At 41.5% G+C, this 58,289-nt stretch overlaps 1 protein-coding gene across 2 annotated transcripts; it reads right to left on the minus strand.

The window, feature by feature from the left end:
• Positions 1–9,498: 9,498 nt before the first annotated feature.
• LOC104995963 (protein DDI1 homolog 2) lies at positions 9,499–52,825 on the minus strand. Of its 2 annotated transcripts, XM_010850043.1 has the most exons (10): positions 52,522–52,825; positions 44,160–44,289; positions 41,297–41,533; positions 39,409–39,535; positions 35,681–35,808; positions 32,321–32,449; positions 24,673–24,776; positions 22,200–22,389; positions 19,981–20,043; positions 17,459–17,544 (listed from the first exon to the last, which is right to left on the minus strand). In XM_010850043.1, exons 1-9 carry the CDS (start codon positions 52,657–52,659, stop codon positions 20,027–20,029), a joined length of 1,200 nt encoding a protein of 399 aa, XP_010848345.1. In that variant the 5' UTR covers positions 52,660–52,825; the 3' UTR covers positions 17,459–17,544; positions 19,981–20,026. The 2 variants fall into 2 exon arrangements, with proteins under 2 accessions (XP_010848344.1, XP_010848345.1); XM_010850042.1 differs by lacking the exon at positions 19,981–20,043 and having other exon boundaries at positions 9,499–17,544.
• Positions 52,826–58,289: the final 5,464 nt, after the last annotated feature.

The following is a 58,289-nucleotide window of genomic DNA, read 5'->3' on the forward strand; positions in this document are numbered from 1 at the left end:
GGCCGACGGTCGGGCTGGGACGCCGGCGCCGCGTCGCGCCGGGGAAACCGGGGACTGGGAGACCCCCTTGGCCTCCAGGCCCAGGCGCCCCGGCCCCTCCTCAGAGACCCTGGAGGCCCTTCCCGCCCGGGGGAGGACCCTCCGGTCGGACCCCCGGGACCTGGAGACCCCTCCCCCGCCCGCCAGAGGCCACCGGTAGCCTCCCCTTCCTTAGCCCCAGTTGAGTTGAGTTCAGTTCAGTCGCTCAGTCGTGTCCGACTCTTTGCGACCCCATGAATCGCAGCACGCCAGGCCTCCCTGTCCATCACAAACTCCCGGAGTTCACCCAAACTCATGTCCATCGAGTCGGTGATGCCATCCAGCCATCTCATCCTCTGTCGTCCCCTTCTCCTCCTGCCCCCAATCCCTCCCAGCATCAGAGGCTTTTCCAATGAGTCAGCTCTTCGCGTGAGGTGGCCAAAGCATTGGAGTTTCAGCTTTAGCATCATTCCTTCCAAAGAACACCCAGGACTGATCTCCTTCAGAATGGACTGGTTGGATCTCCTTGCAGTCCAAGGGACTCTCAAGAGTCTTCTCCAACACCACAGTGCAAAAGCATCAATTCTTCAGCGCTCAGTTTTCTTCACATTCCAACTCTCACATCCATACATGACCACTGGAAAAACCATAGCCTCGACTAGATGGACCTTTGTTGGCAAAGTAATGTCTCTGCTTTTGAATATGCTATCTAGGTTGGTCATAACTTTCCTTCCAAGGAGTAAGTGTCTTTTAATTTCATGGCTGCAATCACCATCTGCAGTGATTTTGGAGGCCCCAAAAATAAAGTCTGACACTGTTTCCACTGTTTCCCCATCTATTTCCCATGAAGTGATGGGACCAGATGCCATGATCTTAGTTTTCTTTTCTTTTTTTTCCTTAGTTTTCTGAATGTTGAGCTTTAAGCCAACTTTTTCACTCTCCTCTTTCACTTTCATCAAGAGGCTCTTTAGTTCCTCTTCACTTTCTGCCATAAGGGTGGTGTCATCTGCATATCTGAGGTTATTGATATTTCTCCCGGCCATCTTGATTCTAGCTTGTGCTTCTTCCAGCCCAGCGTTTCTCATGATGTACTCTGCATATACGTTAAATAAGCAGGGTGACAATATACAGCCTTGACGTACTCCTTTTCCTATTTGGAACCAGTCTGTTGTTCCATGTCCAGTTCTAACTATTTCTTCCTGATTTGCATACAGGTTTCTCAAGAGGTAGGTCAGGTGGTCTGGTATTCCCATCTCTTTCAGAATTTTCCACAGTTGATTGTGATCCACACAGTCGAGACCCCTCAAAGCTCAGACCCCGGCTCTCAGCCCAGAAACCCAGGCCCCTTGGCTTTGGGCAGCATGGAGACCCCCTCCCAGACCTGCCCATAGACCCCTGCCAACTGGCCCTCACCAGCCCAGGGTTCCCCACCCTCACAGCCCAGTCTCCAACTTTTAGGCCACTCCGGGTCCTTGGTGCTGCTCCCCACCCCCAAAACACTCTCTCCTTTCAACTTCATCTTCAGTCCCGAAGCCCTTGCCTGTTCTCACCCTTATCCCACTTCTTCAGCTGGTCCACATGTCCTGAGGACCTAACAGCCTCAGCCCCGAAGCCCACCATAACGATTCCCCTTCTCCCCACACACCCGCCTCTCCAAATTCATATTTTGAAGCAAGCCACTTACACTTTAGAGTTCTCAGAGCCCTACCTGGCTCACTCATTCATTTGGTCCGCAAGTAAGTATATTCCTGATACATTCATTAGTTCCTTTCTATTCTTTTTTTTTTGGTCAATATATATTCATTGTATTTTTTTTCACTTTTTATAAGTTGAGAAATATGTCATATATTAGTTTCAGGTATATGATGTGATTTGATGTAAGTATATATTGTAAGATGATTGGCACCCTTTTTACTCTCAAGATACCCCAATTCTCAGCTACAGGTGTCTGATTTTCACTCTTCTCTCCTCAGGCTGCCCCTCCCTCAGCCTCTCAGTCACTCCAACACTGATTAGAAACACTGACTGTACAGCCTATCCTAGCTGGACCCCGCCTAATACACATAAAAATGATACCTCTCCATCCCTCCGTTTCCCAGGAGAGACCCAAGATCGTAATAGTTATTTTTTTTGGTTTTTATGAGACTGGATAAGGGGGTAAAAAGTATGTGCCAAGGAAAAGGAGGGAGAAACAGATTGCTGTGTTTTATTACCACCGCAGGATCAGGATCAAGGACAAGAGTTCTTAATACCACCAATGATGATGATGAAAAGTGATGAGTACTGACCGTGTGCCATGAGCTGAGCTAAGTGCTTTCCATACATTTGTCTCACAAATCCTTGAATAACATTTCTGGTACAGGTGAAGAAATTGAGGGACAAGGGTAATTTGCCTAAAATCATAAAGCAAATGGTGGAGCCCAGAAACCATTTGTACCCTTTTCTGAGCCAAAGATCTCTTTATATTTCTTCCAGTAGTCATGTATGGATGTGAGAGTTGGACCATAAAGAAGGCTGAGCACTGAAGAATTGATGATTTCGAACTGTGGTGCTGGAGAAGACTCTTGAGAGTCCCTTGGACAGCAAGGAGATGAAGTCAGTCAATCCTAAAGGAAATCAACCCTGAATATTCATTGGAAGGATCGATGCTGAAGCTCCAGTTCTTTGGCCACCTGATAAGAAGAGCTGACTCATTGGAAAAGACTCTGATGCTAGGAAAGATTGAGGGCAGGAGGAGAAGAGGGCGACAGAGGATGCGATAGATAGTATCACCAACTCAATGCACATGTGTTTGAGCAAGCTTTGGGAAATAGTGAAGAACAGGAAAGCCTGGCATGCTTCAGTCCATGGGCTTGCAGAGTCAGACACAACTGAGCAACTGAACAACAATTCTAGGAGGTAATCCTACAGGGACTTGGTCTAACTCTTTAGAGAAAGAAGCAAAATCCCTAAACCCAGGGTATTTTCTGAGTTCAGGAAAATAGGAGATAACAGCCTCTGTAGAGCATAGAAGAGGGCAGAATGACAGGTGGGGATTGAGGCTGCAGTCACTGGACAGGTGAAGAAAAACCTGGAGGCAGAGGAAGCATTACTTTGAATTTGGAATGAAAGAACTTGGTGTCCAGAGGTGTTTGCGGCAAGTAGGAGGAAAGCTGGCTCGGATGACCTGTTGGTCTAGTAGCTTTGCTGGACTGCCTTCCCACTCCACCCGGACTGGGTGCCTACAGGCCCCAACTTGTCTGATGCAACTCCAGCTTCTGAGAATCTATTCAGCCCACAGCAAGGAATGAGCTAGCTTTGAGATTCCTCCCTCCTTTTAATAATAACAAGCCACCATCCAGGCAGCATCTTCTTCTGGGTGCCACCTTCCTATGAAGTTTACTCATGGCTTGGGCACATGACAGCTTCAAAAGGTGTTATTATCACTTGTTATTAAAAGGCCTGATGAAGGCGGTGGCATTTCTGGCTTGTTTCTATCTTCATGCATTGAGGAATGGTCAGATTCAATTTTTGACAACATTCAGGAGGAACTTACAGCCTTACTACCTAGCAAATTCCTTAGGCTTGTATAGGTATGTGAATGGATGGGAGAAGTGAGGTAGATTTTAGCCTCTTAAGACTTCTTGCAGGAAAAGGGAGGGGGTCCAGTGTGTGTGTGTCCACATGCAGATAATTGGCCTAGGCCCAGGTGGCTCAGTGGTGAAGAATCCGCCTGCCAAAGCAGGAGATGCAGGTTCGTCCCTGGGTCGGGAAGATCCCCTGAAGGAGAAAATGGCATCCCATTCCCCTGGAGGAGGGCATGGCAACCCACCCCAGTATTTTTGCCTGGAGAATGCTATGGACAGAGGAGCCTGGTGGGCTACAGTCCATAGAGTTGCAGAGTTGGAAGTGACTGAAGCGATTTAGCATGCACCAGTATTCTTGCTGGGAAAATCCCACAGACAGAGGAACCTGGTGGTTTACGGTCCATGGGGTGGCAAAGAGTTGGACACAACTGAGCAGGCATGCTTGCACCAGAGCTCAAATATGGAATCCATTTTTGCCTGTGAAAAGACAGAGAACAAAGAGAGGGTGCCTGTCCATCCTCTTATTGGGAGTCATTCAAGTTCAAAACTGAAACTTATTCATTTATTACACAAGACTTTACTGATCATGTGGAAAGGGCACGAGACTCTGAGGCATCCAGAGTCAAAAGCCTCAACTGAGTCACTCTAGGGCCCTGGGAAAATCTTAGTTTCCAAACCAGTGACACAGGAAAAATGATCTTTTCTTTTTTAAAATAATATTGTCTGCACCTAAATATACTGCCGAACACTGTCGGATGAGGAAGAAGTTGGGAAGGCAGGCAAGATCATAGAAGTACCACAGACCTGGACTGCCAGGGCTCCTCTGCTCTTCTTTCCAGGTGTGCACTGCCTGAGAGAGGGAACAGAAAAAAATTCCAGCAACTATAGCCTTAAAAGACAATTGGACAAGACTGTTAAAAAAAAAAGTGGAAGATGGTTTAAGGGACCAATTCCTCCCTTCCCCCCAACTCAAGGCAAATATATTTATATTCCTAGAGGAGGGGGTAAATATTTCCTTGGCCATTAGGCTTGTGAAGTTGCTCTCTGTCTAAGAAGGGAACAGAAGGGACTAATTGTAAAAAACAGCGATGGTCCAGGTTCCCATACCTTAACTCTGGTACCTGCACGTGCAGACAATCTGCAACTCTAGGACTGGGTAAGCTAACATAAGGCAACTTTAAATCTAGGGGGCGTTATTTTAAAATGTTGAACACCTGGGAAGTCCCTGGTGGTCCAGTGGTTAGGACTTGGCACTTTCACTACCGTGGATCCAGGTTCAATCCCTGGGGCAGGGAATTAACGTTGTTCGAGCTGAAAAAAAAAGTTAAACTTTCTGTCCCTTCCTCCTTATTGTCCCACCAGCAAGATGGGTTGGTGAAAACTGAGATGTCATTCAACCTCCCTGCTTCAGAGCCTCCAACAGCTTCTCATCAGAGCATTTGGAATAACATCCATTCTCTTCTCAGGCCTCCAAAGCCAGAGCTGATCTGATTCAGCCTGTCTCTGACTCATCTCCAATCTGTCCGCTGGTGTGTGCCTGCCCCCGCCAACCTTCTGCTTCTTACACAAGCTTGTGTGTTCACATCTCAGGGCCTTTGCTGGGAAAGCTCTTCCCCAGTGTGGCAGAGGCCTTGGGCTGTTCATCCAGAACTGCTTGCTCCACAGTGACAGCACTGTAGCCAGGCAGTGCTGGTGTATTGCCCAGCCTTCCTTACGGAAGGCATGACAATATTATCAAGTTCTCTCCCAGGGCATGTGAACAGAAATAAAGTGATCCACTTCCTCCTCCGTGTTCTTCTTCCACCAAGTAGGATGAAGCCAAGGGGATGTCAGACTTATGAGAGAAGAGCCTTGCTCCCTGAGCACTGCCTGGATGAGATCTATCAACCAGGAACACCTGTTTGGACTAGATAGCACAGGCAAGATTAAAACTTGGTTTGTAATAAATTACTAGAATTTCTGGCCTCTTTGTTCCCTCAGCCTAGCCTGATGCAATACACCCAAGATTCTCACCTTGGGGACTTCTCTGGTGGTTCAGTGCTTAGGATTCCATGATCCCAGTACAGGGACTGGGTTTGACCCCTGGTCGGGGAACTAGACCCCATAAGATGCAGCTGAGACCTGGTGCAGCCAAATAAATATTTTAAAAGCCTCACAGGGCAGGAGCCTCCTTGTCAGCCAGGTCTCAGTTTAAATGTTAGCTTCTCAGAAGACTTTTCTCTCTGATGGCTTTATTCCACATGAAGTAGCCTCTAGTCCCTTATAGCATGCCAACCTCCCAAATTTTCATTTTAGGATGTATTATTACCTGTGTTTTTTTTGTCCGTGATCAGGCTTCAAAGACTCTGTTAGAACATAAGCTCCGCAGAATGTGCACTTTTGCTCAGTTCATGCAATGCTGTGTTCACAGCGCCGACTCAGTGTCTGGCACATGACATTCAGTGTTTATTGACTTAGTATCTTCTGATTAAATTTTAATTCAATAGGGATGCAGAAAATGTTTCAGCTGACCATAGAAGTAAAAGCACATAAAGAGAACTTGCACCAAATAAAAGGCTGCTTCTCTTTACATGTGATTTGGGCCTTTTCTATTCTAGGAAGATAATGGATGAGGAATTATGGCCCAAGTCGGTACAACCATTATGGAGAGGTGCTGTTTGCCACAGTCCCAAATTAGTCTTAGACGTGGGTGTCATAAAAATACTACCTCACAGGGAAGCCTGCAAACTTACTAACCTCATAATGTCATCTTTCCTTCTTTTTTTGGCCACACTGGGAGGCTTGTGGGATCTTAGTTGCCCAATGAGGGACTGAACCTGGGCCCATGGCAGTGAAAATGCTCTTAACCACTGCCAGGGAATCTGTCACCCATCTTAATCCACATTAAACTCAAGGTCTTCCAGGTGGTGCTAGTGGCAAAGAACCTGCCTGCCAAAGCAGGAGATGTAAGAGATGAGGGTTCGATCCCTGGGTTGGGAAGATCCCCTGGAGAAGGGAATGACAACCCAGTCCAGCAATCTTGCCTGGAGAATCCCATGGACAGAGGAGCCTGGCAGGCTAGTCTACAGGGTCGCAAAGAGTCAGACATGACTGAAGTGACTTAGCACACACAAACCCAAGGTCAACAGTCACCCCAGGCTAGAACCCCTAAACCTGCACACTAACTTCCATGACCTGGCTGGGTTTCAGGTCATTTTTGTCACTCCACTCATGGGCCTTTGAGTCAGCCTAATGGTATTCACGGATTTATTACTTCAACACATATCTGAGGGCCTGCTATGCATAAGGCAAAGTTCTAGGCATTGGGAGATGTAGTGAAAAGGAGACAAACCCGTATTCTCATGAAGCTTACATTTTAATGGGGAAGAGATAAGAGATACAAAAGCAAAATGAAGAATATACTAGGATGTGTCGGTGTTGAGAAAAATGAAGGAAAGTGACAAAGATAAATTAGCTAAAGAAGGCCTTACTGAGGTGGCATTTGAGTAAACCTAAAGGGAGTGAGAGAAAAAGCCATGGAGGTGTTCAGGGAAAGGACATTCCAGATCAAGGAAAAGTCAGAGGCACATAGGGACCTTGGACGCATTCTAAGGACTTAGGCTTTTACCCTGAGATTAGGGCCCACTGAGGGTTTAAGGAAAGGTATGAACTAACAGAATCATGCTGGCTGTTGTGCTAAGAACATTTTGTAGACAAGGGTAGAGGCAGGGAGACTTACTGCAGTAACTGAGGTGAGAGGCGATGATGATGCCGCCTTGACCACGGTTAGAGAACTGATCAGATTTCAATTATACATATAATATGTATTTGGCTGCACCGGGTTTTAGTTGCATGTGGGATCTAGTTCCTTGACCAGGGGTTGAACCCAGGCCTGCTGCATTGGGAGTACGGTGTTTTAGCCATTGGATCACCAGGAAGCCTTCAACTATATTTTGAAATGGAGCCAATAGGATCCAGGATGGGTTGAATGTAGGTTGTGAAAGAACGGAGTCTAGATCTGAGAGAACACCTGGAAGGATGAAGCTGCCACTGACTTCTCAAGGGAATCCTGAGAGGAGCAGGTTGGGGTGGGTGGTGGAATATTTCTGGTTCGGGGAATTTCTATTTCAGATACCTGAAGTTGAACAGGGAAAATGTTTGTTTTTAGTAACTTTCTAGGAGGAACCAAGCCACTCTAGCTCTTTTTAGACAAAACTCACAAATAAGGACTGGTAAAGCTATGGTCTTCCAGTAGTCTTGTATGGATGTGAGAGTTGGACTATAAAGAAAGCTAACACTGAAGAATTGATGCTTTTGACCTGTGGTGTTGGAGAAGACTCTTGAGAGTCCCTTGGACTGCAAGCAGATCCAACCAGTTAATCCTAAAGGAAATCAGTCCTGAATATTCATTGGAAGGACTGATGCTGAAGCTGAAACTCCAATCCTTTGGCCACCTGATGCGAAGAACTGACTCACTGGAAAAGACGCTGATGCTGGGAAAGACTGAAGGCGGGAGAAGGGGACGACACAGGCTGAGGTGGTTGGATGGCATCACTGACTCAATGGACGTGAGTTTGAATAAGCTCCAGTTGGTGATGGACAGCATGCCAGGTGTGCAGCAGACCAGGTGTGCAGGTCGCAAGGAGTCAGACACGACTACGCAACTGAACTGATAGTCTGTTAATCCTATTAGAACACTAATAGTTTTGAACAGGGAAGCATTATCTGCTGACAATTTAGCCCTTTAAGATGGAAGTATGTTCTGCTTAATCTGCATTTTGAAATTTAGAACTATGTTCTTGAACTTTTCCCCCCATTCCTCTGTATTTCTATTTTTAAATGTATATCCTTTTTCTATTTTCTTCCTGCAAGCTGTAGATTCCTGCCGTAAATCCAATTCATTTCCGTGATGCTTGTAAATCTCCCCCCACCTTAAAATATAGATGCAGTAAATTTCCCTTTCTCTGTACCAAAGATCTAGAATTCTTTCCACCAATAACTAATGTTTCACAATTTCCTCCACTCGTATCAAGTACTAGAAACCTCATTTCAAATGAACTGATTATCAAAACATTGAGATCTGAACAATGGAAAAATAATTAGTACTTCTCACCTCCGACTAGAGGTAGCTTTGGCTCTCAGCATTCTGATAGTCAAGGAAAGATAACAGAACAAGGCGGGTTGTGTCTAGACTACTCCCTGTGTATATCAGCTGATCCATGTACATTGGCTACTGCTTAGTCATTCAGTCATGTCAAACTCTTTGTGACCCTTTGGACTGTAGCCCACTGGGCTCCTCTGTCCACGGGATTTTCCGGGCAAGAATACTGGAGCGGGCTGCCATTTCCTCCTCCAGAGGATCTTCCTGACCCAGGGATTGACCCAAGTCTCCTATGTCATCCCACATCTTTACCCGCTGAGCCATCAGGGAAGCCTACGTACACTGGAAATCCTCAGTGAGGGTCCCACAGCACACACTCATGCAAAAAGCGGTAACTCCACATTAGTTAACACCCAAGGGTGTTTCTAACTTACTCATGAACCCCTATAACAACCCCAATAGTCCCCATTTTATAGATGAGGAAACTAAGGCACAGAAAGGTTAGGGAAGTTACCTAGTCACACAGCTAGTAAGTGGCAAAGTTAGAATTCACACCTGAGCATCCTAGCTCTAGAGACTAGTCTGAGCCACAAAACCCTGTCACCAATGTTGTCTCTATTGCTGTGCATCACTGCTGGAGCAGTCACCATTTCACATCAGCAGATGGCCATCCACCTGCAGTATTTATCTGGAAGTGGCCCACTTCTGGTGTTTAGGATCATGGCCACAAGTCACAGTGCCTAGGCATAAATTACTTAAATGGCTGGGAGACAGAGACAAGGACAAAAGTAACCAACCGTATCAATTTAAAAGAAAACTGATCAAACAAAAGAGTCTTACGATAAAAACTTTATTGTCTTAAATATCAAATGTTTTACACATCACTTTTTCTTCAGAAAGTTCCTAATAAAAAAAGAAAAATAAAAGTGTTTTGATTACTTAGGGCTGACTTACATTTCAGTATGTGACAACAACTCAAACCCAAATGCATCTGGCTCACTCAGTGGCAGACAGGTCCTGTGTCCAGCCCCTAAGCCAATGGCACAATGCAACCAACTGTGGGATTCCTGAGTTTGGTTCCCTTAAATTCTCAGAGCTTTCCCAACTCTCAAAACCAAAGCCTTATGGGAGTGAAAGAGCTATTGGCAAGCCTATTTTGCCAATCAGCCTAGTTCTTGTAAGATGCAGTAGTCTCAAAGCTTAAAGAAAAATCAGGAAAGCAATAAAAGAACAATTCCAAGAACAAATAAGAGGGGAAAAAGGGGTTTCTACTTGCTAAAATTTGCTAAATATGGCTACAAAACTGGTAAACAAACTTTGAGTGCAAAGGCCATTAGCCCAACTTAACATGGAAATGAAATTTTGAATATAAATGAGCATTCAACGTTCATTGTAGGTGCACAGTTTAAAAAAAAGCAAACTATGCTGAATTGATCTGAATATATAGGAAACTAGAGAGGTCTACCTTCCTTTAAGCCAATGATGCATCCTTCAAGGCTGAATGTGAAACAAACTCCTGGTAAACAAAATAATTTGTTATGTATCCTACCAGGAAAAAAATCTACCAGCACACCTCTTTCCCAAGTTAGCTAATGAAGACCTCTTTATGGTATATATGAAGAGAAATATAATTCTGTAAAAATTACTCTAATTTCATATTCCACATCCCCACCCCAAGTGTCCTTATTTTAGGGAAATTTCCCATCTTCCACACCCTTGCATTAACTTTCTCTGTAGATTTCATTCCGTAAGACTGTGCTCTAAAACTGCTATACCCGCTCATTTTAGTCCCCAGAAGGTCTAGATTACCAGTATGTAGCTGACAAACCTGCGAGGGTATTCTAATTGTAAGCTTCAGAAGTCACTGTAGTTAAGGTTCAGAAATTCTACCTGTATCCTCAGGATTACCACATATATGGTGATAGGCTCAAGAATGTCCTTTTGATGGAGTTGTCCTGCAGAAGAGGTTTGGCAGAGGCCTGAATTTTCTTGTAAATAAATTCTGCCCCTCATCTAGTCCCAGAACCATTGCTTGCTACATTCTCTGCTGTAGAGTTCTATTTTCACATTTTGCACTCAACTGCTTTAAAACAGCAAATCTTCCAGAATTCTCTGCTAAGTCTTGTTGGCCCAGATGGTTAGTATTTCGGAGCAGCTGGCTCAAAGACGGCAGGAAGGATGCCATAGCAGTCTATACTTCCACCCTGCATGGAAGGAGGTCGTGATGGAAGGAAAAGTTGACTGTCACTGGTACTCGTTAGGTCATCTTCCATTTACTTGCACTTTTATCCTGCCTGTTCCCCCTCCACCAACAGTGTAAACTGAACTGTCCTTAATCTCTTCAAGTATTTCTACCAAATGTTAGGACATTTTTTGTTGGTTTCTCCAATCTCATTTTTTCAAAAACATTTTTAAGAGCAGTTCTAGGTTCTCAGATTCTAATTCCATTTTGAGCCTGCTTTTCCGTTTTCTCTGAATTTGAACCCAATCATCCTAGTACGACTTTTAAAATAAATGATGCTAATAGGCAAAAATAGATCTTGCACTTGAAGCTAAGATTTATTTCATGTCTCTTGACGAGACTGATAGCTTTACAGGGCAGTTCCGTTTGTTTCAGTACTGCTGTTATCCTCAATGCTCACCAGTCACTTAATGTTTCATGAGTGAATAACAAATTCTTATTCAAAGATTCAAACTGCAGTCTGAGAGAGTTTAACAGTTCATTGTTCAAATAGATTTTCTTAAACTTCTGCTTTCACTACTGTAATACTGATAGCACAACAAAGAACATAATAAACACATAGAAACCATTTTTGCTTTTTGTATGCCTGATGCAAAAAAGCCATGTCACAATACTTCTATGGAAATCTAATCCTTCTGGGGAAATCAAATGATTTGGTGCAGGATAACTCAATCAACAATAAAGGTGAGCCCTTAGGACACTCCATACATGCCTATCTCCAGGAGGGCCATTTTCAGACATTCTCCACCCTTCCCCACCCCAATGATACTTCGACTTTTAGCACCGACTCGAACTTGATGCCTCTGCTATTTGGAGAAACTAAGGCACAAGAGAAAATCAAGCACATCAAAGGTTCCTCCCTTAAGTTCTATGATTTATATGATTAACTCCCAAGTAACATCCATCGAGGGAACACTACTGGGGAACCTGAGCCATGATTTGACATTTCTGGTTCTCAAGGACATGCTTTTAGTTTACCTTGTTGTAAATCGGCATGTTTAAATCTTTCAGAAAGAAAGCAGCTATTTTAATTTATGGATCTCCTAATGTGAAAGGTAACCTTAATTTTCTCAGAAGGGGAACTCTTTGAGAACTGTGTTTCTAGTTCAGCCACAGACTACACTAAGTCACCAAATTCAAAGGAGAAATTTGCCTTTTTGGTATTTGTGCTAAAGGGTGCATAATCTAGTTAGCTTCTCTTATGATATGCTACCAGTGATAACAAGTTGGAAACATGTAGCAGTTCAAGTGCCCTGCTTATGCTCTGCAGGTGACAGACCGAAAGGAAAAGGAAATCAGAATGTACTGCCACTCTTCTGGCCAGTGACTTACAAGGCTGTTTTTTATAAACATGGTGGGATCAAAGTCTTCGCCATAACCGAAGACTGTTATCTGAAGATTAACAAACGTTTGCTTTTTAATCTATGCAAAATTAACTGCAGGATATCTATCACACATGTATATATACACGAGTTAATGGTTATAAACCAACCCAAAGTTTTATGGCTTTTGCTAGAGATAGAAAAGCTGTGCTAAGGGGAAAACAGGCAGATTCCACCTCAACTGGTTATCATAAAATCGGTAACACAAAGTCTCATATATCTTTTCATATAACTCTCTTACTGGAGAAACCCTTTGGGAAAAAATACATGGTGTGTGTCTCCCTTCAGTATGCATTGAGACAAGGAGCTCTGGAAAGTTTTGTAGGCTGCAAGGCAGAACAGTTTCCTCACACATTTACCATCTATCTAGTTCCCTTTGCTAAGCAACTGATAATCTTTATGATAATGGATAAAGCCCAAACGGTGGGATGAAGGCTTAGATGAAGGATTAGACCATGTCTGGATGCCTAAAGAGGTACAAGTGGAAATAATTCTTACCAGTGACAATGGCAAAATCTAGAGCCTATAGCTGTCTGGTTACCAAACACATTCTTACACACAGGAACCAACTTGGAAGGAAATCTTCTCCTCTCTTTGGTGAATAAATAGACACCACTCTTGGAGGTAAGCACTGTTCACAAGGCTGTCCATTACTGATTATGACAAAAGAGCTATCCAACAAAGCAGCCCATACTGGTAACGGCTGGCCTCACCAGTTCTGCTGGCAATCAGGAGTTCACAATGATTTTATCTTATTCTTGGAGAAGTTAATCTCTCATTTCTGCACTTTGCATAAAAATCGACAATGAAGGTTCACTAATGCCATGTTCCTTAATTCCTTGTGTTTTAGAATTGCTAAATTTAAAAATGATTCAAAATTCTGACAATGTCAACAATTTTTACTTTCACACAAACAATGGACAGAAGATTTTAAAAAAATCAAAAGCAACTATAAGTTGAAAAATAAATGATGAAGAAGGACAGGGATATTTGGCAAATGGGTTAAGCTCATCCAAAGTATTCCTAATAAGAATACGTGTACAACTATAGGCCTACCTATTGAATTTTCTCCTAGAAATAAATATACACATACATACAATAAAAGCTATTGTAATGAAACCTTTTCTGGATTGATATTCTATAGCCCACCTGGGATTGACCCCCAAATCTCCACACAGTGAAAATTCAGTGGTTATGTCTCTGAGCATTGTTCAGAGGAACTGCTTGTACAGAAAACTAAGAGGCCATTCTTTATAAAGAAGGCCTTTTGGAGGAGTCTATTGTCATCAATAAGTCCTCCCACCCTACACTCACCCCACTTTGTAACCCTAAAGATTGATAAGCTCAGAATAAATTCCCAGTCATTACCATAAAGCAAATCAGGGGCCCATTGCATGGCTACTAAATTTTGTTTCAATCATAGCACCACTACTTAATTGCAGTCACAGCTCTAAGAGCCGGTTGACAGAAATCCTATTAGCAGGTTCCTAGTGCATCTTATATCTTTGGCGTAGGGCAGGCAAAAGGGTCTACAGCACAGGATTGTCTAAAAGAACACTTTAAAGACAATCTGGCTAACTTGTCTAGAGCGCCACCCTGAACACAGTAAGCAACAGCTCTTTCTGTCAACCATTTCCGAACTTCAGAGAATCACGAGGAATCTATGGGACTTTCCATCGTATCACTCACAGCTCCTAATACACATACATACATCACAGCAGAAAGAAAGAAGATGGAATAGGGTAGAAGAAGAGCAATGTCTAAGTGCCCCCAAATTAAGATTTAAAAAACTCCTGAGATATGAGCCTCCATTTTGATTGTGCTCAATGACGTAAATTTTGACGGAAAGAATAACTCTCAAAGAGAGTAAGACTTTAGACAAAAATCACTTAACATTAAAAGTTCACAAATCACCCTTCTGAAGCTTCTGTTTCAGACACATTGCAAATCATCACCTGGAATCAGGAATTATCATTCTCAAAATTCTCTTCAATAAAACCAGGACTCCATATTCCTGCTAGGTATATAAGAGTTTATCTTTCAGGAAAAAAAAAAATCTAAAATCTACCCAGTAGAATTATTGCACAGTGGGGCCCACAGGACAATGATTTCCAAGGGCTAGTCCTCATATTAAAAAAGGCCACAATAAATACATCTATATACTATGCCCCACTCTATCTTGACATGGTAAACACAAATATGACAAATCTTGCTTTAAAAAAGAAACTCCTGAGGAAAGAAAGGGATGGAAAACTCTACCAAGGCCACTTGAGTCAGAAACTCCAATTATTATTTCCACTGCCATGAAAGACACTCACCAAATAGACAGACCATTCCAAGCACCAAGATGAACCAGTGACAAGGTTATTACACTTGAATATTTCACTCAGAACACAGCTCAAACTGAGCTTTAGAAGAACTTGCTAGAAGATGAGTTTGGAAAGGAAATAAACTGCTGGCAACCAACCCATCAGCTGAACATAAGTTCACCATAAGTCATTAAGGGTTGAGATGTGATCAGTGAGATGCTACCAAACCCAATCACTAGTAAATTCCAGTGTTTAGAGCATTATTTCACTCACAACAGTTGTTGAAACATTATCAACATTGGCAAATGCAATTACAGTTTTTCCTTTCTTTTTTTAATCTGGGTAGCACCATGTTACACTCTGATGTTAATTCCCTCACAAAATCCCACCCAAGATATCTGGCAATCCATGCAGTAGCCTGTGATGTACGAAGCAGCCCAAGTTTTAAGCCCTCCCAACTCATCGCATTAAAATGTCAAATCCTAACCACACCAATGGAAACATGCTACTCCAGGAAATATTCTTCAACTATTCTTCAATTTCCTGTTACAACCGATGAATCATAATGCATTCCAAACATGAAACCATGTGATCAAGTTTATAAACCAAAATATGAGTCAATAAGCCATACCTTGCCTACAGCACAGACACAGCCACATCATGCTTTCAGCTGCATGGGTGGTGGGATTTTCTCATGGCTTCTGCTTTTTAAAGCACTCACTCTCATTCTAAAAGGGTATGCTATACACAAAACCATCAATTTTATTCCAGAATACATCATCTTAATGATAATAAAAAGCTTCTGTGTGCACATACTGCCAATACATTTAAAAAGGCCCAAATTTTAACAAATAGGATAGACAAATTCATCAGACAAGAGATCATAAATTACTTTGGCCGAAAAAAAATCTTAAAAAAAAAAAAAAAAAAAAAATCTGGCTCAACATTCTGCTTGCAGGGTTCTACATATACTGTATATGTGGTGAGTGTGTGTATGTGTGTGTGTAGATATACAGCTTTTTTTTTAAAGGGAGTAGAGTATGGTCTAGCCCACTTTTCCATGGTTACGTAGGAACTACAATGTTCTTTGCTAGCAAGACAAGAAGTGCAAGGTCTGCATTTCCACCAACTCGATGCAAAGCCCCAAGAGCTTCCTGCAAAGTAAAGCCGGCACGGAGAATCCGGTCAATGTCTGCAGCAGGAAAAATTAATGGTGCAAGAAAGGAGGGACTTGGTGATGGATGGCTGGTAGATGGTTCAAGTCCTAGAAGTGGCCCTGCAGCTTCAGGACAGACATGTTCCCTGACCTCAGGCCTGTCTGTCACTGGATTCTGTGTGCCCTGACCCAAATCTTTAACCAGGATGCAAGCGGGTGATGAGGACTCAGTTTGCTCAGAAGTCTGATTGAGTGTATCCTCCTCATCTGCTAACAGTCTGGGTGAAATCTCTACACCTAAGGTGCAATGTAGTTGATTAGACGCTTCTGCTGAGGCTACAGTAACAGAGCTACTCTTGTTTACTGACTCCTTGGACTTGGGGACACCTTCCTTATCAGTTAACAGGCCATCACCTGGACCCCTCAAGTTAACAGTTTCTCCATCTTCCACTCCAGTGTCAGCTGAAGTGTCTGTTAATTCTTCTGTCTTCACTGCTATAGATATGGCCTGATGAAAGGAGACCTGTGAACACTGTTCACTCTGAGTTGCTGTAAGATGCTCATTTTGGGTCCATCTTTCAGAAAGGTCCTTAATACCTGTTTGGCCCTCAACTACTGTCTCTGATTGACAGATACCTTCTTCAGATGTGTTTTCTGAAGCTGGTTTACTACTAATGACCAGAAGTTCATGAAGTTCCTTCAAGGCTGCCGTTAAGGATGAGCAAGATTCCTCTGATGACTCTACAGAGGGCTGACAACTGCCACAGAGACTTATTAAAGAGGAAGGGTGATCCCCACATTCTTTACTCGTTTCAGACATTTCAACATTACTTTCTAGAAGCTGTAAATCCTGAGTAGAAATGGAATTACTCGAAATTTCAGAGGAAGGGTTACATTTTGATGTTTCTATTTCCATCAAGGGATTATCTAAGATGAGATCAGATGCACCACTGTTCTTGACATTGGTATTCTGACCTCCTGAATTCGGCACAGCAACTAGGGACTGTTCGACAATATCTACTTCCATAAGTGTTTCTGAATTTGAGCAGCCAAGGCATCCTGAAGGTAGAATATCTTTCCCTGTACCCGGAAGGTCCACGTTCTGCTGCAGCCTGTCTCCTTTCATTGCAGCTTCCAAACCAGCACTGCTTTGTTGCCTTTCTCCAAGAAGTTCAAGGTCCCCTGTGTGACAAGGATGGTCTTGGTCATGTGAAGCACTCTGTTGTATAACCTCATGCTCATTCCTTGGTTCTTCATGCTGCTGAAGGCCACTCACCTGACTTGGGTCCTGATACTCTGGGTGCCAAACCTTCTCCCCCGTAAGCCTCTGCGGTTCTTGCATCCCAGTAGTTGTGACAGATAAACTAGCTTCCTGTCTTGTGTGGAGATGAGATTTGAGGCCCTGGGTGCTTCTTTCAGCAGATTTCTCTACATGATCTGCAACAATGGCTTCTTCGAGTGAATTCTGCAAAGGCATAGCTGGACTCTGGTTTGCTGGAGCACTGTCTGCTGAAGGAGCACAATCAGAAAGATCCTGTGGAGGAAGATGTTCTTTCTGCTCAGAGGTTATCTGGAGTTCAGCTGAAGCCTTCAAAGCCTTCACAGCTTTAGGTTCAATGCTGTCTGGGTCACTGGGCTGGATAGGGCTGACTGAAGCAGAGACAGAGTGAGCAAGACTTGGAGGATTACCAATCTCAGGACTCAGTCCTGGAGGATGGGCTTGATGGTTAAATCCATCTGAAGTTGGTAATGATGACATTCCCAGTGAGGTAGTTTCTTTACCGCTTTTCTCTACAGAGAACGACAGTGAAAGGAAAAAAGGTTAATCAGCAGGTTACAAAGGCCACTAAATTATCAGAAAATATAAATTTAAACAAGATAAAACCAGGTCCTTAAACTTGGATCTGTCTTATATTCAGACTTTATACATGAACCATTCTCATTGTGGCAAACAACATCATAGCATCAGAATAAGAGGTAAGCATGTTCTTGATAAACTGTGTGTACTGGAATTCAGTAATTTTTATTTAGGTACCACAGAATGGCTGAGTTAGTCCTTAAGACTGAAGGACATTTATGTATCTTTACTCTCAGTGGGTTTAGAACTCCGAAATACTTTCTCCAAGTGTGTTCTCTCTACCACTTGCCCTAAACCACCTGGAAGCTTGTTAAGCATGCAGACTGTAGGACACTATCCTGAGGAATAAACCCAGGAGTCTCTTTATTCCGTAAGTTACACAGGTGATTCTTAAAAGCACAATATAATCTTGAGGATTTCGGTACTAGGAAGATTCTCCTGCCAATTCACTTCAGTGTGTCAAATGTGAACCCTGAGAAGTCTAAAGCTAGGTATATCTGGGATTTATGTCTGAGAAATAACAATGTGATACTACTCAGGGACATCCAGAAGACAGAGAAGCAAACATTCTATTTCTATCCGAACATTTCAAAAACTGTGTGAGTTTGACTCAGAACAAAAATAAAGCTAAAGATCAAACAGACTAAATCTCAATTATTATCTTACCAAACAACGCAACTTTAAAAAGGAATATCAGTTTACTTTATTGTATTAACACAGTATAAGAACATTCATAAGAACATTTCCTACTTTAAGGGCAGGGAAATGGGAGGGGAGGAGGGCAGTGGAGGGATATAGTTCATAAATTTTCCAATAGGCAATAACAATTTAGATTCACTGCAACTTACTGACCATTCATAAAAGATGGAAGGTTAATTACCACACCTCTAAACAAACATCATGATATCATTAAACATCAGTTCCAACTCTCGTTCTGCTACTAATCCATCCAACTAAAAATTGACCTCCATGCAATTATACAATCTTTAATTAAAAGTCAAAGGCTGGTAACAAAAATGACATCACAATACAAATTGTTAGGACAGGTGCGACTCAAATGCTTCATGTTAACTGTGCCTTAGAAATCATGAAGCAATGCAGTTATGATTCAAGTGGCTCTAAATCGTTCTAGTCCAACCTAGGTTAACAACATGAAAAGATAAAATACTCTGTGAGGAAGTTACTGACTCCTTGTGAAACAATCTTTCTTATAGTTTAGGGATAAACAGAAGAAGAGCATATATCTCAGTGCAAACTATATTCATTAGTGTCTGGAAACACTGTAAATAATTTTATTTATCGATCTGCACAGCTGACACTGAAAGAGGTTCAATTTTCAGTTAATGAGAACAGAAAGATGCACTGTAGTGAAATGTCCATGTTAGCAGTGGAGAGGTGGGCAAAGATAATGGCCTTTGGCAATGGTATGTCAGTTATAATAACTGGGTGAGCCAAAGGTGAACCAACCTCAATGAATTCCGTACTCACTATGAAGGCAGCGTATAGTCCTCCTGTAGCTGAGATGGTAAGTTTCATTGGCCTAAGTTCTAAATGTAGGGGAGGACAAGGTCAGTACTACAGGATAGCAGAAGAGGATGAGGACAATGGACATTAATAATAATGCCTGTTTTAACCCATCCTTATGAGGAAAATGAAAGAAAGAAGCAATTAAATGCTATGTATCTAATTACAACCAGCCTGCAAACCCCTATAAATTCCTAGGTTTGACAGTCTAAAAAAGACTGCCTTTCTTGTTTTAATAAATCAGTCAGTATACTCAGGCTGACATTTATTATATTTATGCTACAGGGAAATGGAAGCAGAGTGCCTCCTGTGGAAAAACCGTCAGGCTAGGGAGAGAAGGAAAAGTCAAGTTTCTTGTTAGAAAAGCAAACTTTAGTCCTGTCTGTGTTACTGACTCTGTGACCCTGGCCAAGTCACCTGGTCTAAGTTTCCATTTCTTCTTCAACAGGATTAAAACTGCTGCCCCTGTATAATGCTGGGACTTGTGTGTAGTAATGTGAAAACTACACTTCCAGTTTTTCAAAAGAAAGGGGCTTATGAAATTCCTAACAACGTGGTTATCTTCAACAACAAAGTGCTATGATGCTGATATTCACAATGGTCATCTGTTTTCACTGGGATAACTGATAAAATTTTAAATGGTAAATTGTGCTTAGATACGTATGTATGCCAACATACAAATATATATATATATATATACACGCACACACAGGCTAGTTGTAACCAGATTAAACAAGGTGAACTGGTGAATGACAGAAGCTACATTTTAGATCTGCTGCGGATACAAAGACTTTCAGACCATAGACGATGACTGGGTGGAGGCTTAACGTGGTGTCTATAAATACCTGGTCTGGGGCCCACTCCAGCTGCAGCACACACACACTACATGCATCATGGCTTCTGACGCTCTGTTTGAATTAGGAAACAGACAAGCAAACTTGGGTTAACAATGCAAACCACACAGCATGCAGGGTTACAGTTTCCATTCCTCTGCCATCTTTAAGATCAGGAACTGCAGACGCAAGGTGGGGGAATGTTCTTGTAGCTTGAACCACAAAAAGATTTGCTAGTTGCTCTAATTCTCTCACCATACATAAAGCAATATGTCAACGTCAACAGATTTTCAACAGAACTTGGGAAGAAATTAATTTTCCACACCTACACAGAGAATTCATGGGCAAACGCGTGAAAGAGATGAAAAAAATAGATCCATAGATGGAATTACATGATATGGAAATCTTACGGAGTAAAAGTGAGTGAACACATTTGACAGTAACTTTCAACATTTCTTTCTCAGTTGAGATTTATTTTTAGAAGAAAAATAATCCAAACCTGATTACCTATCCTGGCTTAACTTCTTTATTTTTTCGAATACTCTGAATTAATATTTTTAAATTATGTTTTAATCAATAGAAAAGATAAAGATATTCTGTATAGAGTATCCACACCAAAGAGACAGTTTTTAGGGAAAAATATATTTATCTACTATATTCACACTTAGGTGATTCTGATTAATAGTAGGATGCTGATGTTCTAAACAAATACAATATGATATTGAAGAATTATCTCACTATTTAAACATTACAAAAATTAGCACAAGCTATATCCTGTCAGTAACAAAAGGTCATCACAGGGGAAGACAGCCATTTCCTTTTAATCTTTTAAAACGTATACGCACTTCACAATGGCTGAAAACATCTGTGGCTTCTATTTTAATCTCCTAAACTTTTTATTAAAAGAAAATAATTACTCAAAGAGGGTAACGGTTATATTAAAGTTAGGGCTGCTCAGTCACAGACACAATGTTATCCTCCAAAGTAAATGGGCCTGAGGTTAGTGGGTTATAAGGCACTAAGCTACTGTCAGCAGGTGTTTCTCAAATGAAAGCACCAAAACTGTGGGGGGAAAGAATAGAGGTTTCACAAAATGATATACACGCTCATTTTATTAATAAATAGCATTATAACTAAGATGACAAGTTACAACACCTTCTATGTAAGTATGTCAAACCCATTCAAGCTTGCCTTGTAGGTAAGGTTAAAACTATTATCTGTCAGATTGTTCAAAATTCTCCCCTTCATACAAAATACTGAATCACCACCCAAGTTGTATTTTATATGTAAACTGAGTCAAAAGGTGGTGGTGGAGTAGATTCTGAACAAAGCCAGCTTGGAAACTCCATCTGCAACTCACACTTACTCTAAAGAGTCTCAACGTTGACATCACTGAACGTTCTCCAGTGACATGTACTGGCAAAATCTGGCTGCTTTTTGTTAAAACTCTTATCTTTTTTTTTTTGGTCTTTAGGAGAAAGCTATTCCCTTAACTTACAGTGCTAATATATTTTACTGTATCAGCAAATCCCATGTGTGATGTTAGTCACTAATGAATAATTACAGCTCAAGACATTAAAATAACTCAAACTTCTCTTTAGCTTCTAGAAAATATATCCCAGAGTCACTGATATGTAACAGACGGGAAAAAAACTTATCCACAGACATGAGATTTCAACATAACTGCATCCCTCCACTTTTAGCCCAGAAAACTTGGCTTGTTCTTTAAAGAAGCTACAACTGAGACTCAGGTGGCGGAGGAGGAAAACAGGTGGAAGCACTTTCAGTAGATATTAAAGTTGGGGCTGCTCAGTCACAGACACAATGTCATCCTCCAATATAAATGGGCCTAAGAAATGAAAAAGAAAATTTCCAGGAAATGTTCACTCAAAAGGAAATGTCTGCTTACTATTATAATTTTCTTCAGGGGAAAAAAAAAAAAAGACAAGAAAGATTCTTTATGAGTCCCACCAAAATGTGCAAAGGCAAAGAACTCCCCAGTGTATCCTGCACACACCAATGGACAGCTGCTTCTGGAGCTACTGAAACACAGAAGCTTCTCTATCTTGTATGTGGAGATGTGAGGAGGCGGTAAGAAGACAAGAACACACCCACAACAGGACGAAGAGATGGATTATGAATTGGTCCTCATTCCCCTTTGAAGCCCGAACTTCACTGGCTTACCCACCAATAACTAGAGTATTACTCGCAAGCTCAGCCATTCCAAATACCTGCATCCTCTACAGATTTTTGAAGGGCTTCTGCCAGTTCTTGGTCTGCAATCTCCTCTGGCCGTACTTCATCTCGCCCGGCCCCATATGCCAACCGGGCACATTCTGGTAACTCCCCCTCGGGAAGGAAGGTGGTCTTCGAGCCTGTGGTGCCGATCACGAGTACATTCTTCTTGAGGTCAATGGAACACTTAGAAAGAAGAAACCAAAGACAGATGATAGCAGAAAAAAACATGACACAGGAAAATTATGACCCTGAGCTTCATAACTCCATTTATAAAGAACAACATTGACAGAGATGACTCAAAACAAAATCGATTTTACCTAAATTTAATCTACTTGACACTGTTAATTTAGAATTTTTAAAAATACTTAAATTGTATAGCAGAATAATCTCTATGAGATATACTTTACACTTATTTGTCAAATACAGAAATGATTCACATCTGAATTTAAATGTAACACCTGTTCACTGCAAAAAATTTGGAAAACTAACGGGCATAATCCGCAGCCACACCTTTTAGAAACATATAAGTGACTTTTTAAAAAATATATACAACTATATAAATGGTATGTCTCACTTTTATAGTTGCACATTTTTGCTTAAGTGTAAAAAGTACAGCTTATATTTAAAGTCTATACCAATGGTCTCAAAAGTCATACATGGACAAGGCAAGCACTATAAAAAAATATTCTGAGTTTCTGCTAGCCTCCTTTTCAGTATATTTTTACGATTACTTAATATAGGACAATTACACACATATGTTAAAGCTGGAGACTGCTAGTCTATACCATGACTTAAAAATAGGGGAAGTTAAAAAAAATTAATAATAAAATAAAAATAAAGAAAAAAGGAAAGATTAGCAATGTTAATAAATTAGATTTAATTGGATTGTATTTATATTCACTCATTCCTTCAACTTAAAATTCTGTACCTTGATTAGAGTATTGATTCAATATATTTTAGTGGGAATTTAATATTAAACATTTAGAAAAGAAAATTAGTGTGCTGCTTTAGCAGCACATATGCTAAAACTGGAATGATACAGAGAAAATGAGCATTGCCTGAGCAAGGATAACATGCAAATTTGTGAAGCAATCCGTATTTTTATATTACTCAGCCATAAAAAAGAATGAAACAATGCCATTTGCAGCAACATGGATGGACCTAGGAACCATCATACTGAGTGAAGTAAATCAGACAGAGATAAATATATGATATTCTGTATACGTGGAATCTAAAAATATGGTACAAATGAATCTATTTATAAAATAGAAACTTAGTCACAGATATAGAAAACAAACTTATGGTTACCAAGGAAGAGGGGGAGGGACAAATTGGGAGACTGGAATTGACATATACACAGTACAATATATACAACAGATAACTAATAAGAACCTACTGTACAGCACAGGAAACTATAGTCAATACTCTGTATTAACCTATATAGGAACCTATATAATAACCTATATAAAAAAATGGATATATATATATAACTGACTCACTTTGCTGTATAGCAGAAACTAACAAAACAATGTAAATCAACTATACTGCAATAAAACAATTTAAAAAAATATTAGTGACATAAAAATATTGACAAGATATGAAACCTTATGTGAATTTTTATTGTCCAAGAGCACATTAATTCCTTCTTCAATGAGTTTATTTCAACACATTATTAGGCTTCAGAGTAGAAATATAAAAACCACTGCAAATGAACACATTTATAAATTATTCTTCCTGTACTAAACAAACATTTCCATTTCCAACATCTTATGTAACCTTTTCCCTTAATCTCGATACTCTTCTTCCCAAGTACTATTTGATCAACTACTAAGGATTTACTAAACTTATACTCGCAGTAAAATCATCACTGTGTATTATGTACATAGCCCTACAAATCCATCAAAAAATTATTTGAGTTCTACTCAGAAGCTTTTTCCCTTTTCATACTGTTCATGGGGTTCTTGTGGCAAGAAACTTGTGGTGGTTTGCCATTTCCTCCTCCGGTGATGCTGGGGAAGATTGAAGGCAAAAGGAGAAACGGGTGACTGAGGATGAGATGATTAGATAGCATTACTGACTCAACGGACATGAATTTGAGCAACCTCTGCGAGTAGTGGAGGACAGAGGAGCCTGGAGTGTTGAGTCCATGTGGTCGCAAAGAGCTGGACATGACTTAGCAACTTTGAACAACCCAGAAACTAAAAATTACACAAGAGAACCAAACTGTCCACTATAGTCTCAAAACGGATGGCAGGATTCAATAGATTCAGAAAGATTTCACAAAAAGATTCTATTTCTACTGATACATAATTTCAAACTGTGTATGACAATATCATCAATTAAGGACCTTTCCAGGTTTGAAGTCATGCTTCTTAGTTTTTCAGTATACACAACCAAGGGAATGTGCAGTAATAATGACGTACGTCACAAAAAGCCAATGTGAAAAGAAAATGAAACTCTAATTACCTGATGCCGTTTCAGCATATCCAGTCCCAGAAGCATGTCCATGGGCTGTTCCTCAAGTATAGAGAAGGAACATGCCAGGAAATCACCTTCAATTTGAACCTGAGCTAAAGCACATGAAGACAGGAAGAGGTTATCATTTTTTCAAGGGAAAGTTTAGAAATGTATCTATCATTCTGTGCAGTCAGTCAAAGCCAAGCCAAAGCATTCAAACAAGTGAGTAAAGTATGAAAATTCAGTAAGACAAATAATCCAGTTAAAAACCAATGACAGCATCAGCTCATAAAATGGACTGGGTAGAAATAATACTCACAAGACCTGGCTTGATATGTGATACCTTTAGGATACATGCTCACCTGGTGAGGAAAGCTGGCATTAAGAATTTGAAAAAAGATGGATAAAGAAGATGTAGTACATATATAAAATGGAATATTACTCAGTCATTAAAAAGAATGAAATAATGCCACTTGCAGCAACATGGATGGACCTAGAGAGTCTACTGAGTGAAGTCAGACAGAGAAGCAGAAACACTGTATGACATTTCTTACATGTGGAATCGAAAAAGAAATGATACAAACTTACAGACAGAAAGGGACTCACAGACTTAGAAAACAAACTCATGGATGCCAGAAAGGATAGTTAGGGAGTTTGGGAAGGTCATGTACACACTGCTATATTCAAAATGGATAACCAACAAGGACTTACTGTACAGCACATGGAACTCCACTCAAATGTTATGTGCCAACCTGGATGGGAGGCGGGTTTCGGGGAGAGTGGATACATGTATATGTATGGCTAAGTTTCTTCATTGTTCATCTGAAACTACCACAACATTGTTAACTGGCTATCAGTTCAGTTCAGTCGCTCAATAGTGTCTGACAATGCAACCCCATGAATCGCAGCACGCCATGCCTCCCTGTCTATCACCAACTCCCGGAGTTCACCCAAACTCATGTCCATCGAGTCGGTGATGCCATCCAGCCATCTATCCTCTGTCAGCCCCTTCTCCTCCTGCCCCCAATCCCTCTTAGCATCAGGGTCTTTTCAAATGAGTCAACTCTCAACTCTTCGCATGAGGTGGCCAAAGTATTGGCGTTTCAGCCTCAGCATCAGTCCTTCCAATGAACACCCAGGACTGGTCTCCTTTAGGATGGACTGGATGGATCTCCTTGCAGTCCAAGGGACTTGCAAGAGTCTTCTTCAACACCACAGTTCAAAAGCATCAATTCTTCGGCACTCAGCTTTCTTCACAGTCCAATTCTCGCATCCATACATGACCACTGGAAAAACCATAGCCTTGACTAGACGGACCTTTGTTGCCAAAGTAATGTCTCTGCTTTTCAATATGCTATCTAGGTTGGTCATAACTTTCCTTCCAAGGAGTAGCGTCTTCTAATTTCATGGCTGCAATCACCATCTGCAGAGATTTTGGAGCCCCCAAAAATAAAGTCTGACACTGTTTCCCCATCTCTTTCCCATCAAGTGATGGGACCAGATGCCATGATCTTCATTTTCTGAATGTTGAGCTTTAAGCCAACTTTTTCACTCTCCACTTTCACTTTCATCAAGAGGCTTTTTAGTTCCTCTTCACTTTCTGCCATAAGGGTGGTGTCATCTGCATATCTGAGGTTATTGATATTTCTCCCAGCAATCTTGATTCCAGCTTGTGTTTCTTCCAGCCCAGTGTTTCTCATGATGTACTCTGCATATAATTTAAATAAGCAGGGTGACAATATACGGCCTTGACGTAGTCCTTTTCCTATCTGGAACCAGTCTGTTGTTCCATGTCCAATTCTAACTGGCTATACCTCAAAACAAAATAAGAAGTTTAAAGTTAGAAAAAAAAATTTTTTTAAAGAAAAAAAGAGCTGTAACTACTGAAGCCTGCGTGCCTTGAGCCTGTGCTCCACAATAAGAGAAACCACTGCCATGAGAAGCCTGTGCATTACAACTAGGGTAGCCCCAACTCACTGCAGCTAGAGAAAGTCTGCAAACAGCAACGAAGACCTAGAGCAGCCATAAATCAATCAATAACTCTAAAAAGAAAAAAGATCAAGACAAATTCCTCCAATTTTACTACTGCTTGTTATAATCAAGTTTCTTTGCTTGAAGTCTCCTGCATTGCCTCCCTTCCTGAATTACTCCTCATATTTTATATATAGGATCTTTTAAGAAAATTACTTTGCTATTAACTATATCTTGGGAAACCCAAGTGGCTCAGTAGTAAAGAATCACCCTGTCAATGCAAGAGATGTGGGTTCCATCCCTGGGTGGGGAAGATCCCCTGGAGGAGGAAATGGCAACCCCCACCCCACTCCAGTACTCTTGCCTGGAAAATCCCATGGATGGAGGAGCCTGGTAGGCTGCAGTCCATGGGGTCACTAAGAGTCGGACACGACTGAGCGACTTCACTTTCACTTTCCAGTATTCTTGCCTAGAAAATTCCATAGACAGAAGAGCCTGAAGGGATACAGTTCAGGAAGTCACAGAGAGTTGAACACAACTGAGTAACTAAGATATGTGTACACATTTAAGATATGTGTACATATATCTTATGAACAGAAAAGTATGTGAGATACATACATATATAGTATGAAGCATAATAAAACAAATACCCATGCATCTATTTCCCAGGCTGAGAAACAGAAAACTAAGAAGTTCACAGCTTATTCTTTTCCTCCTCCAACCCTTCCACCTATCCTGGTTTTTATGCTAAACATTCCCTGCCTTTTTTTTAAATAGTTCTTACTATTTTGTATGATGCCTAAGCAACATTTTGGTTAGTTTTGTGGTTTTAAACTATGACTTGCTTCTTCTCAAAAGATATTTTGAGATATTTTATTCCTGTGGATGCATGTGACTATATTTCTTTCACTTACCCCACCTCAAAGAGTAAGTAAGAGTAAGCACGAGTAAGCACTGTAATGTCTAAAAGACACCACCACTGATTTATCCATTTTGGTGCTATGAACTTCCAGGCTGCTTCCAGTTTCTCCTGCTATAAGCAATGCTAACATCAGTATTCTTGCGCTTGTCTCCTGGCATGCCATGAGCGTCTCAATGGTATACTCTAAAAACATACAGGGTTTTAGGGGATATATTAGGTTCAGCTCTACTTGATACTGAATTATTTTACAAAATGTTTCCAGTGGTTTTGGAAAGGTGCCACTGTTCCACCTTCTCCCAACACTCAATATTATTTGATCTAAAATATGGCAAGTAATTCTCTATTTCCCTGATTAATGAGATAAAGCAATTTTTACACACTAACCATTTGAGTTTCCTCTTGAAGTGCTTATTCAATGTTTCTGTAATTTTTTATATACCACTCTGAGTTGGAGGATATATAAACACACAGAATATGCATAATTCTAAGTATGAATCTTTTATTAGTTATGTATGTTACTAAGTTCTTTCCTAGTTTATTTGTTCATTTTCTTTGTTTGATGAAAAGTTCTTAATCTTAATTGGCTATATTTATCAAATAACTTCCTTATCTTTTAAAGAAACCCTTCCCTACATAAAACATTCACCTATATTTTCCTCTAAAAGCTTCAATGTAAAATAAATAAATAAATTAAAAAAAAATAAAAGCTTCAATGTTGCCTCACACATCCAGGTCTTTCGTCAACCTTGAGTTGACTTTTCTATGTTACGTGAGACAGGGTCCAATTGTCAACTGTCCCTTTTCCCACACAGATCCCCAATTCTCTGAGCACATTTCCCGACACCTCCCCACTGCTCCATAAGATTTCCTGTCATTTATCAAGGTTCACATAAGCATGGGTCTGTTCCTGTTCTAGTCTTTTGGTCTTGATATCTAGCTGTTTGTTCAGTCGCTCAGTCATGTCTGACTCTTTGCGACCCCATGACTGCAACATGCCAGGCTTCCCTGTCCTTCACTATCTCCCGGAGCTTACTCAAACTCACACCCATCATGTTGGTGATGCCATCCAACCATCTCATCCTCTGTCGTCCCCTTCTCCTCCTGCCTTCAATCTTTCCCAGCGTGAGTCAGCTCTTCACATCAGGTGGCCAGAGTACTGGTGCTTCAGCTTCAGCATCAGTCCTTCCAATGAATATTCAGGATTGATTTCCTGTAGGGTTGACTGGTTGGATCTCCTTACAGTCCAAGGACTCTTGAGAGTCTTCTCCAATACCACAATTCAAAAGCAACAATTCTTTATGGTCCAACTCTCACACCCATACATGACTACTGGAAAAACCATAGCTTTGACTAGATGGACCTTTGTCGGCTAAGAAATTGCTCTGCTTTTTAATATGCTGTCTAGGTTAGTCACAGTTTTTCTTCCAAGGAGCAAGAGTCTTTTAATTTCATGGCTGCAGTCACCATCTGCAGTGATTTTGGAGCCCAAAAAAATAAAGTCTGTCATTGTCTCCCCACCTATTTGCCATGAAGTGATGGGATTGGATGCCATGATCTTCATTTTTTGAATGTTGAGTTTTAAGCCAGGCTTTTCACTCTTCTCTTTCACTTTCATCAAGAGGCTCTTTAGTTCCACTTCGCTTTCTAACATTAGGGTCATGTCATTTACATATGACTAAAGTTATTGGCATTTCTCCTGGGAATCTGGATTCCAGCTTGTGCTTCATCCAGCCCAGCATTTCATATGATATACTCAACATATAAGTTAAATAATAATACCAGATATAATAATGATATCTAGCAGGAGAAGTTATTCCAGTGTATCCTGATTACTCCTGCCACAAAGGGCCTACATAAAATTTAAAATTAACGCATCAAGTCTCACACACACACACAAGAACAATTTATTGGAGTTTTGAATGTATTACAATGTTTCTGTTGACAAATGTGGGAGAAGTAGCACCTTCAACACATTGAACCTTCCTGTTCATGTTCTATCTTTCCTTTATTTAGACTTCCCTTATTGCTATAAGGTTTTCTTGACACCTATCATAGCCAAAGTTGCAAAACGGTACAAGTTCTCCAACCAAAAGGACACAAGAGACTGGTACTTATTTTGTTCCCTATTATCTTCTCACTAAAACCTTAAAACAGTAAGAATTCAGACTCTGAAGCAACTGGTTTGTGGTATTCTTCCCCAATTTCAGTCCTACTGTGTGTAACAAAGTATAGAAGGATAAGGTATTAAACTATCCTTATTCTACAGAAATCAATAATAGAAAACATGGAGACTAATAGACAAATGTATTAAAATAGGAAAAATGAAAGAGAAATATGAAAAGGAAAAAGGGTAGAAAAACTATCACTTGCAATGAAAGAAAAGTAACTTACAGTTAAAATAAAAAACCACTTGTTTATCTACAAAAACTAATAATACTTGATTGTATAAGGATATTAAGATGAATATTCAATTAGTGCTGGAGAAATCAGATTGGTAACAGTTAACAACATCAAGAGCTTTAAAAGGTATTCACCATCTTGAATTTAGTAGTTTCACTGAGGGGAAATCTTAACTAAGGGGGTGGCAGGGATCAAAACTAAACAAAAATGCATGTCCATGTTATGATGACAAAATATTCGGGGGAAAATATACTCCAAAGATTGACCACTAAACCCATACAACAGAATGCTATGCATTTATTTAAATGATGCTTATGAAATTTATACTGGCATTTGGGAAATGCTACTTTTTCTAAAAAGGAAGTATAAAATTCAACATATTACATGATCACCGTTTACAAGAAAAAGATGCCAGAAAGAGTTATGTCTGGATGCTCCTACTGAGTTTCACTTAAAAGAATTATTTTTCACTTCTTTTCACATCTATGCTTTGAAATTCTCTATAATGAGCATTTACATGGATAACGAAAAGAAATAAAACAACAAAAAAGGAACAATTCTGATTAAAGAGAAAGGACTGAACATAACTTACTTAACTCAATTTACTCGTAAAAAAAGCCACAATAAAAAGTCATTTTTTCTTTTTAAAGGCACAAATCACTTAAGCCAAACACAATGGGAGAGACAAATGAAACACAATTCTGGAACTAGAAAGAAGATTACAGTAAGAAACTAAGAAGCAACCCTTTCTAACATCACAGAACTCTCAAGAAGCTGATGAGCTGGTTGAAACAAATACCTCTGCCAACAGGGGTGGAGTGAGCCCCAAGCAGGAGCACCGGCTGCAGGTCTATGGCAGCACAGACGGACCTTGGGGCTCCCCTCCCACACTCTACTCAGCCAGGTGACTACTCACCTCCCCTCAATAGCGGACTAGAGGTTTATTTTCTTAAGAGGGTGAACCAGAGGCTCTTGTAATAGAGGTGGGCATAGAGGAAGACAGAGATACAACAAAAAGCACCAAACTGAAAACTGAGGTGGGTGGGGAGAAGGCGGGTTAAGTGGGAGCTTACTGAGACTAGCCTTTTTCTCCATCCCATTACAGATTACCCACAATCAACCAGGGCTGCCCACCCAACTAATCTTCCTAACAGCCTTCTGGTGTCTCATTCTTCAACATGAGCAGATGCCAAGGATCACCAGAGATTTAAGAAAACCATCTAACATGAAAGAAAACCATACCAAACATAAAGGTTAGAAGGCAAAGTTGAAGAAATCTTGTTTTCTTTCCCCAAACACAATGAAAGAAAATAAAACTAGAGGACAAGTCCATGATAGTAGATTATTCTACTTGAATATCAGATATCCCAGAGGGGAGGAAATCAGAACCATTTGTCCAGACTGAAAGGTTATCTAGCACAGTAGATGAAAAGAGATCTACATCCAAGTACATCATTGTGAAATTTTATTTTTTTCATTGTGAAATTTTAAAACACTGAGGTCAAAGAGAAGATCTATAAGCTTCAGAAATGGAAGAGAAATCTCACATGTAAATGATCAAGAGTTAGAATAGCAGCCAGCTTCTCCAAAGCAACACCGATAAAAATCATGAAGGAAAGTGATTTCCAACTTAGCCTGGTAGAATGTAGAGAAAGATAATGCTCTGATATTTAAGGACCCACTTTATTCCTGTGCCCTTTTTCTCAGGAAGTTATTGGAAGATGTACTTTAATAAACTGAGGTGTGCCAAAAAAAAAAAAAAAGTATGGGATCCATATTATCCAGGGTTAAGACTGAAGCAAAAGGTACCCTTCAGGACCCAGATTCCGAAACAGCAGCTATGAAACAGCCCTGAACCACCAGGCTAGGCTGAAAGAAACCTCTTCAACAGGGTGACATGTGTAAAGGAGATTTACAGACTAGTAAATGTTTAGGGATGAGTAACATAAAAAAACCAATGACACACATTCACAGGCAGGACAACTACTAATTCTGAGAAAATACACTAGACATGAAAGGAAAAACAATCTTTTTCAACTAAATGGCTTAGCTCTCAATGGTACTTACGTAGTCATGTCAGTATAGCACTGAAATCATATTATTTAGAAAAATGGAGGTAACCCCAAAAGAAATCAGCTAAAACAATGGAAAGGGATTATCTCTGAAGAGCAGGACATAAAAGAAGTACATAGGGGACTAGTGGTTTCTTTTTTGTAACCAGCTGAACTGATGTTACATGTGTAATTCCGATAACATACAGGATCTAAAATTCTAAGGATTAGGCGTGCTGGATCAGACACCCCTGTCCAAAAGGAATTTTTAAAGTCTACTACACTACAAAGACCCCCAGCACCCTTCACTCACCTAGATGTACCCTTCCAATGATCTTCTGAGTGCCCACTCCTTTGGCGATTCCTGCCCACCGACGGTCTACCAGCCTCATTATATTACACCTTTCTGCACAAGCTTGGCTCATAATAGTCATCTGGGCACCTGGAGGAGGGGGAAAACATCAGATAAGAAAGACCAAATTCTCATGTGTGGGAAGAGGGGAAAATGCAGCACTAAGAAGAGGGCAGAAAGGTCTACTCCCAGGCTTCTGTCAGTATGAAATCCTCCCTACCTAGCAGGCTTCATGCCACACTTAGCTCAACTTTCAGTTTCACACTGTCATCTGAACCATGGTGTGGAAACTTGTTGTTGAGGGAAATAGTATTGTTTAAATATAATAATTATATGACATTTTTAAACTTTAAAGATAGAAACCAAATATACTTGGAAAGGATTTCCAAAAAGTCAGACTATGTCTACAGATGGAAACACTCAAGCACTGGCTGCACTCTTGGATCAGTTTTCACTGAGTATCTCTAAACATCTTACCAAGTTATTTTTACTTCAAACTCTGAGACACTCTAATTGACCAGTTAAAAAATACATCATGTAGTCTCTCATGAACTCTCCATTCTCTGCTCCAACAATTAGACCCTCTTTCCCATGAGGAAGAGGGCATTGAGGCCTTTTCTCTTCTCTCCTGGCTATACACTCATCCACACAGCTGGAGGCTGGAGTGAGCCTAAGCAGAACACGGACACTTCTCTCATCTTTCTCTAGGGTCCTCATCTCTCCCAGAGAACCTGGTTCCGCCTCCCTGTGTGGTGGACCTGGCTTTCACAAAACCACTAGGTATAATCCTCTTTCTCCCCAAATAATTCTCTCTTTGGATTTCTCTCCTTGCCAATGGAATTCTTTTTCTTACAACCATAAAAAGGAGCCAATGTTCACTTTCAACCCCTCTTCTTACAGTCTTCTCCCCACTCTAAAACTGAGCTCCAGCCCTGTTAATAAGTTCTGGGCAATTTCTGACCTTTCTTCTTCTAACCATAGCCATCACCCTAGCTCACACTCTAGCCCTCTAGCTAGTGGACAATTTCTCTGGTTTCCAAATCACTCTGTAAGGGTATAATTTAAAGCAAGGAAATAGTTCTGATCCTGAGGGGTACAGACTACTCCAGAACTGTCAATTCTTTCAATCTTCTTAAAATACTACCTCCTTCAGATCACATATTAATCTGCTCAAAGATCAAAGATCTTTAAAACATCAGCTTTAAACCACATCACCACAGCCTTAGATCCCACCTTACCCTGGTCCAATTATATCAAGCTGCTACATATTGAATGCCTTCTTCCAAAACTCATGTTAAAACCTAATTCCCAATGTGACCATATTAGCAAGTGGGGCTTTGGGAGGTGATTAGGTCATGAGTGTGGAGTCCTCATGAATGGGATTCAGTGCCTTTATAAAGGAGCCCCCAGAGAGCTCCCTCATCCCCTTCCACCATGTGAGGACACAGGGAGAAGATGGTCATCTATGAACTAGGAATCAGGCACGGTATCTGCCAGCCAAACCTCTCAGCCTCCAGAAATGAGATATAAAACAGTGTTGTTTACAAGCCACCCTGTCTACAGTATCCGTTACAGCAGCCTGGACAGATTCGGACACCAGCCTTACAGCCTGACTCCTAAACCTTCCACACTACCAGGAGGAATGTCTCCTCTGCCTCTTACTCACTCTGACCCTCCTGTGCAGTTCCCTCTCCTTTCCTTTCACTTCCTCTGAATTCCACTGATGCTTTAAGGCCCAGCTCAAGACCCACCTGCCCAGCTGACTGTCCTGTCCCAGTGATCTCTCCTCTCACTCAGTTCCAACACTTTCTGTTCATATTGTGTGAAGTCACTCAGTCATGTCCGACTCTTTGTGACCCCACGGACTGTAGCCTACCAGGCTCCTCAGTCCGTGGAATTTTCTGTTCATATTACTCAAGATAACTTACACTTTATGGGCACTTAAAAGTTCTTTGGCATTCGAGGAATGTTAGCATCAAGAAGGTCCAGAAATCATGAAGAAAAAGGAATTTTAGGAAGGCAATTCTTTTTTTTCCCTCCTTCCTCACTCCACAAAAGCTAGTTACTGATGTAAAATCTGCAAACTCAAAATGACAAGGGTCCCTTTCACCGCTCTCCTGCCTTTTCTCAAGGCTCAGCAAAGTCCCGATCCTCTCTCTACCCATGGAAACAGCTCAGTTCAAAGGGTCTCTCTTTGGAGGAGCAACACCTGAGCACCTCAGTCAGAGTGTGAATGTGGTCTTTATGCTCATTCAAGATGCATTCAATTTTTGCACAGTGGTTAAGAGTTCTGGCTTCAGGTAGATCTGGGGCTTTACCCAAAGCCTATTACTCATGAACCATGTACACCTGAAGACTGGCTTCACCTGTCTTTGTCTACAAGTTTCCTTATCTATAAAACAGGGGTAACAGAACACAGTTCATAGGCGTAATGAGGATTAAACACAATGGAAGATGATATACGTTAAGCACCCAGCATGGTGCATGGCACATCGTAGGGGCTCAATAAATGCCAAGTGTTATCTCAGGGCCCCTTAGTAATTTGTCTCTCACTTATAGGAGCCCTATGAAACTCCAGTCTTACCCCCAAGCACTCAGCACTTCATAAACATTTTAAAAACTGAATAATCAGCAGATTCAAAGGTATGCATCTGAAGCCTAGCACATGTTCAGATATTTTGTGGATGAACAAGTGGAGGAAAACCTACTTGAGCAGGGTTTTTACTATGCTAAGAACATAGCCTATCTCTCAGAATGATGGCAGAAGACCACGTGACACACACACGGTGCTGCTCCACCGTGCGGTCTGACTGAAAAGCAATGAGTTGTTACTGAGAGAAAAGGTGCCACTTAGTTCAGGCAGTACCTGAATCCTCAAGTGGGGAACTCTTTGCTCCTGACCTGGCTATTAAGATCTTTAAGGGAAAGAGCCATGCCCCATACACCCTTACATTCCTCACAGCTCACAGTAAAGTGCTGGCACACAGACTAAGCCCAAATATCTGTGTGACCTCTACATACCTCCTTATAGTTCCTTATTTTAAACCCAGTTACTCCCCAGATTTTTACAGAGGCATCCTACAAATTAGGATGCCAAGTACGGGAAGGTAGGAAGATAAAGAAGACACTGAAAAATACAAAACTGGTTAAGAAATAATTAAAGAGAAACCTACTACAAAGGAAAAATTGGCAAGTGAAACAAAAACCCTTGGGCTTGTTAGTTAGGTATCCAAAGGAATACAGACACCAGTCTCCCCTTCTCCCTGTGTTTAGTCAGAATGCTGGATATAGAGACAAAGAAACAAAAGACAGAGACGGCACCTGAGTCAACAAAGGCTTTCACAGGATGTCCATTCACTTTGCAGTTAATATAAAGCATCACTACTTGGCCAAAACTTTCTGGAGCCTCTTCCATGGCTATTGTCATGTTTTCCTCAATGTTCTGTTGCCTGTAACAAACCAAAACCAGGTATACTAATCGCATTGTTTCCATGAAGACAAATCTGTTTCAAAGTCACAGTATTAAAAACATTTGTACATATCATATGCTCCAACTATAGAGGCTGAGTCACAGAAATGACAATTGGTGCTTTACCCTGAAATATGTGATCTAGTAGGAGGAAGTGAGATACATCATTGGCAGAAAATCTAAAGGCATACAAATTACCTTCAGGTAAAAACAATTTTGTTCCCTTTACAAGTTTCAGAAACAGGAAAATAAACTGGTAAGCAAGGGTCACAACCTGCTTCATCCTGTAGGTTAGAATTTTACCAATGTTCCAATTTAAACTGAGGGTTTACTGGGTATCTGGGTACGTTTCCTACATCCACTGCATTAAAAATAGTTCACAAATATAATATACAGGTTTTTCAACTGCTTGAATCACATCTGCTGCTTAATTTCCAAGTCTGGGTTTCTAATCTGTGAAATGAGGACAATGCTTCCTACTGCAGGACTGCTGAGAGCTATAAAGCACCTAGCATACAAGGCTAAGGGCAGACGCTCAGAAATATCTACCTACTTGGGTACCTGTTAGAAAACTATACACACCTGTACAAATCGTATTTCACCTAGTCCATCAAAACATTTCTTCAAAAATGGAATGCATTCTAACAGGAGAAAAGCACGTAAGAAGGAGTTCCAGCTTACTCAACATCTAAGGTCTTCATTCCCAGCTCTTTTTTTTAAGTTTTTTGATGTGGATCATTTTTAAAGTTTTTTGTATTGAATTTGCTACAACACTGTCTCTGTTTTATGTTTCATTTTTTTGACCCCAAGGCATGTGGGATCTTAGCTTCCTAATCAGGGACTGAACCTGCACCCCCTGCACGGGAAGGTGAAGTCTTAACCACTGGACCACCAGGAAGTCCCCAGCCTACTGTCTCTGTGGGATGTGGGAACACAATCACACTATTTATTTACATACTGTCCTATTATACACAGCTCCTTTCATACTGCACTGGCAGAACTGCGTGCTCCTGACACAGACTGCATGGGCTGCAAAACCTAAAATACTTACTATCTGGCTCCTCATGGAAAAAGTCTGCTGACCTCTATTCTTGACTGTGCTTCCCAGGGGGCTCAGTGGTAAAGAAAACACCAGCCAATGCATGAGCCACCGAAGACAAGAGTTCGATCCTTGGGTTGGGAATATTCCCCAGAGGAGGAAATAGCAACTCACTCCAGTATTTTTGCCTGGGAAATGCCATGGACAGAGGAGCTTAGCCGGCTATAGTCCGTGTGGTCACACGAGTCAGACTCGACTAAGTGACTGAGCATGCGTGAACATTCTAGACTGCAGTGCTTGTCCCTTTTGAAATAATACTCTAGCTTACTTGCATTGACGGTTTTACCAGACAGTCTGTAATAACATATTAAACTTCTCAGAAAGTCAAAGTAAACTTGTTTAGTCAGGCAAATAGGAAAGCTACTATATACCTCAATGGACATGTACCCTGTGTGACCACGGGTGTAGCACAGCAAATTAAACTGCCATAGGCATTTTAATACAGTTACATAGCTTTTCTCCTAGGTCACATAACTAAATTTATTATCTTATTAATACATATATGTGAAATTCAGAAAAATGGTACAGATGAACCTATTTGCAGGGCAAGTATAAAGACACAGATGTAGAGAATGAACATGTGGACACAGCAGGGGAAGGGGAGGGTGGGAGGACCTGGGACATTGGGATTGACATCTGTGTACTGCCATGTGTAAAACATACAGCTAGTGGGAACCTGCTGGAAACCTGCTGTATAGTGCAGGGAGCTCAGCTCAGTGCTCTGTGGTGACCTAGAGGGGAGGGAAGGGTAGGAGGGAGGGAGGTCCAAGAGGGAAGGGATATATGTATACATACAGCTGATTTGCTTCGTTGTACAGTGGAAACTAAAACAACATTGTAAAGTAATTATACCCCGATTAAAAAAAAACAACCAAACAAAAAAACCCCTAAAATTAGCTGGGCACTCCTAACTTTACATTGACTCTAACCAAGGTAAGTTTCAACAAAAAAACTGCCTGAAATAATACTTGTTACTTTGGCTACCCTAGGCTCTGTGTCACTTCACGGACACAAGGTTTTCTCCTTTAAAAGAATACATGCTTGGTCCCAGTTCCTCTACCTCCCCCCGGAAGAAACAGGAGCCGTGTGAATGTGCCTCATCTCACTTCTCTTCCAACAGTTCCATGTCATGGTTTGGCTATGATGCTCCTCACTCTCCGCCCTCACCCCCACTTTCCCGGCTTGAATACAACTGTCCCTGAGAAGAGTTATGTCAGGTTCCCTCACAGCTGCAATGTGGTCTAGTTCAGAAAACACAACTATCTCGCCATTTCTCTGCACAGATTTAATTCGTGAAATAGTTGATAGTATCTGATACAATTAATGGGAAGGCTTATACAAACAAGAACAGAAGGGAATGGCTTAGGGCTGTCAACTGATTCTGGCATATTTACATTTCTTTGATTTCAAAGGTACTCAGAGAAATAAGAAAACCTTTATTTGACTTCCAAGCTGACAATGACCAAGTCAGGCTTCTTTTAAGTAACCAAAGATGATGATCAGGCCCCTAACAGTAGTCCTATTACAGTTACACTGTTCTTAGTCATACTATGGCCTTCAATTAGCAATAAAAACTGAATCTGGGATGGGAGAAAGCAGCTGTTCTTTTATTCTAAGGGACTGACTGAACTGTACCCTGCTTGAGACCAGGAAGGGGACCAAGGCGGGCGATAGCATTCTTGGTCCTGTTTAGGTCCCACACTTAAGATGCTGATTCATCAGATTGGGGAGTAAAGCCCAAGCATCTGCATTTTTTAAGAACTTCTCTATGACTTTAATGTTGCCCCAGATTAGAACCACAGCATCAGAGAACCTGGAGCTGGAACGAGTCCTGCCGTCATTTTATCTGCTGAGGCCAGCACAAGAGCTGTGGACGGAAAAAAGACTTAGGACAGTAAGGTTTCTCTTTGCACAGTTCCCTCTAATCCAATCACGTCCAAGTCCTGGATTTAATCAGAGCTTGCGTGTTATGTTTGAGGAGCGCCCAATGAGCTTGAGTAGCCAGCCCACTAGTTTCACCAAACTGAGGACTTCTGCACAGCCCTGGGAGCATCAACCTGGAGTTGCCTTAATAACATGCTGTGGGTTAGACGGGCAGTCTTTTTTATGCTTTCAGTGCTGCGTGCAGCATGCAAGATCTTAGTTCCTCGACCAGGGAGTAAACCTTTGCCTCCTGTGGTGGAAGTGCTGGGTCTTAACCCCAGGACCTCTAGGAAGTCTCCAAGTCAGGGAATCTTTATTAAAATTTTAGAAGAGAAAGTCATTAAGTCAGGTAGCTGCACCTTTGTAATGTTGAATCAAAACGCGAGGAAAACGGAAGAGAGAATAAACCAGAAGACTAAACCTACTGTTTCAGTAGGTTTTACATAAATGCAAATAAGGAATCCGCCTCAAAGCAGATGCCCAAAGAATGTAAGATCACCTGCAGTTTGGGAAATCTGGATTCTCTAAATCTTGCTCTTTGGGCGAAGGAGTTATTACCTTATATCTTCTTCTATCTTTGCCTGAGCTTCAAGATCAAAAGGGTCCGCAGAAAAGAGACGAATCCTTTCTTGCTCTCTCCGGGCTCGGTCCTGTTGCTGCTCCACCAGGACCCTAGAAAATCTCTCTGCAAGAATGGGGTGGGGGTGGTGGTGGTGATCTTAAGAATCATTATATTTTCTTTATTAGTACTTTTCCATATCAAACAATTTCTCAAGATACAACTGTAAAAGATGCAGAAAGGATGGCTAAAAATCATTTAAGATGAGAAATTAACGTTTATTTTCTATTCTTGGAGGCAAAGATTACTATTTACCTAAATTTAGTGTAAAGAAATAAAGTATTTGCAAACACCATCTCAGAGATGATGACTTTTCAATTTAAATCAGTGGAGAATGACCCTCAGTGTGGCAGATAAATGACTCTCCCCTCCCCTCTCCCCACTTTTATTATCCTATTACCTAGAAATAAAATAGAGCATTACCGTCCCTCTTTTCCTCTTCTAGATTTTTCTCCTTTACAATACTCTCTGCTTTAAAGCAGATAAATTATAAGCAAACTACTGTTAGTCTATCTGTATTACCTGATGGATTCTAAGCAGAAAAATCAGTAAAGAGAAAACACTGCTTGAGATAAGATGTATGTTACAAGAACCACTTTTATTTGATATTTCTTAGATGTAAGTATATTCAAATGCATAAATATAAAAGTGCCATCATCATGGTCTTTGGCAATTAGATATGCTGCAAAAGAAATTAAAGAAACCAAGATAATGGTCATATGAACTAATACACACAGCATGGATGAATCTAAAAAACACCAAGTTGAGTGAAAGAAACTTGACACAAGGAAGGACATAAGATATGATTCCATTTATATCAAAATAAAAATTAGGCAAAAACTGACCCATGATAAGTATCAGAATAGAGGGAGCTGATAAGGGGTGGAAACTGACTTAGAAGAAAACATAATGGAGCTTTCAGGAGTGATAGAAATGTTCTATATTTTGACTAGGGTGCTGGTTACATTAATTTGTCAAAACTCAATCAACTGAATGCTTAAAATCTAAGTATTTCTTTATAGGGAAATATTACCTAAACTTTATGGTTACTGAGGAATGAGTCATTAAGTGTCTGTTTGTTCTAAAATTTAATCAGTGGGGTTTCACAAAACCCAGAAGTAAAACTGGAGAAATCTACAGAGAAAACTGTCATAAAGATGACTAAAAATGAATGTTCTGTTAAATACAAGAATGGCTCAAATACAGCTCCAAATAAACTTTTGGACAGTTGGTGACAGCCCCACTATCATTAAATTTGGGGTGAATGGGAATAAAGGGGTTGCATTCTGCCATACAGGCTGATGCCACCGGAGCTGGAACTAAAATCATTTCATCTGGCATCAGCTGGTTAACTGGACCCTCTTTAACTGAGGGTCTAACGAAACAGACTGAAATACTAGTACCTGGCTATAAATAGTATCTGCAAAAAAACAAAAAAACCCCACACAAAAACAAACTAAAATCTCTTGAATCACTATGCTGTACACCTGAAACTAAAGCAATATTGTAAATCACTTATTCTTCAATTAAAAAATATCTGTACCTGGGTTATATGCTGCTGAAATAATTAGGGGGAAAAAAAGAGGAACGAAGGGGACTGGTTGAGTGGGGTTTCAGAATTCTTGATATCCCTAAAGTTCTGTCACTATTGCCAACTAACCAGTCTTTGACATCAGCACTAATTTACCTCTCACAGACCAACTGATATGTTCAAGAAGTCACGTGACTCAGTGGGCTGAACAGACCAGTTGCCTGAATTTCTCCCCATTTGCTGTGAAACTATTCGCCTCAGGTCAGCTTGACGGCCTTCCAATTTTATAAGCTTACCAAGATCTCCACTGAGCAGAGCGTCTGCCAAGGGTGGATTGCGTTCCTTCAGCAAGGACAGCTCATGGGGGTTGGCCAGCAACATGTCTCGGAGCAAGGCTGGATTGTCCAAGCCCTGAGGAGATGAAGCTATTTCTCCAGGGGCTGAGTGGGACTGCTGCACTCCTGGTGGCTGGCGCTGCCGGGTGTTTGACGTGCCAGGCACAGCTATGCTACGGAAGTCTATTCGGGGTAAGTCTGTTGGGGAGAATTGATTCAAAGTTTACTTCAAATGACTCCATAAGAACAAGTATTTGAAGGAAGCAGCCAATTTGCACATACGTGGTATGTATTAGTAGTAGATAGTAACCATAGACATTCTGAATGCCCTCTCCCTGGTTCTTTCTCACGCTGACTTTGAATATAAAGACTGCAGTCCAAGAGTGAACAGGTAGGAAAGAATAGAAAGAGAAAAACAGGGGTTTGGGAGGTGGTAGGGATAAGGAGACAATGGTAATGATCTCAAATTTGGGGTTGATAAAATATCCCAGGATAGTAAGTTTTTAATTACTCATGTCTTAAAAAAAAAAAAAAATCAAAGTCAGTCTCAAATATAACTACATAAATCTGAATGCAGGTCTTAAGAAAAATCCTAGTCTGCTTTGACACATGCTTCAAAAAGCCCTGACATCCTGGGTAAAGAATACTATATATATCAAATGAATGTTAGATGTTAACTTCTACAAGTATGTGCTACACATATTAGTGCTTCGAATTTATGCTTTCATCTGTGCATCACTGCTAACTCTTCTCATACCCTGGGGAGCCAGTGGGTGTAATCATTTCACCAAAGAGAAAAAAAGAAGAAAAGGAACTGCAAAGCTTCTCAGTGCTGAGCACACCAAAAGATTTCACAGGTTCACAGCCCACATCCCAGGTTCCATACTCCAGGGTGAGCTGACCTTATTAAAATGAAAGAAAAATAAAAGGGAGCTTTACCCAAAGGACCCACATATAGTATGATTCCATTTGTGAAATGTCCAGAATAGGAAAATACAGAGACAGAAAGTAGATTGATGGTTGCTGAGGGGCAGGAGGTGTGAGGGCAGATGGGGAATGACTGCTAATGGGTACACAGTTTTTTGTAAAGATGATGAAAATGTGCTAAAACTGATCATAGTGATGGATGCACAATTCTGAATATACTAAAAATCATGAATTGCACCCTTTAAACATGTGAACTGTGTAGTAGTGAATGATATCTCAATAAAGCTGCTATTGGAAAAAAAAAAAAAGAGCCGTATTATTAAATAGGGAAAAGAAAACAAACAGAACCCAAGTATGTAGCCAGAATGATGGGCTAAGACTGAGTGAACCCACGTTTCTTCAACCCTAAAATGTATCTGATGACTGTACCTGTTCCAAGTCTGGGGCTGTCCTGAAGACTTTTGGACTTCAACTAGAAAAAGGGAATGCTTACACCCATGTGTAAAGTTTCAGCCTCTTAGCATGGGTTCAACTAGGCACTTTTTGTCAAACAGACCTCAGTGGGCAGTGTGTGTGCGTGTATGTATACATGCACATGAACTCTGAGCCAATGGACAAAGTGAAGTGAATAAGATAATCTTTGTGCAGTAGCTAATCTAGGTCAACCAGCAAAACATATATGGTTGGGTGGGTCCTCCTTATGGGTTAAGAAATTTTCATTTCAACTGTTATCTTGAGAGTCCACTCACTTCAGAATAATTTTGAAAAAACCTGTCTACATTATAGACCAGACTGCCTCCCCTCCCCCATCTAGTGGCTTCTCTTGATCCTGTGGCACAGTCAGGGAAAAAAAAAAACCAGTGAATCTCTGGAACTAACAATTTCACCAAATTGACCAGAGGAAGATTTGGGTTTGACTGACGGGCATATCTCAATCACTTCTCTCTCTAAAGTTTAACAGTAACCCCCAGGGAATAACATTATTCAGAAATGAAAGGAACAGGACTTGATGGTCTCCCATAGCTCTAGTTTCAGGCTGAATGGAAGCACTGCGTTCTAAACTGGAGTCTTTCCTCACCCAGACACCTAAACGTCTTTGAGAATCTGAAGCAAGCTATGGACCATCTCCTCATCAAATGCACAGATACACACACAACTTTGCACACTATTTCAAGGACATGGAAACTTCCTAATTCTCAATGCACAGATTCTAGACGTAGTGTCTAAAACAAGTAACAGTTTCTTTTTCATGATTAACAAAGCTGGTGGGAAAAAAACAGAACTTGGTGGTCCAACTGCTTAATGTTCATAAGGCTCAGAGTAATGAGGAAAACACCAAGTTTTAAATCCTGTGCTGTCACTTACTAGCTATGCAACTTTGGAAATGATTATTTAAAAATCAGAGCTTCATCTGCTAATGGTTAAGAAATGTCAAGAGATATCTTTTCTCCTATTACAGTTATGGGATGAAATGTGGGCACAAGTGCCTGGCTGACTGTGAAACGCTCAGCAAAGGCCTGTCACTGGCGGCCAGACACAAACCAGCAGAAGCCCGCCACGAAGCACAGGCACCTGCAGCCTCGCAAGTCCTTCCCGGGACAAAATGACAGCTGCTAACAACTGAGCCTAACGTTTACTGAGAAGGCTTGCTCTGTGCTGAAGGTTCACATGCATTATTCTCCCATCAACTCTAGGAGTTGTGGTTAATTACAGCACCTGTCTTACAGGTGAGGAAATGGACTCAGAGAAGTTAACTTGTCCACAGTTACCCAGCAAGCAAGCAGCACAGTCAGGATTTGTATCCTTGTAGTCTGAATCCAAGGCGAATCCAAGACCCAGAACTATGCTATCTACTACACGCTTGCCAGGGCTGTGAAATCACTACAAGCTGCCTTACTTGGGAACTGCACCGAAGGTCGAGGGTCTGCATTCTCCTTCTGTCGTAAAATCACAACGTCGCCATCTTTTAAGCCGTAAGACGCCAGTGATCTGTGGTTGTCTGTGAGAGGCCTTTCAGCGTAGACAATCTACAACCAGAAAAGATTTGAATAGTATAAAGCGCTGAGAAGTAACACAGCACAGAACAGAAAGACCACAGTTTTCCTCTGCATTGGAGAATGCCACTCCCTGCTCAAACCCTCCAGCCATTTCCCATCACACCTAGAATAAAAGCCAAAATCCTTCCTGTAAAGGCCCAAACAGTTTGGTCCCTGGCTCCCCACAACCTCATCTCATACCATGATTGCTGTTCCTCAAATAACACCGGCAAGTTCCCCCTCAAGGCTGTTTCACTTGTTGTTCTCTTTACCTGAGGAATGTTCTTTCCCAGGTTGGTGTTTTTTTTAAGGTTTCTGATCAAACTTTATCCCTTCAGAGTCCTTCCCTAATGACCCTAGTTAAGACACACCCTCAATTCCCATATTATATACTTATTTCTTTATGGTCTCTCTGCCCCATGAAAAAGTAAGATACTCCGAGGACAAGAACTTTGCTTTTTTCACCATATCCAAATTGCCTAGAACAGGGGCCTGGAAGAGGAATAATGCCCAAGTATTAGCTGAATTAAAGGACAAATGGATCTAAGGGAGGCAGACAATTTTAGATTTAATATTTAGCAGAGAGGGAAATGGGAATGATTTGTTCTGGGGATGATAACTACAAAACTATTAAATAATATGTTGACTCCCCATCCACAAGTTTTAGTGAGATATAATTGACATACAATACTGTATTAGTTCTGGTTGTACACCATGATAATTTGATATACGTATGTAATGTAAAATGATCACCATATATTTCGTTAACGTCTGTTACCTCACAGAGTTATAAAAATTTTCTTCTTGTGATGAGAACTTTTAAGATCTACCCTTAGCAACTTTCAAAAATATGATACAGCGTTAATTCCAGTCATGCTGCAAGACATGACATCCCCATGTGTCCATTTCTTTCTTTTTTATTTGGTTGTGCTGGGTCTTAGTTGCAGCACCAATGGGATCTAGTTCCCTGACCAAGGACTGAAGCCGGGCCTCCTGCTCTGGGAGTCTTAGCCACTGGCCCACCAGTGAAGTACCTCCTCATGTGTCCACCTTTAAATCCTCTCCACTTTGGCAAGTCCGAGAGGTTGCAAATAGTAAGTTCTTCCTTCTCTTCAACCATCCTCAAACTTTTATCACTCTTATGTTTATGAGTAGAAGAGAAAAGCGGAAGAAATTCAGAAAGCACAATTAAACACAGATGGAAAAAAGGATCAGGGATGTACAATAATAAAAATATTTGTATGATGTGCAATCAAACACTGAAGAAAGCCTGAGAGCACAAAAACAGATGAAACAACGGGCTGTGAAAAGAACAAGAGATACACAACGGACACACTGATTTTACCATGAAGGAACGTGAAAGCCTACCCTGCATTATGACCTACTCCGTAGAGAGGTATTCAGAATAAACAGAGGCTCTGAATGGTTTTCTCGCTAATGATTCACTTTCCAGGAGGCCACTGGTAAACTGAGGAACCTGCGTTCTGTCCTGACTCTGACGAGGCCCCCATCACTCAACTGGTCTGGGCTTCACATTTTCCATTTGTCAAGCATGTAGCTGGGGCTAGATAATCATACCTACACACAGCTGTCCCTTCCCCGTCTTTCTGCTATACTACCATTTTACAGTGTTTCCTCACATATCCTCATAGCTGTCACAGCAAAACATGACACAGAACATGAAAAATAGAGGATTTAAACTGGGGGAAAAAAAAAAATCTGCCATATCTGCTTTCAGAATCTGCACTTACATAAGAAATAGAAGAAGAAACTGAATTTAGTTGCTTCCAAAATCAAATACTTCCGGGGTTGAGCCAAAAAAAAAGGATTTGCAGAGTTTGTAGCTTGAATTCTATTTTGTAAGTTCTGTACAGGACTAGAAAAAGTATTGTTAGTTTTTACCCTCACATGCAAAGTTTAAACATGTTACAACAGACCGCAACTGTTATTCTATCAACCTATTCACACTCCCCTACTTAATCAGCACCTTGTGTACTGTGCTCAGTTGCTCAGTGGTGTCCACAGGCCCCAGACTTCTCCAAGAATACTGGAGTAGGATGCCATTTCCTACTCCAGGGGATCTTCTCCACCCAGGGATCAAACCACGTCTTTCGTCTCCTGCACTGGCAGGTGGATTCTTTACTACTGAGCCACCTGGGAAGCCCACTTAAGCACACATCTCATAGTAAAAGTACACCAGAATCAACACAGATGGTTTGCAATACAATCTGAGAGTCATAGTATGACTTCTGGGACTGCTTTAAAAACCACCACAAATCTGAAGTGACAAGTGTCCTGGGTTGAGGTGTGCAGCAAGAAGCATACCAAGAGAAACGTTACGCAGCCAGCTCCAACAGAGGGGCTTCGATTTTGTGAAGCAACCATAATGGAGGTACTAGTGGCCTAAGGCCTATCGGGTAAGAAATTCAATTTTCCAGGGTCAGAAACTCAACTACCAGTGTATTTAGAGACACGTGATCAGTCAGCAGGTTCTAACTGCACTTTTTATAAAAGAACGTTTACTTATCTACTCAAAGAAATCAAACTCAGGAGAATCTGAATGCTCCATTCCACAAGATTACTGAATTTTCTTCAGGCTGTAAGTACTCCACGGAAAGCCATATTAAAACAGCAGACAGCTAACACTGGGTGAGCTCCTACCAGAGCCAGCGTCTCACTAGGTTCTCACAGTTTCTCGCTTAATCCTCATATTCTCTTGCCTAAGTCTCACAACCACTTTATGAAACAGACATTAACTGTCCCATTTGATATACCGTTAAGTGACCTGAGGCTCCAAGGCTATTAAGAAAACTGGGACTGGAACCACATCTGCCTGACTTTACAGCCACACTCTCCCCTAGAACCACACACAACTTTCCCAAACAGAAGTCCAACATGGCCTGGTGAATTAGCTGGGTGACCTTTCCAAGGGCTATTAAGCCACCCATCACCACTAAAGGTGGCTCAGTGGTAAACAATCTGCCTGCCAACACAGAGATAAAGGAGATGTGGGTTCGATCCCTTGGTTGGGAAGATCCCCTGAAGGAGGGAATGGCAGCTACTCCAGAATTCTTGCCTGGGAAATCCCATGGACAAAGGAACATGGCGGGCTACAGTCAACGGGGTTGCAAAGAGTTGGACACAACTGAGCGCGTACACACGCACCAGTAAAGGCCTCTACTCACCAGAGGATCAAAACACATCCATTGTCCAATGCACCCCTTGCCCTGAACAGGAAGAAAGGAGCACTGGCAACTCCTCACTCTTTGGATTCCCATTCTACAGTGCCATACATCAATCCATCACTGTTTAGCTAAACAGTTTTTCCTCAGTGGACAACATAATTTAAGAAGCAGGTGGCCTAATCTAACAATAAAAATGTAAGAACCAGGTAGTCACTACCCTCAAACGTGTACATGAAATATGGAAGACTGCTATCTGCTCCAATTTCCTAAAAACACTAGACTGGAGAATGTGGGTAAGGAGCAAACATTCTCCATACTGACAAAGCAGCAGATGTATACCATTCTAGTCCAAGGGCACAGATGAGATAGCAGCTCAGTTGAAATTATAACTGCCACAAAGAACTTTTGTTGTTGTTATTGTTGTTGTTAAAACAGGCTTAAGAATCTAAGAAACAATTATTCTGCAACCAATGTCCCAGAATAAGTCTGAATGATTTTTCAACTTAATATGAGACTCCAGGAGATAAATGGTTTCAAATTTCTACCAGTCAAAACAAGTTTTGATAATGGCACTGGTGATGCTTTCTACCATTCATAATATGCAGCTCAAAGATTATAAGGCTCAAAATTCAAGTTTTGCCATTTATAAGAACATACAACAGGAAAATTTATACAACTACAAGCCTTAATCTCCAAAACTGGCACAACTCTTAGTACTTGCTCCAGCGTAGACACCCTGGAGATTGAATTCTCATCTTAGCCAACATTCAGTGATAGACTAATTAATATGACTCCAGAACCTTTAAGTAGGATGTCAAGTTTCCAGGTCTCTGAATGAGCAACTTCAATCAATCAACAGGTATCATAACAATACATTTCTAGCATTAAGGATCATAAAACAGCCACAAAACCCTTAGAATCAAATTTGAACAGCTTCATAATAGTATCTACTATTAACTGAAAATGCACTATATACCAAGTGATCTACACATACTATCCAATGTTAACAGTCAGCTTGACTTTTACAACGGTTCTGGAAGATAATTTGGCAACAGTTACTAAGAGCCTCTCAAAAATCTGGCAATTTCATATCTAAGAATTTATCCTATATCAGAAATGGGGACAAAGCCTTAAGAATAAAGGTATCCATGGAAATGTTATTCAAAACTGGTTCCACATGCCCCCAATTAAAATGCCCAGCAATGCTGCTACTGCTGCTAAGTCGCTTCAGTCGTGTCCGACTCTGTGTGACCTCATAGACGGCAGCCCACCAGGCTCCCCCGTCCCTGGGATTCTCCAGGCAAGAACACTGGAGTGGGTTGCCATTTCCTTCTCCAATGCATGAAAGTGAAAAGTGAAAGTGAAGTCGCTCAGTCGTGTCCGACCCTCAGCGACCCCATGGACTGCAGCCCACCAGGCTCCTCCATCCATGGGATTTTCCAGGCAAGAGTACTGGAGTGGGGTACCATTGCCTTCTCCAGCCCAGCAATAGGGAAACTATTAGATAAATTGCAATACATCTATATGATGATAAATTATGTGGCCATTAAAATGATAAATTGTGAGGATTTGAATGTTAATGGGAGGAGCTTCCCTGGCATTCTAGTGGTTAAGACCCTGAGCTTCCACTGCAGGGGGCACAGATTCAATTCCTGGTTGTGGAACTAAGACTTCCACACGCTGTGCAGCGCAGTCAAAAAAAAAATGAAGGAAAAAAAATTGAAGTGTTAACGGGAAAATGTTGACAATGTACTTTGACTAAACAAAGTAAGGGATGAAACTGTTTACTATAGTTCAGGCCACATGTTTAAAAGATATATTTTAACTATAAGAAGAAAAAAGCTTAGGAAAAAATATACTACGATGTAAACTGCAGCTATCTGAGTTATTAGGTAATAAATAATAGTGTTCTTCTTTCTCCTTTTGTGTATGTTACAAGTAATGAACATGTAGTATTTAACAGAAAAGAAATATATGAAAACTACCTGTGAAAACAAGCATGCCAAAATCAGCTACAAAAGCAATTTTCAGTTTCTGTTGGTTTAAAATAGTGTTTTACAAACCACAGAACATGCTGTGTGCAGCTTCATTTCCAGGATCATACAGTTACTGCTATTATTTGGTATTTAAATATGCCTTTCATTTGAGAGTACTTACACACCTTGCACACTTTTTTTTTGTTAACCACATGCCACCTACAGGGGTAAATTATAACAATGTTTCAAAAATGCAAAGATATTAATTGCAAGTGAAGTTAAGTTCCTATAATTGTTTGAAATTTCTCCAGCCAAGTCTGCATCAAAGCATCAAACAGGGCCATGCCTGGCTTCCAAGCCCACACTTGTGTTAAGAGATGGAACATGCCCAGCTTTAATCACATGTAGAGATTGTGTCTATTCTAAATTTGTTATCACTGCATTATAACTATTACAACGACTAGAGCTGTTAAAAATGAACACCTTTTCCCATTGTACCCTCATGCACAATCCATGCCAATCTTGAAAAACTGAAATATAAACCAGTGATCTTTAATGTGGGTCAGACATTCAAGATAGTTCTTCAAGGATGCAGGAAGAAAATAGAAAATATTAGAATTTTCATTTCCATTTTAAGGAAGTTTATCCTTCCTTAAATTCTATCCTGGGCCTGTTTATACTGTACCTAACGTATTACTTCATGTATGTAACTGATGTTTACAGCTATTATATATCCATACATGTAATATACATGCATTTATATTATGCATATACCACTAGTTCATATATATTAATTATATGTATCACAAAGATGAATATTTCAAAACATTTTACTTAGAAGGATAAGTAAGCAAAAATGTTTGCAGACCAGTGGTCTGAAAACACAGTGACAGGAAGAAATAGTCAGGAACAAGAAAAAAAAAATCCCTTTAGAAACGGCATCAGAAATGGAGGTGAAGGAATGAGAACAGAGAAGGTAAATAAGGACAGTAAAGGTAAAGAGACCAGGAGAACTCTGAGAGGGAGTGGGGGGAGGTGAGAAACAGGGGAGAACCCTGGGAGGTAACGCAGTGGAAGGGAATACGCCAAGGAAGTGAAAATGATATATATGTGTACAAAAACTACAATGATGTTTACTATTATGATTTGGTGAAAGGAAATGACTCAAATGTCTAGGGTGGATCCTGTTCCTGCCTGATGGGCAAGCAACTGAAAGACAACCGACCACCAGACATCCTAAAATAGACACTGTGTTAGGTTACAATGGAGCCAACAGAAGAAACTTGAAAAACAGGAGTTGTTTACTGGCTACTTAAGACAGGCTTAACACCAGTCGGAGCCCAGGTTTCCATATGCTAATTTGGCTTGGGAAGGAAGTAAATGCCAAAACACTGACGATGAATAAGAAAGAATTTGGAGTTAGCCTAAACGTTCAATTAGCAAGGTATTTCAAACCTGCCACGCTGGCAGGACAGTGCGTGCCTTGACCATACAATTAATCGTCTTTGACTCTAACCCTCTCTTTATTTACATTTTTGGCTACAGAGATTTCAAAAAGTGCAGGAATACAGAAATCACAATCTTTGTCTTCTCTCAGGCCCAACAACAAAATCAATTTACATTTTTTTAGTCCACTTACTAACTGGTGATTGTAAGCAGGGTAAAAAGAACAGCCAGAGGGAAGAGAACAACTGAAAAAGCCACCTTAAAAATTCTGAGTTGATTTTCCCTCCCCACTTAAACTGTTGTTTTATAGCTCTGTAGCTGAGGGATTCACAGACAGGAACTGGATCCTGAGTTTTTCTGGATGCCTTTACAGAAGTTCCAAGAAATCCCTTTTACCAATATCTTTGTATATTTTGCCAGAATGTCAATTTGAGTGACATCCTGTGACCCAAAATAAAGTCTTTCCTGATACTCAGCTTATGCCAACATTCTAAAGTTCAAAGTGTAAAGGAATCATACTTACTTCTGAACAAAATATTGACACATTTGTTTACCATAACACAAGGCAGAACAAGCTGTAATGAGGCAAAAGTTTTTGGAACTATTTCATAACTGCAGTAGGAAATCAAGATTTACCTTCTGGGGCCTTGGACGACTTCTATAATTTTACTAATGTTTAGACTATGTCCTTCAAGGTCCACTTATCAATTCAGGATTTAGATGTTTTAGTGTGACGGCCACGGAGTTATAGTCATCAATTCTGTTTGGTGGCAGACCCCACACATTTTCTGAGAAGAAATTACTTTGCTTACTTAAAATGTAGGAGCAGCCGAATTTCTTTCCAGCAGGGTAAGGGAAATGAAACAACCCAGTCACACTGAGGCCCATTTAAAAGCTATTATCCTCAATAAGTACTGAGCTTTGAACTCACCCAGACTCTGAACTGGGATCTAAAAGAAAGGGATCTTGACGCACTACGGGGGAAGAGACCAGAGAAATAGTTCAGGTGAACTAATAATTACTTAAAAAAAATAATTTAACCAGAAACTCATGTGACAGGGAAAAAGAGCATTTCCAAAGGCTTCAAAACAAGACGGTGCAAGTCTCAAACTTTTCCTTTCACTTAGAGCGTAAATTTTTATATTTAAAGGTAAATTAAGTTTACTTAGGCAGGAGCCCTCTCCAAAAAAGCAGGTGAACATTTACCACAGAGACCTAAACTGGTATTTCTGGTTGGGGAAGCAGGATGTATAAACTCTCGCAAACCTACGGCTTCTTCTTAGGTCTGCGATGACACCCCAAACTCAGGAAATTAGAGAAGGGGCCAAAGAGCCAAAAGGTGGTACGCGCCCCACAGTCCACGCGCCTCTTAGGCTGCAGTGGGTGCGTATGCGGTCAGGTTCTTTGCTCCCTCCCCCAGCACCCCACCCGAACCTCGGGGTGTGTGGGGGCAGCTCCCCATTCCAGCTCTCTCCCGGATGCGGGGGTGGGCTGGGAATGGCCATCCTGCTTCCCCTCCACCCCCCCAATTCCTCACCAGCAGCAAAGGGAGGGCGTGAGGCCCCAAGGCGGGAGGGCTAGCTCCGCAGGGAGGCCCCGATCGCTGCTCAGCGTACCTGGCTCTCAGCCGCGGGAATGCCGGACTCGAGCTCACACAGAGCGCGGAAGTTGTGCAGCTCAAAGTCGGCGTCGACCTGGAGGGAAAAGGTCACCTCGGAGAGGTCCCTCCGCACACAGTACACGGTGAGCAGCATGGCCCGGGCCCGACCCAGCTCGGCTCGGCCCGGCCTCGGCGCGGAGCGACGGGGCGGCGGCGGGGCCTGGCTGGTGCTGCAGGCTGACGGCGCGGGTTGCTCGCTCGCCCGCCCGCTCGCTCGCTCCTTCCCTCCCTCACACACGCTCAGTGACTCACTCCCTCCCGCCCTCACCAGCAAGCACGGCCGCCACCACCCGCCTGCGACTCCGTCTGCCTGCCTGCCGGCCTGCCTCCCACCGCTGCCGCCAAGCGCGCCAGCCTCCCGGCGCCCCGCCCCGCCGCAACGCGGATGCCGTAAAGCCTGCCTGGCCCGCTCCGCCTTCGCGACGCAGCGAAGGGGCGGGGCTGGGACGGGAGGCGGGAAGCAGGAAAAGGTTGGAGGGCGTCGTGGGAGGAAAGATGGAAGGATGAGGGCACGGGAAGGGATGAGGAGAAAGGCAAAACTATTCATCGCTTGGCCTAATAAGTCCTGTGGAGGACTCCAAAAATCTCATTTATTCATCCAACAGGCATTTATTGAGTGCTAGTTGGCAAATATCCACGTGGGTACAGAAATGCGTAAAAAGAAAAGCCTTTGCCCTTAAGGAACTCTGAAGCTGATAATGGAGACTGACAACCAAGCAGATAGTTCTAAAACATATTTTCCAACGTAGAAATTGAGGCTCAGGGAGCTTGCTTTTCTTCTGATGATGATGATTAGGGTTAAAACCAAAATTATTACCCTATCTAGTGTATAGGACCCCAGCTCACTGGCCCCTGCCTTCCTCTGCAGCCCTGCCTCCTGAGCCCCTTCTGCATTCTTCCCTCCTGCCACACTGACTTTCAGTTCCTCCTAGGCTCCGTCTCCCTGCCTCGTGAATAGTTTTCCTTCTATTCACCAGGACTGTCTCTCGCTGGCAAATCCGAGCACCACTGCAGTAACTTTATTGGGCACAGCTTAGAATCCACCGGATAAAATATGTGCTACTTTAATGGCCTATTTAAGGCCACGTAACTGATGAGAAGTAGAAGCCCAAAACATGAGGATGAGTCAGAATACCGAAACAGAAAGAGGAAGACACAATGTATGTAAGATTGGCATCTCCCCATTTACCCCACCACTCCCCAGGGAGTAGGAACACGCTCTTCTATTTTAAAGAAAGGGAAGAGGGATCAAGATAGCTATGGATGCTGGTAAGTGTGGATAGATTGGGGGGTAAGAAAGTAAGCGAAAGACCAACTATAGATGGTTCTCTGTAAAGGAGGAGGACGGTTATCTGTGGAAAATAAAGACAGAAGGTGGAAGAAGTGGGTGGGGTGAAGAAGACTGGTACTTATCAGCTACTGCTGTTTCCATTGTTTCCCCATCTATTTGCCATGAAGTGATGGGACCAGATGCTATGATCTTAGTTTTCTGAATGTTGAGTTTTAAGCCAACTTTTTCAGCTTCATCAAGAGGCTCTTTAGTTCTTCTTCACTTTCTGCCATAAGGGTGGTGAAAGTGAAAATGAAGTCGCTCAGTCGTGTCTGACTCTTTGTGACCCCATGGACTGTAACCTACCAGGCTCCTCCGTCCATGGGATTCTCCAGGCAAGAATACTGGAGTGGGTTGCCATTTCCTTCTCCAGGGGATCTTCCTGACCCAGGGATTGAACCCTGGTCTCCTACCTTGCAGGCAGATGCTTTCACCTCTGAGCCATATCATCTGCATATCTGAGGTTATTGTTATTTCTCCTGGCCATCTTGATTCCAGCTTGTGCTTCATCCAGCCCAGCGTTTCTCATGATGTACTCTGCATATAAGTAAAATAAGCAGGGTGACAATATACAGCCTTGACCTATTCCTTTCCTGATTTGGAACCAGTCTGTTGTTCCATGTCCAGTTCTACCTGTTGCTTCCTGACCTGCATACAGATTTCTCCAGAGACAGGTCAAGTGGTCTGGCATTCCCATCTCTTGAAGAATTTTCCACAGTTTGTTGTGATCCACACAGTCAAAGGCTTTGGCATAGTCAATAAAGCAGAAATAGGTGTTTTTCTTGAACTCGCTTGCTTTTTTGATGATCCAATGGATGTTGGCAATTTAATCTCTGGTTCCTCTGCCTTTTCTAAACCCAGCTTGAACATCTGGAAGTTCATGGTTCACGAACTGTTGAAGCCTGACTTGGAAAATTTTGAACATTACTTTGCTAGGGTGTGAGTTGAATGCAATTGTGTGGTAGTTTGAGCATTCTTTGGCATTGCCTTCCTTTGGAATTGAAATGAAAACTGACCTTTTCCAGAAAGTCCTGTGGCCACTGCTGAGTTTTCCAAATTTGCTGGCATATTGAGTGCAGCACTTTCACAGCATCATCTTTTAGGATTTGAAATAGCTCCACTGGAATTCCATAACCTCCACTAGCTTTGTTCATAGTGATGCTTCCTAAGGCCCACTTGACTCCACATTCCAGGATGTCTGGCTCTAGGTGAGTGATCACACCATCGTGATTATCTAAGCCATGAAGATCTTTTTTGTATAATTCTTCTGTGTATTCTTGCCACCTCTTCTTAATATCTTCTGATTCTGTTAGGTCTATACCATTTCTGTCCTTTATTGTGCCCATCTTTACATGAAATGTTCCCTTGGTATCTCTAATTTTCTTGAAGAGATCTCTAGTCTTTCCCATTCTGTTGTTTTCCTCTATTTTTTTGCATTGATTGCTGAGGAAGGCTTTCCTATCTCTCCTTGCTTTTCTTTGGAACTCTGCATTCTAATGGGTATATCTTTCCTTTTCTCCTCTGCCTTTTGCTTCTCTTCTTTTCACAGCTATTTGTAAGGCCTCCTCAGACAGCCAATTTGCCTTTTTGCATTTCCTTTTCTTGGGGATGGTCTTGATCCCTGCCTCCTGTACAATGTCATGAACCTCTGTCCATAGTTCTTCAGGCACTCTATCAGGTCTAATCCCTTGAATCTATTTTTCACTTCCACTGTTTAATCATAGGAGATTTATTCTGGTTATACCCGAATGGTCTAGTGGTTTTCCTTACTTTCTTCAATTTAAATCTGAATTTGGCAATAAGGAGTTCATGACCTGAGTCACAGTCAGCTCCCGGTCTTGTTTTTGCTGACTATATAGAGCTTCTCCATCTTTGGCTGCAAAGAATATAATCAGTCTGGTTTCGGTGTTGACCATCTGGTGATGTCCATGTGTAGAGTCTTCTCTTTTGTTGTTGGAAGAGGGTGTTTGCTATGACCAGTGCGTTCCCTTGGCAGAACTCTATTAGCCTTTGCCCTGCTTCACTCTGTACTCCAAGGCCAAATTTGCCTGTCACTCCAGGTATTTCTTGACTTCCTACTTTTGCATTCCAGTCCCCTATAATGAAAAGGACATCTTTTTTGGGTGTTAATTCTAGAAGGTCTGGTAGGTCTTCATAGACCCGTTCAGCTTCAGCTTCTTCAGCATTACTGGTAGGGGCATAGACTTGGATTACTGTGATATTGAATGGTTTGCCTTGGAAAGAACAGAAATCATTCTGTCATTTTTGAGATTGCATCCACGTACTGCATTTCGGACTCTTGTTGACTATGATGGCTACTCCATTTCTTCTAAGGGATTCTTGTCCATAGTAGTATATACAATGGTTTTCTGAGTTAAATTCACCCATTCCAGTCAGTTTTAGTTTGCTGATTCCTAAAATGTCAATGTTCACTCTTGCCATCTCCTGTTTGACCACTTTCAATTTGCCTTGATTCATGGACCTAAGATTCCAGCTTCCTATGCAATATTGCTCTTTACAGCATTGGACTTGACTTCCATCACCAGTCACACCCATAACTGACTCCATTCTTTTTGGAGTTATTTCTCCACTGATCTCCAGTAGCATATTGGGCACTTACCGACCTGGGGAGTACAAGGGCTAGTATTTCTGCAGACTTTTTGCCTTTCCCTGAGGGTCATGTTATGGCTCACTGCCTCCACTCCGTGCATTTTTTTCTTGTTCAAGCAAGGGCTTGTCCAGAAGTACCCCCTGCAGGTTTTTGCTTACATCTGGTTGGAACTGTGTCACACAGATGCAGGAAAAGGCCAGGAAAATTGAGTGTCTCTGGCCAATCGCTCTGACTCAGGGTCCTTCCTTGTGGTGCTCTCTCTGTTCAGCCAAGATAGATTCCAGCAAGGAGGATTTTGGGAGTTTGATAGGACATGTGGTGTCTCCTTTTGACCTTTCCCGAGTTCTTCCAGTTGGTGGTGCCTTGTTAGTTCTGTGTTCCTTACCTCATGGACTGTAGCTTGCCAAGCACTTCTGTTCATGGGGATTCTCCAGGTAGGAATACTAGAGTGGGTTGCCATGCCCTCCTCCAGGGGATCTTCCCAACCCAGGGATCAAACCCAGGTCTCCCACATTGAAGGCAGTTTCTTTACCTTTTGAGCCACCAGGGAAGGCTGCTTACTAGGACCTCCTGTTATAAAACAACTCATGCAAATTATTACTATGGTGCCTGGACAGGGTGGGCAGTTTCAGTCCAGTGTTCCCTGTAACATCTCTACCGGCTCCAAGTGTAACCAGTATCCTGATTTTTAACAACATAGTTTTAGTTTGCTTGTTTTTCTACCACAAGTAAGTGGACTCACACAGCATGTAGTCTTGGGTGTGCCTTTCACGCAGCATTAAGTGGGTTTTGTCCACATCATTGCATATAATTATAGCTTGTACATTCTCATTGCTGTATAACATTTTGTTTGAGGACTATACCACCATTTATCCATTCTGTGACTGATGGGCATTTGAGTGGATACATTTATCCCTGAACCATTTTGTTCTTCAAAATTTGCAACCGAAAGAATCCTAACCAATATAAGCCCACAGCTTTTCACCAATTAGCTCCTTTCCCTCTTGGGTCTCACCCCTTTTGGACTCTGCTCAGTTGTCCCCTGGAATCTGACTCCTCCCACTTCTCTCACTCTGCTCTTTGAGATGGACTTTGCACCTCTGCTACTTGTGCCTGAAAATAGCTTAATACATCTCTGGTTCTGAATTCTAAGGTAGGATGGAGTAGTGTGGACAAGGCCTAGACAAGCAGGGCTACCAAGAAGTCCCATGATCATTGCTGTGAGTCAGTTCAGTTCAGTTCAGTCGCTCAGTCATGTCCGACTCTTTGCGACCCCATGAATCACAGCACTCCAGGTCTCCCTGTCCTCACCAACTCCCGGAGTTCACCCAGACTCACGTCCATCGAGTCAGTGATGCCATCCAGCCATCTCATCCTCTGTCGTCCCCTTTTCCTCCTGCCCCCAATCCCTCCCAGCATCAGAGTCTTTTCCAATGAGTCAACTCTTCGCATGAGGTGGCCAAAGTACTGGAGTTTCAGCTTTAGCATCATTCCTCCAAGAATCCAGGGCTGATCTCCTTCAGAATGGACTGGTTGGATGTCCTTGCAGGCCAAGGGACTCTCAAGAGTCTTCTCCAACACTACAGTTCAAAAGCATCAGTTCTTCGGTGCTCAGCCTTCTTCACAGTCCAACTCTCACATCCATACATGACCACTGGAAAAACCATAGCCTTGACTAGACGAACCTTTGTTGGCAAATTAATGTCTCTGCTTTTGAATATGCTGTCTAGGTTGGTCATAACTTTCCTTCCAAGGAGTAAGCGTCTTTTAATTTCATGGCTGC

Source organism: Bison bison, unplaced genomic scaffold, assembly GCF_000754665.1.
Source record: "Bison bison bison isolate TAMUID 2011002044 unplaced genomic scaffold, Bison_UMD1.0 scf7180017864289, whole genome shotgun sequence".
Classification (NCBI taxonomy): Eukaryota; Metazoa; Chordata; class Mammalia; order Artiodactyla; family Bovidae; genus Bison; species Bison bison.

Excerpts from the sequence above, each read along its gene's own strand:
- LOC104995963 (XM_010850042.1), bottom strand. The coding sequence starts at position 52,659 with ATGCTGCTCACCGTGTACTGTGTGCGGAGGGACCTCTCCGAGGTGACC. Across the intron at positions 39,536-41,296 it reads TCTGCTCAGTGGAGATCTTG|AGAGATTTTCTAGGGTCCTG; the intron begins GTAAGCTTATAA and ends CCATTCTTGCAG. Across the intron at positions 24,777-32,320 it reads CATTGGAAGGGTACATCTAG|CTCAGGTTCAAATTGAAGGT; the intron begins GTGAGTGAAGGG and ends CATGTGCTTTAG.